The sequence below is a fragment of the Suncus etruscus genome, chromosome 18, assembly GCF_024139225.1.
Source record: "Suncus etruscus isolate mSunEtr1 chromosome 18, mSunEtr1.pri.cur, whole genome shotgun sequence".
Taxonomy (NCBI): Eukaryota; Metazoa; Chordata; class Mammalia; order Eulipotyphla; family Soricidae; genus Suncus; species Suncus etruscus.
This window is the reverse complement of record NC_064865.1, coordinates 9,511,708-9,583,796: the sequence shown is the minus strand read 5'-3', so window position 1 is coordinate 9,583,796 and position 72,089 is coordinate 9,511,708. Positions and strand designations below refer to the sequence as shown.

Here is a 72,089-nt window from a genome sequence, read left to right as displayed (position 1 = left end):
AGAAGATTGCTTTCAGGTGATGTAGTACACAACCATAGTTGTTTTGCAGATGGCATCCCTGGTTCAGGGGTAAATGAATAATGCCCGTTTTTCTGAGGCCTGAGCCAGGTCTTTACGACAATGTTCAGGGTGTAAGGTCCCACTGCATTACAAGATTTGTGTGTTCCCATCTTTATTAGATAAGAACGTGTTTGTATGTAGTTTCCCATGTGAATGTGCCTATGCAAAGAAAGAACAATGTCACATGGCGTGGTTGGTGCCTATGGGGATGCTAGAACAAGGCCAACAATCCCCCAGACTTGCTTCTAACATAAACTTTAAATGGAGGAACACTTCTACAGACTTCCTTATTTAACAAATAACAAAGAGAAGGACAGAGAAAACAAATATATAGACGGGAACTTTTGAAATAATTGGGTGGGATGTTAAATTCAGTGAAAATTTTTGGTCTGTGATTGACCTGTATGATATTGAAGGAAAAAATAAGTAAATGGGGGATAGAAATAATGGTTGTGACTGAGGCAGTAAAGGACTAGAAATGAGCTTTGTAGGGCAGTGTCAAGGCCACAATACAAGATAGATATTATGCATATATAAAATATATGCATACAATACTATCAATATATAGCTCACCTGTGTGCTTTTTAAAATGGAGACCAATGAGAAAAAATTGTCAGTGACTATCCAAATATAAACCAGTGCTGCATCCACCCGTCCTCCTCCCCATGCCCCTCCCCCCTAGTGTAGGAAGAGGAAGCTGGAAAGCTAGAGGACCCCTATAGAGTCCACATGGGCCGGCACCCAGGGAAGGCCTGGAGTCCCAGGGAGAAAGAGGGGAACGGCTGGGGGCCTTCTAAGCCTCCCAGCACCCCCCAGGCTAGGGAGAAGGCCTAAGGCCTGGGGCCTCCACAAACCCCCTACCTAGCAGGAGCTGGCCTCCAGAATCAAAGAGGGAACCGGAAGCCAGATATCTGCCCACCCTCCTCCCCATCACTTTATTTATCTACAGGTTCTGGTTTGTGGGAAATAAAAGCTCCTGCAGACTCTCAGCATCTCTCCTCCAAGATCTTGGCATCTGCTCTCCTGCCAGCTGCTGTGGATGTGGGGACCTTTGGTTTTATGTCCAGTCTCTTCTATCTGGTCAATGGGGCAGGAGCAGCTTCCTGCTGGGCCCCACTGTCCTTGGGAGGAGACAGGGCTGTGCCAATCTTCAGGATCTTTACTTTTGCCTTCTTTCTGGAGGGAGTGGCTGTGCCCTACTTGCTCTGGAAAGAAGAGAACACAGAGCACGGGAGGCTGGCAGGGCACAAGCAGTTCTAGATTACATAATCCAGCTAAATCCATTCCTAATCCATAGTGACTGGGGTCCGAGAGGACAGAACAGACCACTGTGAGCTTGCTCAGCTTCCAGGAAACCTTCCCTGATTTCTCAAAGGCAATTCCTCTGGCACCTCCAGAGCCTTCCATGTTCAAATATAAAAGCACAGGCCTCACTATCAAATGGATGGATCTATGAGTAAGACAGGCTTGTTGTTTGTCTTCCCCAGAGAAAGAAGGGGGTGTTCTCCCAGAGAAACCCCCAGCTGCTGTTTGCTGGTTGAAACTTGGATGAACCCCTAAATCACTTTCCTCCCAATGACCTTGGTGACTTTGGATTTTGAGCTCTGGCTCTTGGTCTTGGTGACTTGGGTTTTGAGCTTTGGCTCTTGGCCTTGCTGTCTGTCAGGGATGGGAGAGGGCACAGGGAAGGGTCTACCTCAGGCAGAACTGCTGAGAGGTTAAGGGAAGGAGGCTTATGGGTGATTGCCTTCTCACTGTAACTTAACCTTGTCCTTTCTTTGCATCTTTGTCTTCAAATAAAAAATTTAAAATAATAATAAAAAAAGTAAAGTAGAATAAAAAAGTTTAAATAAAAGAAAGAAAAAAGAAAAATACAGTAGCAAGCACATTTGTGAAGATTATGATCACCAATGAAGTCATTAAAAACAATGGAAGAAGGTTTAGTAAGCTCTTGTTATTAGTTGTCCATTCTGTGACTTTGCTGTGTTCCTATAAGGATGATAGCATCAAACATATGAAGTTGCCCAAAAATTCAAAACAATATTCCAGATACTATGAAGTTTAGCGACATGTACTGAGCTGCCAGGCTTCCTGGAACAAGGAAGATATGGAGAGAGAGTACACGCACTTGCTTCAAAAAGCTCTCATGATATCTTCCCCCAAACTGGCATACTTGAAGTTTGGTCAGATTGGTGTCCCTGAAGGTAATTGTAATGATCAGTGATGAGACAGGGCCTTCAAAGAAATGGTGATTCTGGGTGATTGAGGCAGAAAGCATGGTTTTGGTAGGGCATTTTGTAGATCATCATGTCTCTTAGATGCTCAATAAAACTATACTTGAAAATAAATTCAGTTAGAAATTTAGTATTAGAATAGGCCTATGTGATAGCTGTATTGTTGCAGTAAGTGTAGTTCTTTTTACTTCAGAGAACATTGCTTTAGAGTAGATTTTCTACAAGACTCTTGATAAATGGATAATCATTACACAATTAATTAAACTATTACAGGTTTTCCTAATTAGGAGGAAAAATTTTAGAGCACCCTAAAGTATTTCCTCTTAGATTACATATAAGCATGACATTAATATGAGTTACGTTTATTTATAAATGTTAGAACCAGAATAGGTTTTCGAAAAATTATGCAATGAGAAGTAAACATTGGGCCAGAGCAATCGTAAAGTCCCTACACATGGCTGACCTGATTTGTTGATTCCAGCAGCCTATATGTTTCCCTATCTTCCTCCAGGAATCACCACTGAGTACAAAGTCAATAGTAAACCTAAATACCGTAGGATGTGGCCCACAAACAAAAAATAAAAGTATTGAAGAAATAAAATTGAGGCTATTGTTTTAAAATAAAAATGGACATATTATCTATACATGGAATTTAGGAGATATGTTACCTAACTAACATTTTACCTGAGTAATGTGCTGGAGGGAGAAAGTGTATGAGACACTGAAGCAGACAAAAGAATTAAATTCCCAGTCAAACTGTATCCTGGATAAGAAGTGCAAAGTTCCTCTAATATGCCCTGTTATCTTTCTGCATCTCTGCAAATGTTCTTTCTGGTTTACACAGTTAGTTGGAAATGTCCCTAATGTATCCAGAAGTCTCATGCAGGTATATAAGATCAAAGATTTTCATTCTTAAGCCAAGAACAAAAATAAGAAGAACATTTCTAAGGCCAAAGGCTGCTTTTCTCTCTTTTCAAATTCAAGAAATATCAGTCACTAGCCCTTGAATCACAGTACTGAATACTGTAATTGACTTTTCTAAAAGAAGATAAAAAAAAGTATTTCATTTGTTTTGTGATAAGTTTTATCACAAAATAGATATTCTCTTCAAGTGACCTGAGATTCATCATCTACAGAAGGTAATTTGACATGACACCAGCATATTTTCCTGGGCTACTATTCTCTAATCTAATCTATTCTACATTGCATGAGATAAAGTTGTATTTCACTACCCAGCTTTTTTCAAATATAATACTAATAAATGCTTCATGTTCACTTGGTACTCAGAAAACATATCTTGTAATGTGTAATAAACTTTAAGATTTTAATTTGAGAGCTAATTTAAGATACAATTCTCTGTCTTTATTTCTTCTGTGTAAGAAAAAAAACTTTATTCAATGTCATGTGTTAGAAAAAATGGATCATATTTAATGAGTAGCTCCACCCAACATAAGAGAAAAAGAAATGAATAGAACCATGGGATTTCTCTAGAAATGCCCAACTCAATTTAACATTGACTTTAAATTCCAAAGCATATGGCTTGCAATTCCCTTATTGAGGAATATATTTTAAGATTCTTCATTTGCTATTTAAAGGTGCGTTTTCTATACCAAGATGATGAACATTAGGATAGAAAAGACCAGTTCCTGGAGATAGATTAAGTAAAAGTGGAGGAAGCTATAAGTCACATATAGAAGGAAAGGATTTAAATATCTTGAGCAGTGAATGGCTAAGTCAAGACAAGCCAGAAGTAAAAAGAGAAAATAGACAATCAAGAGTCAGCTGCATAGACCAGTCAAAAAGGTCGAAGAATGTGGGTACCCAGTTATCAAATGACTGCTTAAACTGGAGAGGAACAAATATTTGAAAATTAAGTTGAAATCAGGGATCAAAAAACCTAAAAAAAATGGTGACAGTCCCAAACAATGAGTTTAAATTCTAAAGAACAGTTTCGTTTGTCGGTGGAGTTAAAATGTAAAATTGGGAAAGTGAAACAATGTCTGCATTATATCCCATTTCATATTCTAATACCTTAGATTTAAAAAATCAAGTTACTCCAGCACTTCAGTATAGTTATATGCCCCTCCTGGCTCAGTGCAGAAGATGATGATAATTATCATGAATTTAAAGAGAGACCAGAACCAGTGTTGCCTCCCAGTAGTATTACATACTATATTCATTGCAAAGGCTATTAGAGAGGTATGAGGTATTATATAAGTATTATGTGTGTCCTAAGCCTAAATGCTTGTAATGTATGAAATAAATATAGAACGGCATATTGAATTAAAATGTTTTCATTTAAACTGGAGTCTTTAAAGAGAGTCAAGGGAGGAATTCGAGAGCTGTAATTGGGTAATAATGTCTATCCAGACTGGCCACAGAGAGGAGATACAGATGAGATTCATTCAATGTATTTTACTTCAGGGATTTCATTTGACATTTCTAATGAAGAATTTCCTCACTCGTTATAGCTGTCAGTTTCCGGGAACAAATACCCTTAGATAAAGAAAAATAAGCATCACAGTTTCCTTTCTATAAAAATGATTTCAAGGAATTACACATAAGGGCCTTTTGATTCCTTATACACTTCAAGTTAGTTTATTATTAAGTACTGTCTAAATAGACGGGAGGTCATCCTCCATTTGGCTTTCATAATGGAGTAAAACTTGTGCTGTTCAAGTAATTATTCTCAGAGTTTGTCTCCTGCCTTGGCCTACACTGAGCTCTGAGTAGTTTTGTTCCCAAGCAGTGTACAAAATCTTTGCAGAAGGTTTTATGATTATCATTTCTGCACTGTGGAGATGAACATCTACATGTGCTAAACATCCACATTCAAAATTTGCTATCAATTAGAATTTGGATCATTAGTTGTATAAGCTGCTTGATATTTCTACCCAAGTTAATCCAAGTTAATTAAACTGTTGTTGAAAACAGTTGAATATGTTGAGATACAGATGTATTTCATCGACCACCCATGATTCCAGAGCCCATCCCCAATTTTTTTCAGTTTGTACGATATATTTGGCTTTGTATTCCACTTTTGCTGGTAAGACTCAGTGATGAAGATGGAGAAAGATATTATTTTCTGAGTGAGCAGAATACAGTTGTACTCACTGGTCTCCTCATACTGCAGTTCAATCTTGCTTCGCTTTCTTATAAATTCCCTTAAGCTGTGTCAAAGATATTCTCTGTATTAAAGACTTTAACCTGTTTATTTCTTTGGACAGTGAAGGCATTATCTTTATATTTTTTTCATCTTATAAACTTGCAAGGGTGTACACTCTGTTAGTTAAATTAAACTTGAATCAAGCAAAGTATCTTTGCATAGAAAACAATGTACCATTCTTTTACGGAAAGATATTTTCTGTTTTCATTGTATATACATTCTGTTTCTAGTCATGTGTGTATATATATATATATATGATTTTCTAACATAATAAATATATTCTTCATCTTCCAGAGAATGACTTAGAAATCCCTCAATCAGCAGTTGCTGGTCTTTTTATCTAAAGTTGAATTTAATGAAAATAATATATTCTAATACTCTAATATGTTATTAACATTCATTTCTATGCACAGATGGAAATTAGGATTTTCAGGAGCACAGATGTAGTGTTTCACCATAGTCATTGGATTATCTCTAATATGTTGGAAAGAGATGGCAGTCTCTAATGATCCATGCCTTGGCTTTTTTTTTTTAAAACAGGGGTCTTCAAACTTTTTAAAGTGGGGGCCAGATTATGGTCCCTTAGAGAGCTGGAGGGCCGGACTATATGAGCTACTAATTCCTACTCACATTGCACATATCTTATATAAATAAAATGAAAACCATTTATAAATAAACAGATCATGCACCAGTATTTCAATGGGAACTGTGGGCCTGCTTTTGGCTAATGAGATGGTCAATGTCCGGTTCCATATTTGTCACTGCCAGCCATAACAAAGATGGTTACCATTTTGAGTGCATGGTTCCTGATATTTGGATATGTCTCAGAGGGGAGAGATGCATAGAAATACAAAAGGTTACTTGACTTAAATGCGTCTTTCAAAGAGTCACAGTTCTGTAGTTCAGCCAGTTCCATTTGGTAAATTGTAAGGACATTTTCAATATCAACAGAAAATGGGTTATGAAAAAGCTGTATGTCCTGTTCATGGAGATGAAGCTCTTTGAATCTAAATTGAAACTCCTTTTGCAACAATTCTAGTGAAGCCAGACATATTTCCTTTGGGAATGCAACCAATGGTTTGTCTGCTGACAGGTTTTGAGTTGTTGGGAGATGACTGAAGTTTTCCTCCTGTGCTTGTTTGATGAGAAGGCCTAATTTTACTTCAAATGCTTTCACATGCAATGTCATATCACAGATGAGCTTTGCCTTGCCTTGAAGTTGCAGATTGAAACTGTTCAGTAGCTCTGTTATATTTGTCAGAAAGGCAAGGTGCCATTTCCATTCTGCATCATTGATCTCTGGTACTTCTTGGTTTGTTGAAAGTAGAAAAGCTGTAATCTGCAGAAGCAAGACAGAGAAACATTTCAAAACTCTCCCTCTACTCAGTCAATGAACTTCTGTGTGGTACAGAACATCTTCATGGGCAACATTTACCTCAGATAGAAATTCTTGAAGTTGTCTGTGGTTTAGTGCATGAGTTCTAATGTAATTAACACAAGATACCACAATTTTCATAACAGAGTCCCACTTCAGTGATTTATAACACAGTGCTTGTTGGTGGATGAGGCAGTGTATTGCAATAGGATGAGGATGGTTATGTTTGTCCATCTCTTGTGTAATGTGAGCAATTACTCCTCTCTTAGACCCCACCATGCTAGGAGCACCATTAGTTGTTACACTGACTAGTTTAACCCATTCCAGCTCCAAACCTTTCACAGTTTGGCAAACCTTTTCAAATATATTCACTCCTTTGGTTGTACCTTTGATACTTTGCAGTACAGCAAGCTCTTCTGTGACTTCCAAATACTCATTTGTCCCACGCATATAAATGAGAAGTTGGGCAGAATCACGAACATCATTGCTTTCAATGAGTGCCAAGGAAAAATAGCAAAGTTTCTTTGCAGAGTGTTGCAAATGATGCAGCAAATTTTCTCCCATTTCTTCAATCCTTCGTGTCATTGTAACTCCTGAAAGGCTCACTGTACTAAATAAATCGGCCTTTCTGGACACATCTCTTTGGCAACAGAAATAAGGCATTCTTTAACAAATTCTCCCTCCACAAATGGTTTGCCATTGCGCGCTATTAGCTTGGCAACTTGAAAACTTGCCCACAGTGAGGAAGTATTTAACTGCTTCTGCTTCACAGAAGTATTTTGCTGAGTCATCAGTGTATGTTTCATTTGTAATATTTTATCTTTTCTCACTTCTCCAACCAAACAATCATATTTATCTTTATGTTGAGTTTGATAGTGGCGTCGCAAATTGTATTTTTTGAACACAGCAACTATATTCTGGCATATCAGACACACAGCTTTTTCTTTGTACCACATAAAAAAGTAATCGTAAGTCCACTGTTCTTTGAGTATCCTACACTCGCCGTCAATTCTTCTTTTTCTTGACATCATTGTTTCCTAGGGATTCCAAACTGATATTAGTGAAATACAAATATGTGTGTAAATATACACACAATGTATGAACCCCCATTAGTTCTTGATGTGAACACTTACCCCTTGCAGGCTTTTCTAAGCAGACCAGCTCAGTCCTTGATAGTTCAGTTATATCTCCCTATATATTGCCCAAATTGATATATTCAGAATCAGCATGTGAACACTGAAAAGGAATTGCAAAATGCATATAAAATTTTCAATGTAACCCCTTTAAAATGCTTCAGCACCGAACCCCTAATTTTCCACATGGGCAATTCAGCACCAAACCCCTAACCTCCCAACCATCGCCCACCCCCTAACTTTGATTTCAGCACTGAACGCCTCACCACCCCCAAAAGGGAATTTTTATATGAGTCACCCACAGCCCAATCGGGCAGAACCCCCCATCTGGCAAAAATTTATTTCTATGGCACTTTTGACTGACCTTTGGCAGTGGAGGGAGTGGAGGAAAACCTCACTGACAGGCAGGCACAGCACACAGACACCACATTGCCTGGGGATGGAGCAGGCACCTTTTTACACCATATAGTCACCCACATGTGGTACTCCTCCCCACGCGGCCTCCGGCGCCCTCTAGTGATGTCATCAGCAACACGCGTGCCAAGCGCCAGGTGCAAGGGCACATCAGTGTCCCCCTCAACACCGCCCTCATGCCCACCTCCAGCACACAACATGCCATGGGCAGAGGTGGTTGACATCATCCCTGAGAAACCAGGACACTGAGTGTATATGGTGGTAGGTATCTTGGCAACCAAACAACACTCACTGTTGGCGGCCTGGATCAGACTCCTCTACAGGCCGCATGTGGCCCACGGGCTGTAGTTTGAAGACTCCTGCTTTAAAACAACAGCCTACCTTACAGAGTTAGATAACAGAATGCTAAGTGCTGGGATTTCTTTCTAGCCTCCATAACCTGCTAGTCAAAGCATGGTCCATGTGATAGCATCATTATGGAAAATAAGTACTTCTGGCATTTAATTTACCCCAGACAGAATAGATAAGTCACAGCATTGCCAAGTCACTGATGATGTTAAGATGTATTAAAATAAGGATCAGGTCTCTGGTTAGAATTCTTCTCTGAATGTGATTGAGTGACTTCTTTAAGCTTTGCTCCAAAGCAGAAACCTTGCTTTTTCTGAGGTGACTTTGCAATTTGTACTCTTAGAGGTCAACACAATACCTTGGCAAATTTCCTAGTGCAAGGTAGTCTTAAGTTGCAGGGAGGGCTTGTTGTATTTTGCTCTGAGGTCACAGCTTCTCCTGTATCACATTAACATACCATGAAGACAAGAGCTTCTAGTGCAATACAGAGTCAAAGGATACTCAAAGACTTTGTGTCCCAAATTCTAATCTAGTGTTTGAGACTTAAATGTCTTGATGATTCTGATGAATAAATAAATATTGTAGGCATAAAGTAAGGTGCAAAATTAGAATAAAGAAAATGAGAAAATGTTAAATACTGTGAGCGTTTTTTGTTGAAGTGACATAACTGTACTCTCAGGGAAAATTCTGGGTAGAGGTATGTGGAGATCAGCAGTCTTACAACATCCCCTATGTTGCACTTGTCTAAAATGCTCATCTATTTTGATTTTTAAGACTCCCTGGGATGCTGTGGAATTGCTCCAGTATACAATGCTGACAACTATCCATTCATCTATTCACTACTGATTCTGTGAACAATTTTTACACTTGAGCCATGGATTTTCTTCATATAGATTCTTAAAAGTCCCATTTATTTGTGCTTGGAATTATTATAGTATAATATCAGTTCTAATAGGAATGTATTTTTGCAATGTCACCGCAGACATATTTTGCAATTACTAAATTAATCATACAGGGGCCAAAGCATTGGCACAGCAGTAGGGCATTTGCCTTGCACTCAGCTAACCTAGTAACAACAGTGGTTCAATCCATTGTCCCCCAGCATCCTATATGGTTCCCCAGCTAGAGAGATTTCTGAGTAAATAGCCAGGAGTAACCACTGAGCATCACTAAATGCAGCCCAAAAACAAAGCAAAACAAACCAAAAAAATCATATAGATTTTATTTAATCTATTTTTTTGTTCAGGGCTATACCTTGCTGTTCTTGGGGCTTATTTTTGGTTTTGTGTTCAGCGATCACTCCTGGTTGTGCTATTGAACCCAGGCATTAAGCTCAGTTTGACCATGTCCAAAGCAGACACTTTTCCCACTATACTATTTTTTTCTGGTCCCAAACATACAACTATTTAAAGTGCTATGTTTAAAATTTTCCTGAACTCTGGAGCATAGGTTAATATGTAAACTTCTTCGTTTAGATTCTTATCAAATGATCTATTGATTTTTTTCCTTTTCAAAGTCAGATCATATAACTTTCTGCTTAATCTGTGTTTTCAACCCAAAATTAAGCACTGAAAATTGTTTCTACTAAGACACTCATTATTACAGGTGAGCAATTCCTAGTATGTGCAGTAATTGTCCTTGAACTTGGACCATTTCTGTAGGAATCTTTTCCAAAGGTTTGGTTCTGCCTATAGAACTTGACTCAGGACTTGTCTTCTGGGAATCTGACACTTGGTTATAGATTTCTTGCAGGCCCCTTGGCACAAATCTCCTATAAGAAAAAAAAGCCAACTAGGACTTTGGAACTCCTCTTCTGTGTCCAGAGAAGAGAGATGTTGATTATGTGAATGACATGCTGATGATGTTCTCAAAAGAGTCCCCCTGAGTGATATTCAGCCAGCAGGATTCACACGCATGGGATATATTGGTGACCTTAGCCAGAACAGTTGCATTTGATGAATGGCTACTGGGGTGGATGGTAAAAAAACAACTGAACTTTGAAGAAGTCATGATATATATCTTGTATTTTCTAAAATTAATAATTTCTAAAATCCTAGGAATGTATTCCAAGCTCTAGTCCTGGAAGAGTAAGTGGATGTACTACATCCTTGTTTTAAAACTTGTTTCAATTCTGGTGCAACAGCCCTGCTGAGACCAATAGAAAGAGTAAAAGGGGTTTGGAGGTCTCCTTGGGGAATGAATTTGAATAAAGCTCCCATTGGAAACACCCCAGGGTGTGGCCATGGTTTTTTGAGCTATTTTTCCCCCCTAGGCTCTTAGTTTAAGAGAAAATGAAACTGAGAATATAGCTGAATAATAAAGAACAGACTCCACTTAACTAGCATTTCTTAGTACGGCAATAAGATTTAGAGACAACTGAGATGAGGATCAGTCCTTGGTAGGAAGCTTGCCACAAAGAAAAGTGAATGCAGTAGTGAATGGCCCACTGTAACAAAGATAATCAGAACTGATCACTCTGGAAATGAACTGGGTGCTAAAAAGGAATCAAGTGATAGTATTAGAGTCAGGAAGCCTAAGATAAGAGTAAAAGAGGAGCAGTCTGCCAAATAATATTTGGGATAGTGTTTTGCTTCAACCAATATGTACCTATCAACGTTGCTTGGCTTTCCTTCTTCGGGGGACAGGTCTTTATCTGAGGAGACCTGCTTGAGGGCCCCCTCATCCTATCATGAATGCCTTTAAAGACCTCTGACTTTAAGAGCTTTTAGTTTGGAAGACCCATGCCCGAGGATATATTCAGACTGCTCCAGTGTAGAAGGGTTAGAGGTATAGAAAGCCAGGAAGAAAAGATAGGACAGAGTTGAGTATCTCGGTGCCTTCCCCACCAATATGAGAGAAAGACAACCAATAGGTAATGCAATCAGAAATGGGGACTTATTACCTTGACCAAGGGGTCTGACAGTTTCCAGTGGTCTGCGGACCCCAAGTGGCATCACCATAGTTTTTTTTATAAGTTTTTGAGATGTTACATACTTCATTCAATAAGCCATTAAGAGACAATGCAGCAATTCTGAAATAATAATTCCTTCAGTTTTTAACCAAAAACATCCTCTCCCATCTCACCTGAATTTCATGTATGTCAGTTTATTGCCCCTTCAACTATTTTCATGTTTGTTTCAAGGTATAACTAAGACAATACATAGTTGTTTTTTTTTTAAATTGACACAAGTAAGGCATTCTTAGCTGCATAGATTTTGCCCTTTTCCAGGGCTTTGAGGTCTGAGCTGTCCTGATATATCCTGTCTATTGTTCTGGCTACAGGACTCTAGTTAAACTTTAAACAAATCCTATGAGCGGACATGATTCATAGAAGCAGAAGCATGATTAACATATTTCAATGTCATTATTCATATTTCATTTTCAACAATAGGCATGATATCCTTCATTAGCAATACTGCAAACCCTAGCATCAAAAAAGAAAAGCAAAAGAGAAAGAGAAAGAGAGATGAAGGGAGAGAAGAAAGGAGAGAGAGGGAGGAAAGTAAGATTCATGCCCTAAGACAGGTGAGAACAGGTTGGTTGGTCAGGAAACAGGACCTTGGCAGTAGGAAATGTGCACTTTGATAGGTGATGTACATTCTATGAAATTCAACCATGAACTATTTTGTAATCACAATGCTTAAATGTAGTCATATACATATATCTATATATCTACATCTATATCTATACATATATATCTACATCTATATCTATCTATCTATCTATCTATCTATCTATCTATCTATCTATCTATCTATCTATCTATCATCTATCATCTATCTATCTATCTATCTATCTATCTATCTATCTATCTATCTATCTATCTATCTATCTATCTAAACCATGACCCATGTTCCTTTCTGATACCTCAAACCATGCTTCTTTTTTATACCTCAAATAGGGACTGATTCATGATCAAAATAGACATTCATGGATTTATACTCTCTGAGTCTCGCTATAACAGTCTGTGTGAGACAGATTGAATGTGTTTTGTAGAAAAGTTGAAGCAGCCATAGCTGACCATTCAGCTCCTCAGATGAGCACTCAGGTGAAAGCACTCGAAATACCTTAGAGTGGATGCACCATGACTCATCCTCTTCTCTGTGCAGCACAAGGGTGAATGTTAGAAAAGTTATGTTTCTGGAAAAGCTTGTTGTGTCTGTAGGATGCAACCAATTTTTCTTATCCTCAAAGAAATTGCATTACCAATGCAGATATGTGCATTTACCATCTTCATGACTAAGCTGAGACTTCAAGCCAATTTAGAATCCTGATCACATAGCAAAGTGAGTTAGCCAAATCAGTGCATTCCTAGAAGCATTCATAAGCATATGAATACTGATGAATACCTCAGAATCTGACATCAAATTTGAAAAGTAAGAACCTGGGTTGGATTTTGGAATTAGAGTGTGTTTCATAAAGGACATCATTCGTATAATAATGAAAACAACTATTTATTTTATCTATTTTGACATGTGGGATATATCCAAGGATGCTCAGAGTTTAATTCTGGCTCTATGCTGATTAACTGCTGTTAGTGATCTGGGAACAATAGGAGGTACTGAGGATTGAACTGAACTCTGTTGTGATCAAGTCAAGCATCTTAATGTCTATTACTTACACTTTTCTACAATGCATAACCTTTTAACAAGAAATACAAACAAAATAACTGTAACATTTATTTTGTCTAAGAATCCTTTGGGACAAACTGTTTTTTTATGTCTATTGCACACATGAGTAAAAACAACAAACTCACTTTTTCACAATAACCAAGGACCATTATTAGAACTTAGAACAATTTTTTGGAGCAAAACTAATGGCTGGAGCCATGCCTGTCTTCTCAAAGGTCTGTTCTTCCTCTGCATTATATCAACATTATAAACCAAATGTAAATTTTTTCTATGAAAAGACAATACCCAATTATCTAACTTCTAGGTATTTATACTATAAGTATAAAATTAGCCATATTATTTGGGATAATTCCCCAAAAGTTGCTCACAGCCAACTATAAAAGCATGAAGGTTATGCTGAGGCCCAGTGGTTCTTTCAAAGATGCTCAGAAACCATAATGCAACACTGATGGAACTCTGGATTTGTGTAGCAACTTCCTTAAATTCTGAGGTATCTCCTCAGTGTTCAAAAATTACCTTTAAACCTACTGGGCCTTACTTTTAAAAATTAAGAAATACTTATAAAAACAACCTAAATATCAAAATAAGTTAAATTCATATAAATAATAAAATGCAAATTACTACTATTAAAGGATAAATTAACATTTTAAAATTTGTAAAAAAAAATAATTTGATCCAGTATACATTCCCAATTGCCCTGCATGAGGATTTGTCTTGCCCCACATTCACACTAACACCAGAGTCAGAAAGAGAGTTGTGATTCTATGTTCTATGTTCTATGTTCCATGCAGCACTGTCTATAATAGCCATAATATGGGAACAATTTAATGTCCCAAACAAAGGTCTTGATAAGCTATAGTATATTTAAAAAAAAATGGAATATTGCTCATCTATAAGAAAACATAAAATTAGGGCCAGAACAGTGGCACAATGGTAAGGCGTCTGCCTTTCCGGCACTAGCCTAGGACAGACCACCATGGTGCGATGCCCTGGTGTCCCATATGGTCCCCCAAGCCAGGAGCAATTTTTGAGTGCATAGCCAGAAATAACCCCTGAGCGTCACCAGGTGTGGCCCCAAAAAGCAAACAAACAAACAAAAAATAAATAAAATCATACAACATGTTGCCATGTGGATTCCACTGGAGAGTATATGTTGGATGAAATAAGTCAAAAGGAAAGAAAGGTAGAGACACAATGCAGGAATATTAAGGGACTTATACATATATAAATATAGTAAGGGAATAACAAACAAGAGAAACAGAGCCTATGAACTGGGGTATAAAACTGAGCTTTCAAGGTAAGTTGAGAGGGATGAAGGATATGTGTATTTGAGTATGATATTCATCATTAACAGTATTCTAAATTATTATGAATAAAATTTTAAAAATAATATAAATAAAGTAATTTAAATATAATTCACGTCAAATGAGGATGAGGTATTTTGTGCTGGTGAAATTGTAGAACTATGGTGGCAAAGCACTAGTTATTACACATAGATAGAGATGTGAAAGTCTAATCTTAAAATTCAATAATATTGTAAATTGATGATACGATATAAAAGCAAACACTTTTTCAAAACTGTAAGACATGAGAAATTTATATGCGCTATTTTATTCATAAGTATAGATTAGAATTTTGATAGATAGACATGGAAATGACTGCAACTCACACATTGAAATAATCACATTGATTTCTTTTTATATAATCACTGTGATATATAAAGTTATTCACTGTTAAGTTTTAGTCCTACAGTGTCAAGAACCCGCCCTTCTCCAGAGTTCATTTCTACCACCAAATGCCCAATTTCCTTCCTGTACTACCCCTGACCCATGCCTGCTTCTATAGGAGACACTTTTCTTTGTACTTTCTGGCTCTTAATTTTTTTTAAATTTTATCCTTTTAGATACTGTAGTTTGCAATATTATTACTCAAAAGGTATCATGCATATCACTTTGCCTCATTTCAGTAACCACCTTGATCATTATTGTATTATGATATTGTGACTGTTTTTCATTGTCTTATTTTTGGTTTTTAAGTTTTGCACATGACAGTGCATAATGCTGAATATAAGACCATAAACAAAATTAAAACAGAAGTGGCTTTTTTCATATTTGCTGCTTGAGCAGAGCACAGTTTTTTCTAAGTAGGGCTTTTTATTCATTTTATAGGGTCCCAGGTAATACAATTAAAGTGAATTCCAAGTGCTCAGAATTTGCTTGGTGTACCAGCTCACACCTGTGTGACACTTGTGTGACATCTAACAACAACAAAAAAAAGGATTGAGGCAAAGGAAACAAAGACAAAACAAAACAAATAGTGTCCACTCTCTGGGGGTTTATTCAACTTGCATTCCTACTGCGTCACCTGTGTCTTTGTTTCCCACTCTTTATCTAGACCACTTTCCTGTGCTGTTGTTATTATGAGATTTAGTAAACTTACCTGGTATGTGCCTGCACTTCTAAATTCTTGGCTTCTGCATCCAATTTCTTTTTTATTTTTAGCAACTGCTGTAGCAACCAAAGCATTTATAATAGTGTGTCTCCAGGTACAAGTCAAATTCAATAACTTTTAAGTAAGACAAGGTGAAATTTCTGTCCAATGTGACCACCATGAACTTTCATAGACCCAATGTTAGTCTGAGAAAATGACTGTTATTGATTATCTCCTCCTTACTTGTGAGGCAATTGGTCTTTGTGTTGAATACACAGGAAGAAACCAGTGAAAATTTAGTGAAAGTTCCTGGAAAGTATTGGATTCTTGGCAACTAATAGGTTCTTTGGGGAAATAGAATGTTTCCTTACACACATAGCATATTTGTCTCACTTTTGAATGTGAGGGTCTTGGAGTTCAGTTCAATATACATTAGTGTAAACATTAAACCTTATTTAACAGAACAGAACAGGGAGAAATAGCATGCATATGAGCTGTGTGAGCTTTAACAGGTAGATGCTGTGGGAAAAGCAAGGGTGACTTACTTGCAAGGAAACAACTATCTTCCATCCAGGATGATACAGGGGATGGAGAAAGAGCTAGAAGTTTTGAGCACCACCTAAGTAATAAAACCAACCTAAAGAATAAAACCCTGAGTCTGTGATGGACCAGCAGCCCAGATGAGCACAGCCTTGCCCAGGGGAACAAACCCATGTTTTCCATGACCCTGTGACAAGGCAATCTCTAAGGAGAGCATGGTCCTTCCCAAAGGGACAAAACCAGAGGATTGTGGCTGTTCCAGTCCACAACTATGTATTACTCTTAGTCAATAAACTCCAACACAACATATAAAAAACATGACACTGCAAAGGCCACAATGGGAAACAATGCAGAATCGCACCATGCCTAGAGTCTAAAGATGGTATCTCTGAAGACATTTAAAGTAAAGGCCACCAATATATCCTCTCTGATAAGGACTTTAGCGAGGAAATATAGAGGATGTTCAAAGAGCTTAAAGAAACAATGGAACAAATTGAATGAACCACCAGTAAGACTCAAGTAGATATGAAGGTAAATATGAGAAATCTTCAAACAAAAATAACAGTACTGAAAAACTTGTTAGGTGAAATGAAAACATCACTCAAAAACCTCAACAGCAGAGTAACAGCTGCTGAGGCCAGAATCAGTGAGCTGGAAGATGAGTTGCATAACAACTCCTTGCAACAGAAGAGATTAGAAAAGATCCTCAAAATAAATGAACAGAAGATTGAAAATAAAATCCTCAAAACAAACATCTAGCAATAGAACTCTGGGATGAATTCAATAGAAACAACATAAGAATCAGTGGAGCCCCAGAGACTCAGAAAGAAAACCCTCATGAAGAATCAATTGAAGGGTCATCATTGACGAAAAGTTCCTAGAACTAAAAAGTATAAGCAAGTACTCTCTGGGTGCCCAAAGAGTACCAGCTAAAAGAAGCCCAAATAAAAGCACCCCAAGATACATCCTAGACAAATATAATTTAAACCACAGAGACAGAATACTGAAAACAGCAAAATCAAAAAGGAAAATTAGATGCAAAGAAGCATCCTTGATAGTTACAGTAGATTTATCACAAGCAACCCTTCAGCCCAGAGACATTGGTGAGACATAGTAAAATACTCAATGAAGTAAATGCATCATCAATAATACTTCACCCAGCCAGAATTTCTTTCAGGTTTGAAGGAAGAATACACAACTTCATGATAAACAAGAGACCAGAAACTTCATATACTCAAAACCAACCTTCAAAGAACAACTGAAGTGTCTACTTTAAGTGAACGTATATCCAAATGTTACTATATTTTTAAGGAGTAATGACATCAGCTATAAAGTGCCTCCCTCCTGTAACTGTCAATGGACTGAGAATGTACTGAAGTTTAAAAAGAAAAACGTCTGACAGTTGGCTCAGAAGGTGATTCAGGAAAGAGCCTGCAGGATGGGGTCCCAAGGAAAACAGCCATCCTGGCAGTCAGTTCTCTCTCTCTCTCTCTCTCTCTCTCTCTCTCTCTCTCTCTCTCTCTCTCTCTCTCTCTCCCTCTCTCTCTCTCTCTCTTTTCCTCTCCCTCTCTCTCTTCCTCTCTCTTTCCCCATTAAATATAGTAGTTTGTCCTTAGAAGTTTCTCTTTCTTACTCCCCCTCTATCCTTTTACATTACACCTAAAAAACAAACCAAACTCTTACAAAAATATCTAAAATCTTATGACAATTATCTCTCTCAATGTCAATGGACTAAAGGCACCAGTTAAGAGACACAGAATGGCAAAATGGACCAGAAAATGGAATCCAATATTTTCTGCCTCCAACAAACATATTTAAATCATAGAGAAATCATAGACTAAAAGTCAAAGATTGAAGGAAAATCATTCAAGCAAAAAACCCCTTTGACATTCAGGGGTTACTCCTAGCTATGATTCAGAATTCACTTCTGTCTTGGGGAATCATATGGGATTCTGGAAGATCAAATTGTGGTCCATTCTAGGATAGCTCGAGCAAGGCAGACATCTTACCTCTGTGCCACCACTATGGCCCCAATAGTGAAAAATTTTAACACCACCCTTGATAGGTCAACCAGGCTAAAATTTAGTAAGAATATACTGACTTTCACGAAAGTCATAGAGGAGAGTGGATTAGTATATATATATATATATATATATATATATATATATATATATATATATATATATATATATATATATATATATATGGCTTTTTTACCCCTCAGAGAGCAAGTAACACTTTCTTCTAGACAGCACATGGGACATTCTCCAAGATAAACTACATAGAACATACCTCCATAAAAAACAAAGGATAGAAATTTTTTTACTCTTTTATCATACCATGATGCACTAAAAATAGAAGTGAATCACAAAAAGACATGGAGAAATAACTTTAACAACTGGAAATTAAAGAGTTCACAATTGAACAACCAGTGGGTAATATGGAAATCAAAGAAGAAATAAAAAGATTCCTGGAAACATGAGACTGAAAACATGAATTATCAGAACTTGTGGAACACAGTAAAAGTGGTAGTAAGAGGAAAATTTATACATTTTCATCCATTCATCATGAAGAAAGAGAAAGCCTATATAAATAATTTAAAGGCAGAGCTTACAAATTTGGAACATGTCAACAAAATGAACCAGAATAGGTGGGTAGTTAACAGAATGAACAAGATTAGGCAGGTGGAGGAAATAATAATATTTAGAGCAGAAATTAGTAAACTAGAAGGAAAAAAAAAGCAATTCAAAAGATCAATAAAAGAAAGAGTTGGTTCTTATCAATAAACAACATTGATAAACCATTTGTAAGATTCACAAAAAGAGAAAAAGAAACTTAAAGAACCAATTCAGAAATGAAACGGGGGAGATTATTATGTAGTCTATGGAAATTCAAAGTGTAATCAGAGATTACATTGAAAACTCTGCTCCACAGAAAAAGAGAAACTGGAAGAAATGGATAATTTGATAGACTTTGTAACTTCCCAAGATTGAACCAAGATAATCTAAAAGACCTAAACAGACCTATCTCTATTGAATTTACTATAGGTACTTGTCGGGCTCTGGAGGAGGGGGGCCGATGAGGGAAATGGTCTCTTTCAGCCTGTAGCCTGTGAGGCCAGACACAGGAACAGGAAGAGGAGGGAAGACTGAGCCACAGACTACTCACAGGGAAGTATTGTCTGAGCAATAAGCTTCGTTTCTTGAAGATAGGAACAGGGTTTTTAAGGGCAAACTTTAAGCGAGAAACAGAATGTGAGTAACAGAGCTTTACATTGCTCAGGCATTACAGCAACCAGATGGTATGTGAAAGTAGCAGTTACAAGATACATGACATCATTAACTCAGATGGTATGTAAGGATAGTGGTTACAAAGCTCATGGCATCATTAACCAACATGGTATGTGAGGATAGGGGTTGCAATGCTATGGCACCATTAACCTAGATGGTTTGTAAAGGCAGGTTGTTTTGACCTGGATGACTTTTATCTCAGCTCAGCCTGCACTCCTAACAGCAGAGAACAGAAGTCTGAACAGAGACATCCTTTTATATTCAAGGCCAGCTTGCAGAAATCCCCTTATTTCCCAGCTTGTTTCTCCTCCAGGTACTTTATTTTCTGAGGCACAGTTTTAAAAGTTATTTTTTAAAGTCTTTTCTTTTATTATTTATCTATATAAAAGCAATGGACTTTTGCATGTTAATTTTGTAGTCTGTCACTTTATATGCATATCTATTATTTCTAGAAGTTTTTTGGTAGCGTCTTTAGGATTTTCTAAATATAGTATATCATCTACAAAGTGTGAGAGCTTGGCTTCTTACTTTTCTATCTATATGTCTTTGACATATTTTTCTTGCCTGATTGCCACGGCAAGAACTTACAGTACTATATTGAATAGGCGTGGCAAGATGGTACAACCTTGTCTTGTGCAATTTTTAGAAAAATGGCTTTTAGTTTTCCCCATTTACTATAATATTTGCTATAGGCTTGTGGTAAATGGTTTTTACTATATTGATAAAGTTCCTTCTATTTCCATCTTGTTGAGAGTTTTTATTATGACTGAGTACTAGGTCTTCTAATATGCTTTCTCTGCATAGAGTTTCTCAAATTAGTTTCTGATAACCCTTTGAATCTCTACCATATTAGTAGTGATCTCTCCTTTTTTATTCCTAATACGAGTTATCAAGTTTCTCTCTCTGTCTCTCTTTGTTAGTTTTGCCAGTGGTCTATCAATCTTGTTTATTTTTTCAAAGAACCAACTTCTGCTTTCGTTGATTTTTTGGATCCTTTTTCGAGTTTCCACTTCATTGATTTCTGCTCTCAGCTTTGTTATTTCCTTCTGTCTCCCTATTTTTTGGTCCTTTTGTTGAGTACTTTTTAATTCTCTGAGCTGTGTCATTAAGCTATTCAGGTATGCCCCTTCTTCTTTCCTGTTGTGTGTTTACAAAGCTATAAATTTTCCTCTCAGTACCGCTTTAGCTTTGTCCCATAGGTTCTGATAGTTTTTGTCTCCATTGTTAAATTTTTTCAGGAAGGTTTTGATTTCCTTTTTGATTTTATCTCGGACTCACTGGGGAAACCTCATATCTTAATCCCTCAAAAGGGACTATCTTTTGGGCTTTTTCTAAGCCTCCATCCAGGTTTCAGGGCTCTTGCTGATTGTTTACCCTCTGGGGACAATCATATCTGTATCTAGGTAGGAAAGAGAACTCTCAACCTAATCCTGTCCACCAAGCACAAATGGGTCCTTCTTTCCAGCATTCCCTCAGCCTTCTTCTGGGTTCCAATGCCTACTTACCATCAGCTCTCCTTTTTCCAAATAATAAGGACAGTATCGAGTCCATGCGAAGCCATATCAATTCATTTCATGGAGTTTCTAGCAGATTGGATCTGGCACTTCTTTCTCTTAGACAATATACAACTCAAAACCCAGCTGAAATAAACAATGATGTTGTACACAATATTTATATTATACTTAGATAACCTTGCTAGTTTAGAAAAATAGTGCTTGCTTCAGCAGCACATATACTAAAATTGGAACAATACAGAGAAGATTAGCATGGCCCCTGCGCAAGGATGACACACAAATTCGTGAAGCGTTCCATATTTAAAAAAAAAAAAAAGAAAGAAAGAAAAATAACCTCTATAGAAGATATACCTCAAGCCAGGTTTTATACAAACAATTCATCACTTTTTTAAAGACCCTGATAATCCAGCATTCCAAACCACTAAATTAAAAGATCAATGAGGAAACTAAGGAAGACACCTACAGTTGGGGATATAGAGAGAACTCCTTCAAGTCCAAATTTCAAGTCCACCCAAATGCCTAAATTATAGATGAGGTCCTAAAAATCAACACTTAATGATTTAGAAATGGAAATCAAGGAATCACTAACCTGAAAAATTAAGTATTCTATAGACGAACATATCAACCAAGTCAAAGAAGAATTGTTTCAGAAAGTGAGAGAATCCATACAAGTGGAACTGAAGGAACTAAAAAACATGTTATCATGTTAGCATATTTTATTTGAAACTCCTTTTCACCCCTTGAATTTGAGCAGGTGCCTTTTCCCAGCGGCTGCTATTATTTCCCTCACTACTTGCTCTTCTGCCAATGTTTGTTTCTAATTTTTTTTATTTCCTTGTTGCTGTCTGGCATTTTGTCTTCCAGATCATCCATGTGATTCTCTATGTGTTTGATTCTGCTACTGTAGATTGCTACCATATTTTTTAGTTCCCTTAGTTCCATGTGTATCTTTCACCTTGTGATAGAGTTCTTCTTTGAGTTGGACAAATTGTTCATCTACAGATTTCTTCATTTCTTTGGTTAGTGACTCTTTGAATTTCATTTCTAAGATATTAAATGCTAATTTTAGGTCCTCATCTATGAAGTTTGTGCATTTTGGATGACTTGCAAATCTACTGGGATTTCTCTCCAAATCCCCAACTAATGGAGTCTTCCTCAGTTTCCTCATTTTCTTTGCATAGGTGTTTTGGGGTGTTGGGGTTGTTTCAGGTGTTGTTATTTTTTAAAGTGGTCTATTTGATTTTATAGGGGGTGGTTGGAGGTAGGTCTGTTTTGGGGTTTGTTAATTTTAGATACAGGAATTACCCAAGTATGGTAGGGATGTTGCAGTTTAGTTTGATGAGTTTTCCTTTTTGTTTTGAGTCTGTATGTTTTCTAAGGGAAAAAAAAATTGGGTGTGGTCTGACTAGGATCATCAGGTATAGCCTGAAGTGTCAGAGAGGTTGCTAGGACAGTGGGTCTATTGCCAGAGAGTGAATATGTAGATCCCTCTGAGCTCTCCTGATCAGTTGTCAGGGCTACTGGGGGAGGGGGGTTCATTTACACGTGGCTAGATTTTAAAAGCTTTTTTTCCCTCCTGTTTCTCAATCACACTTAAAAAGTTAGGGTCTGCAAAATTGAAGTGAAGAGTGTTTATGGGAGAGTCCTGCCCAGCTTATCTTTGCAGAAGGAAAGGGACTTGTGACCTCCGAGGCTGCTCTGGGAGAGAGGGGGGAAAGTGTATGGGCCGTTTACATGATTTAGATTTAGATTTTAAAAGCTTGTTGGTTTTTTTCCTCCTGTTTCTTAATAACACTCAAAAATTAGGGTCCACAAAATTGTGGTCTGAGTGCTTACGGACAGCCATACCCAGCTTTCGTTTGCTGAAAGAAAGGAATTTCTGACTGGCCAGGGTTGCCTGGGGGCGAGGTCAGAGTAGAATTTACCCATTCTTAAAAGTTCATAGGATTGGGATTAAAATTATCTTATTGTTTCAATTTTCAATTGTTTCAACTGTTTCAAGCTGTATTCATCTAAGCTCTTCTCTGTATTTGAAGGTCTCACTAGAATGATAAAACAAAGAGGGAGGTTGACATTTGTCATGGAATTAGTGCTTGACTATCATTGTCACTAGAGCTCAACTATAAATATCTGTAAATCTCATGCTTTAATAAAATAAAATAAAATAAATAATTTAAAAAAAATAAAAGGCAAACTATTGCCCTCTTTAGTTTTTCTCCTTATTAGGCATATGACTTGCTTTTCAAGACTACACAGGTGGTATTCCATCATTTATTTCCACTACATAGTGCTCACACACACTATCTCTCTCTCACTTTGTACATCTCTTAAGAAGATGCCAAAATTTTAGTTGATAGCAATTAAGGAGTTAATCTGATTAAAGGTAGATAATTAGGAGGAATGGGAATAAATGGAAGAGGGAAATGGTGTCTATTACCAATATTTCGTAGAGATGTGGGATAAAAAAAGATATTCAGAACTCGCAATGAATTCCCCAAGCTGGAAACAAGGCAGATCACATCTGCTCACATTTTGCTACTGGCCACATTGGAACTCACTGGTAGATGGAGAAAATAATCCCAATGGGAAGTCACTACTGAGCCTCAGCCAGAAGCCAAGTAACTGTAATGCAGAAAGCCCATCCAGCATCTTTGACAAGTGACAATTGCCAAAGGGCAATCTCCAGGCCTGGATGTAACTCAGCTGTAAAGTACTTACTTTGCTTTTATGAGGCTCTGGATTTCCATCTCTGGCACCACCAAAACAGACAAACAAAAGGCAGAAGAGTAGTCTTTGATCCCATTCAACTTGTATTCTATCTCTGATTTATCAATGTTTGCTAATAACATTCACCATTGTCTCAGGGTCAGGCCTTTGACCACTATTTTGGATTCCAACACTTATTTTTAACTGACTTCTCCTGGAGAATCTCTGTGCTTTTAGCCAACAGTGACGCTTCTGAACAAAAGCATCCATAATTCATTCACTTTATAATATGCTCCAAAGAGTCCCTCCTGCCTTTAATGTTTTGATTTTTTTTTCAGTGGCCCTTGTTCCTCTTCTTGATTTTTCATTCCCTAACTCCTCCTCTAGAGTGTATTAATTCCTTGCAGGTCAGAGAGCTGTAGGAACTCAATGTTTTGATCCTCTTAATTGAGGCTTGAGATGCTTAGTCCTGCCTAGTACACTCTGCCTTTCCCTTCCTCCAACCTTACTGTTTTTGCTTCTTTCATCTTGAGAGAAGAGTGTTACCAGAGGAGAAAAGAATGAAAGAAATGGGATGTATGTATGTTATTAGAGTTTCCATTTCTTGTTTAATAGTGTTAATGATTTCATCCAGATCCTCATTCATGCAACACATACTCTATGTATTCTACCAATGAATTTTATCCCTACATCCTACATCCCAGTTCCTACACTAGATCATTAACTGGATCACACTCTATCCTGACCCAATTTCTAAGTGAAAAACACTTATATTTTGCTCACAGTAGCTTTACCTTCTTCAGGTCAGCACTATCAAATATACTTTATAATTGCCTGATTATCTTTCAGTAGAGTCCCCCTAAGACTGTGAACGTCTTGTTTTTTGCTGATAAATATATTTTTGCCTATGACACTTTGCACTCTTGTAGATAGTATGAATGTTTAAGAGATATTTTCTGGTTAAGTTTAACTTATGTGACATAGAATCTGAGAACAGTAACGTAACTTATTTGCCAGTTACAAAGCAAATAAAATGGTAAAGGAAGGTCATATTGTGTGGATGCTTAAATTGAAGTTGCTAGACTGAATTCCATATGAGAAATCTTTCAGTAACCATACCAAAATAAATCAAACACTTTTGTAAGAAAAGTTAAATGAAATAAAGCCAGATAAATGTATTGTGAGAGATATTTAAAGTTTACTATTGCATCAGGAAATCTATCTGGTATAAATCAATAAATTTAACTTACATAAAATATTTAGCTAATCATAAAACTACAAACAACATATAATTTTTAGATAAAAACTGGTCTTACATCACCACAACATATCAAGTTAACTACAAGTTCTTTCTTCAGGAAATTATGCAATTTGTAATAATATGGATGGAACTAGAGAATATCATGCTGAGTGAAATCAGCCAGAAGGAAAGTGGTAAATACAAAGTGATCCTCTTATAGGAAGAACTTAAAACCACAAAGGTAACAACAAATATCCCAAGTCAATATAATGGTAGAACTGAGACACACAACTGAGTTGGGGGTGGTGGTTATCAGATAGAAGGGATACTTGAAGAAATAGGAACACTGGTGATTGTTATGGTATTGAAATTTTGTCTATGAGAAACCATTATTAAGAAAATTATAAACCATACAATCTCAATTAAGAAAAACAAAAACATAATTATAAATGCAAGCAAAGCCCCTAATTATTATTTCTTATTTAGGAAACTTACCAAATCTACACTCTGTAAATGTATTTAGAAGTCCTTATTTTAAGAATACTAAAGAATAAGGTGAATTGTCTCACTAACTAGAATTAGACCTTAGCCTTGTAAAAATACAATATCTTGTTAGAAAATATTAATGATTTGTTACTTTCAGCTGCTATCTACATGTTCACATGATGTCATTATATTGTTTTTATTCTACGCAAAGCAGACTCCTTTGCAAGTTATACATATTAAGCAATAACACATATTGAGCAATTCAAATCAATTTAATATTTTCAAATACACAATGCTTTAAAATTAATAATATGTGTTCATTTTAATTCAACAGTTTTGGTATTTAAAGAGGGTGCATTAAAGAGAGTGGTTGGGGAAGTGCCCCAAAGATCCAAGCATGAGAGTCTAATGGATGAAAGTGTGCTGGTCCTCCTGCCAGAAAAAGCCACAATGAGATAGTGTATCTCACAGTTTCATCTGTCTGGTTCCTACTCAGGAATCCCAGGAGCTGAGATGGAGGCAAATAAAGAAATAGGAAAGAAACAACATAAAGTAATCGAATCAGCCCTGGCAGATCCTCCTTTCCCGGCAGTACCTTCAATAGAAACTTCTACCTACACTACATGCTCACATCAATGCTCTGTTACTACTTAACTTAGAGCAAGACATTAAGACACAATAGTGGTTGTGCTGCCTCATAGAACATTGCACTCACTGTGTAAAAAATTGTCTGACCATCTTAATTATATGGGAGTGTTGGGTTCTCCAAAGCTCTCCTGCAGTTCAAGGCTTTTGAGCTGAGTTTAGTGAGAGTCAGAGATTTTTTTGTAATTACTTCTTACTCAAATTCACTTTAGGCATTATCATTTACCATTATCACTAGAATTCATTGGTTATTGTTACTATTATCATCCCTGTAATATTGATGTCTTATACTTGATTCTATTTTCTATTCACTTCATACACTTTTTTTGGTTTACATTATTTTTTGTGATTGTTTTCTTATTCTTATATATATTTTCTATTTGAATATCTAGCCTTTCTGTCTTGTTTACCTAATTCTTTCCTGCTTAGCATCAGAAAAAAAACAGCACTTTTTTCACTTGTGTGAATATGTGAATCAAGAGGAATGTGCTGATTTTTTCCAAGACCAAATGCTATTGACTTTTTTTCTTTTAATTTAAATACCATGGTTACAAGGCTGCTCATGCTACAGTTTTCTCCCCCACAGAGAAAGTTGTTCATGATTGAGTTACAGGCATACAATATATAGAAATGCTCACCATGTGCATTTCTCATCACTAATGTGAACAGTTTCCCTCTCATCCACCCTCACTCACCTACCTCTTGGGTAGACATTTTACATTCCTTTTCCTTTTCTTTTTGTCTCTTTTCATTTTGTAGTTTGTGCTACTGTTTATAAAGGAGTGCCATACTTGTCCCTTTTATAATAAACCCTTCTCTACTCTAACTGAACTCTCTGTTCTTTGTGGTAAGCTTCCTATCATATGCTGTTACTTCTAGTCCTCATCTCTATTGTCTCTGGATAACATCCTCACACTATATTTTACCTTCCTTATAGCCCACATATAAATGAGATTATTCTATGTTTATTCCTCTGATTTATTTTTACCCCAGTTTTACTCCATATAATAGTTTCTTTAGCTACTCATCTGTTGTCAGGCATCTAGGTTGCTTCCAGATCCTCGCTATTTCCCTATGAGCAGTAGTGCTCATCTGAGCAGTATTGTTGAATTGAGCTGAAAGCTCGATTTCCAGTTTTTTAAAGAATATTCATATTGTTTACAAGAAAATATAGAATAGATGGCATTTTCACCAGCAGTGAATGAGAGTTCCTTTCTCCCTACATTCTCACCAACACTGATCGTTCCTGTTATTTATTATGTATGCTAGTCTCTGTGCCGTGAAATGGCATGTCATTGTTGTTTTGTTTTGTATCTCCCTGATGATTAGTAATGCAGAGTATTTTTAATGTGCCTTTTGGCCATCTGTATTTCTTCTTTGTGGAAATGATTGTTCATTTCTTCTCCTCATTTTATAATGGGGTTAGATATTTTTTCTTGTTAAGTTCTGCCAGTACCTTATATATCTTAGATAATAGCTCTTTATCAGATGAGTGTTGGATGAATAATTTCTCCCATTCCGTGCATCCTAGTCACGGTTTTATTTAAAATGCAAAAGTTTTTCAGTTTAATGTAGTCCCACTTGTTTATCTCTGATTCTGCTTGCTTGGCAGTGGTGTTTCCTCCTTAAATATGCCTTTAGACTCAGTGTCATGGAATGTTTTACACATGTTTTCTTCTATGTACCTTTTGGTTTCGGTTTTGATGTAAAGGTCTTTAATTCATTTTGATTTGACCTTTGTGCATGGTGTTAAAAAGAGGTCTGAGTTCACTTTTTGAAACTGACCAGTTTTCCCAATACCACTTTTGTTGAGGAGGTTTTTCTCACTCTACCTTGTCTTTCTCCTTTATCTATAAATAATTGATTGTATACCTGGGTTCAGTTTTGGAATCTTCAAGTCAATTTCACTGATCTGATGGTCTGTCTTTCTTCCAATACCATGCTGTTTTAATGACTATTGCTTTATAGTACTATTTAAAATTGGGTTAAGTTGCACTAGTGAAGGATTATATATATATTTAAAAAATCACACAAAAAAAGAAAAGATAAGGCCTCCCAATTCTTACCACAAGCTGTGTTGTTTACACTGACTGTATAGAAAGAGGAGGTACAGTAAATGCACCCCATATACACCTCAACACAGGCCCTTTGCCTGGTCTGTTTTGTGAATTAGGGGCAAAAAGAATAAAATTGGGTAGAGTGATGCCTCCCATCTTTTCCCCAAGGATTGCTTTAGCTATTTATAGGTATTTATTGTTCCAAATGAATGGCAGGAGTGTTTAAACCACTTCTTTGAAAAAAAAATTGGGTCCTACCTTAATCCAATGTTTGTACTCCACCCTAGGGTGTGATATAGTGATGGTATATTGGATTATTCTTTACTTGGTATTCTTCTTCCACCCTAAAGTGAGAACTGATTCTTGTCCATGAAATCAGGGGTATAAAGAAGGCAGAGACTCATACTTTAGTCTTCTTCCACTGACCTGCACTCCATCATAGGAGCAGAAATCTTGGGAGGTTGAATTTCTTGCTTGAGCACTGGATATCCTGAACCCGTTGAGGTACCTCTTCACTGTTTGGATGACATTTGCTTCCAGAACTGTGTCTCACCAGACCCTCATTTTGGAGCCAGAGACTTTACTAAAAACATGCTCTGCTAACAGATATTCTTAGAGAGATTATGTTAAGTCTGCACATTAAATCTTTATATAAGGCTTTCACTTCTTTAGCTAAATTGATTACAATGTACTTGACTTTCTGAGGTACAATTGTGAATGGGAATGTATTTTTAATTTCTCTTTTTTCTCTTTCACATTCTTTAGCCTAAAATATTGTGGTGGTTCCTTAACATGGGATTTTTACTATGTTCAGATCTCAACAAATTTTCCTACTACTCTGCAACCTTCAGAGAAAAGAACAGCTAAAGGATTCTCTAATTGTCTACTGAACACCTTCCATTTGTGTTTGTAATAAGCTGATCACTTACTTTCATCACCATCATGCTGTGGAAATTGTTCTTGTCAAGGTTAAATAGCTCCTCTGCGTTTCAAAATGCAGTTTCTCTTTTTATCTTACTCAAAGTCCTTTTACTTACTTTCTGGATCCTTGACAACTTTTACTGTCTTATTGCTCATGCAAAGATACTTTGAATCTCTCCTTCTCTTTGTCTCAGAATGTTTGGAATTACTTAACTCCAGGACAGCACACTAGTGACATTCAAATCTCTGGCTTACAACCTTTTTACTTAAAAAAATTCCAGATCTGGAAAGATAGGACAGATGACAAGGTCCCTTAATTCTCTGTATTACATACAGTCCACCCAAAACCAGGACTGATCTCTGAGCACAGAACCAGAGGTAAGCCCTAATAATGCTGGACCCTCTTACTTCCAAATAAATTCCAGCTTCCCAAAAAATATCTTCTTTTAGAAAATAGAAAGCATCCTTCCCCCATCCTAAATACATAGGAGGCTATTGCTGATCCTCTTCAATCCACCCCTCAATGAAGATATTGCTTATTTTGAAAAGATAGAGTTCTCATTATAATCAAATTTCAAGGCAAATTAGGAATATAAAGGAATCTTTCAACTTTATAACAGTTTTGTGGAAACATCGCATATTGTTATGAAAGCTGGATGTTTTTCTCCCAAGCACTGAAACAAGTGAATTTGTCCTTTCATTATTTCTATTCTACAAATCATTAGATGTTATATAGACAGTAGAGATAAGATAAAACAGAACAAAAAAAAAATATATATATATATATAACAAACAGAAATCTTATTTGCAGGCAAAATTATTGTTATGTTAAATGTTGACAAATAGTGTCAAAGAAATCACTAAAGCAAATATGGGAATTTAGGGGCCAAAGAGGTAGCACAGTGTACTAGCATTTGCCTTACATATGGCCAAACTGGACTCAGTCATCATATACTGTCCCCTGAGCCACACTGAAGCTAGACACTGAGCACAGGGACAGGAGAAAGTCCTGAGCAACTATGGTATGCCTGGGCCCCTCCAGCCACTAAAAACAAGATAGAAAGTGCATACAGATTTTAAGGTAAAATTTTAAAACTTAAAGATTAGGACATTTGGAGGAGGGGAGACAGATTGGGGACTGAAGAGTTTTCCTCACTGGTGTGGGGACTCAAGTTTGACCCCTGGTGTTAGAATAACTGCTTTTCACCCTAATCAGGATGGCTTCTTTGCATATTTTTGTTCCACCTATATAGGAGGAACATTTGGATAGGCTCTCTACACCAACATGTTCGCGGATGGATGTGGTCCTATTCTTCCCAGTAAAGACTGCATCTCAGGGAGATTTCTGCTGCTTGCTGGTCACTCGTGGCGAAGGTTCCTGGACTTGTTTCATCTTCCCAGCTTGGTATAAATTATTTTCTGACCTGACTTTGTTTCCAGACCTGTATTCCCAATCACCTTGGAATAGGAATGCGAGGATTTATTTTTGTGCCCTGTTTATGCCTTGCTTCCCCAGACCCCCTGGAAATCCCTGAATCTATAAGGATGACTGCAACAAAGCTAGGTCTGAGCAGCACCATTTTGCTGGTCCTTCACCCATTCCGTTGGGGTGATTGAAAAGTTTTGGCTGTGACATTGGGGACTCCCAGCACTACTTTGAATGGCCATCATTTAAAACATTTTTATTTAAAACAGATCAAACAGTTCAGAATTCTTTTTTTACCAATATTTCAAAATTACACTTTCAAGAGTAAATGCTGAACCTCACCACTTTCTGTGTCCCAGAAAACAAAAACAAATAAGTATCATTGTGCCTTTTAGTTATGGTCACTCAGGCCTGATCTCTTCCTAACTTTCCAGGGTTATCCTACTTTCTATCTAGACTTTCTTCCCACATGTACCCCCTTTAGCTTATGGAATAGAAGGCCCAAACAAGCCTGCATTACAAATTATGTTGCTTCCTTAACATTTTGAATAGATTGAAAGAATTTGTGACAAAGAGTTACCCCTAGAGTACAGGGGAGAAAGCAGTCATTGTTTTGTTTTTGTTCCACTGTATTTGTTTACTTTATAATTAATGGAAGTTATTGGAGGGAAGGCAAGTGGGTGAATAGAGTGAATTTTAATTAATTCAAAATACCAAAGTGCCAGGTTACAAATAATGTGAAACAAACAAAACCAAACAAAAAACAACCATTCTTTTGGTCAGGGTCAGAGTATGAATTGGAGTTAAATTGTATTGTGAAGTTTTTTTTTTAAATATTTTATTGAGCAAGACAGAAAGAATAAACTCCTATTGATACAAAATATTCAAGCTGATTAAAATAAGAATTTACCACCCCATGATATGGGTATCTGATTGATTGGTCCCTTCAGATTAAAGGAAAAAATATTTTTCTATTGCTGCTGCTATTAAGAAAAACCCTTTCATATTCAAACAGCTCCATTGTTGTGGTCATACAACATGTAAAAATACCAACTTTAAAAGAAAAATTTATTTATTTATTTTGTATTTTGTTGAGCTACACCTGACTGTGAGCAGGGCTTACACATGGATCTTTGCCCAGGGATTATTACTGAAGGGACTTAGAGGAAAGAATCAAACCAGCATGACCATACAAAAGGCAAGTGGGGTTATGTCTGTCCTATATCTTCAGTTAACCCATGTTTCAAATCTCCTCTGCAGAACAAACTCTGGCCCTACTGGCTTACAGAAGATGCCAGGATCTTTCCACAGCAGCAAAAAGATATTGATGAGTCATTTCACAATGCCTTTTCCAAAGAACTCAGCATCTCTAAAGACCACTTGAATGCCCATCCACAACAGAAATAGGAAATTTATTTTGTGCCATTTTTTCTTTGACCTAAAATAACAGAATAAACTTTAAGCCATCATGTTGTCTCATAGCTTTCATTAGTACTTTTATTTTAATGTAAAACACATGTGTGTCCTTATTTTCTATTGCTAATGTCACTGTTGAGATGAGAATGCCACCATTACTATGTGTGTCAGAGAGATACCAGAGACTGATCATCTGTCTGTCCTGTAAATGAACCACAAGAACAAGAAGAGGCACATAAAAATTCATCATCCCTGAACCTAATAGGGTTGCTTCAGACCAATAGTGATTTAGGATATGAGTGTAGACTGCTTGCTCCCACTCACAACCACCAGTGAGTGTAGAATTAAATGGATTCCCAACATGCCCACACAGATAAGAAATTTATACAGGAGGAAACAGACTACATAAAATAAGAAGATAGTAGAAAGTAAAATTAACTTAGTTGGAGAGATGTCAGATGCCTTAGATGGATACAACTGTAGACTTGATGGAAACGGATAAGAGTGAAGAAACCCAAGGAAATTATGCAAAATAGAAGCATTTATGAGGTATTCATAGAGTGAAAAATAATAATGCAGTAAATTTATTTCAATGGTCTTATATCTGTGTAACTGAAATCCCAAAAGGAAAAGGCACTGGTTGAACAAACTAGCTAAAAATTTCCAAAAATAACGTTGGATAGCAAAAAAGATCTAATAAATTTACTAACATAAAGGAAATATAAAAAACTATGCATATTATAGTCACAGCACTAAAATCATAAAAGGAAGACATGTTAAATGCAGTAGCAACAATAAATATCAAATACCGTATTAACTAAATTATAAAATTATTCTCCCAGTTCATTCCCTAGATTTGCCAGGTTCACCCCCAAAGGCTTCTGAGCATGGCCAGGTGTAATGTTGGAAGTACCCTAACATCTTCAGAGCTACCTGAGAATCCTGCTTCTTCAGGGCCCAAATAAGCTGCACCCCTCTTTGAATTCTTAGTTGGAATCACCAGAAAGTATCCCTGGGCTTCTATCTATTGTATGAGATATCCCCCACACCCCTAAGTTAATAAAAAAATTCTTCTTACTTGGAGCATATTGTGTTTCTAAGATTTATGCTCTTGTCTTTCATCAAGTTAGAGAAGTATTTGTATTTCTATTGCTGAATTCAAATCAAGTCATTTGTCTTTGTTTTCCTTCTGGGACCCCAGAAATGACATAATGCATATGCTGGTCCATTTCATAGTGTTCTCAGGTTCTTTATGTTCTGATTTTCTTTAAATTTAATTTGTGTTTTTATGCCTTAGGCTTAGTAATTTTCCTTGTATTATTTTTAATATTTCTCATGATGTGGTCTTATCAAATCTTATGAATTCCTTCAATAAAAATTTTATTTCAGTTATTACAATTTTCAACCTCAAGATTTCATTCATGATTTTGAACTCTATTAATATCTTCAGATTATTATGCATTACTTTTTTATCTGACCTATGTTTTCTTTAGGCAGTTAATATATTTAATATTGTCATTTGAAATGACTATTATCTGATATTTCTTTTATACTATGTTTTATTCCTTGAAAAAATAAACGTTACCATTTCTTTTGATATTTTAAGTCATATGTTTACAACATCTAATGTGGTATATTATTCTGTCCCTATGGTAGCATTTTATTTTTGTTATTTTTTCTATTTGTTTTACCTTTTGATATTTTTCATTCTATAACTGAAGGACATCTCAGATGTTTTCTCATTTTCCAACTTTCCTGATGATATGTAATTATTCCTAAGCCTTGTTGCTTTTAAATATAAAATTCTTTAGAAAACTGTTCCCCCAAATTAAAAAATAATGATACAAAATGCATAATTTTAACCCCCAAAGAAGTTTGTTCCAAGAATGCCATGCTTAGGTATAGGCCTGTGAGATTTTAATATGAGTATATACAGAGTTTTATCTGACTAAATACTCCCATTCACATAATTACCTAAATCTATAAATAAAGTATCTACAACTGGCTAATGATTAAAAAAATAATAATGTTTTACATCCATCAATACAGCAAGTGGTGCCTAATGAACCCAAGAGATAGTTTTTCCTTTTCCATCCTTTATACTTTGTTATTGTACAAGTTACCTAAAACAAGACTGAAGCAAATGAGAACTATGAAAGGGAGGGTTGAGGGTGCATTTATTAAGGATATACAGCAAGAGGAAAAGATTTTTGGACAATTTGTCAAGATTCTTATTCAATCTAATAGAAGAAGAAGCCCAGACTTGATGAAACATCATAATCAAGTTACTAGCAAAGTGTGGTTGGTTCAGGCAGTCTGATACATTAACCAAAATTTCTGATGATGAGACCAGAATAGCATCAAATTCACCCAGAAGAGTTTTTAAGTAAGAAGTTTTACAATGGACAAGGAAGCAGACAAGAAGACACTTTCCACCCTTGATGGTGGAGACACCCAATTTGCAGAATCAATGACAGGGAGATATACCACAATAAGTCCCCAGCCTGGATTGGGCTAGAAAGAAGAAAAATATATAGTGTAAAAATATCTTAATGAATTCTAGGGAGTCTGTAGAGTGATGCCAAGAGACTCAACCATTTTATCAAGTCCAACTAGCAGAGAAAGCATAGCATAAAGGGAACCTAAAGAAAAACTTTCTATGCACATAACTTTATGAGCAATAAACTTATATCATTAAAGTGTGGAAAAAACTCAAGTAGGATAAAGTAGAGAAGTCCTTAAAAAGTGCATTATAAATACTAAAAAACTAAAGATGAGAACTATTTTTTTTTATTTTGAGAAAAAAGACATTATCTATAGGAGAACAGAAATTCAACTGACAATGGATTTTCTTTGAAGTTATGGTTGTCAGAAGGAAGTGACATAGTATTTTATCAAATGATGAAATATATGTCAACTGCAAATTCTCTATCAGGTGAAACTGTCCTTCAGGAACTGAGGAGAAATAAAGACATTTTCAACTAAGTAATACTAAAATAACATGTCACTCACAAACTTACTCATAAGAATGGTCAGCAGAAGTTCCTTAAAGAGAAGGTGAATCATGAAGAAATCTTAGTAAATTGTGGAGAAGAAAAGAGTAGTAATATTAAAGAATGGAATAGTTACTCCTCATGACTTTCTTAAATAATGCATGACAAGGATGGTAAAATTATAATGTATTTAATCCAATGATCTTTAAAAGCAGAAAGACTTAAAAGGGCTTAAATGGAAACAGAATTTTGCATACCCAGTCTGGAATACTGAAACACTTTTATAATTTTTAATGCATCAACTTTTAAAATGGTTAATAAAAAAGAGAACAGGAGTAAGGTATAATGCAAGAAACACCTATGATGACTTAAAACCATGATGCTACTTGTAATGAAGATCTAGATTCTGCAAAGGCCAATAACAGGTAGCTTGTCAGTAGGATAGTGTCCTTTGGAAAAAAATGGGGTAGATAGTGTGGACACAAGGGGACGTTTTGTGGGTGTGGAGCTATTCTGGTCATGAGTGAAGTTACCTGATTTCAAAAAGTTGTTAATACTTTGAGAATACTGAACTCCTGTGAGACATGGACAACTTCACTTTATCAGTTCTACCTCAAAAGATTTGCTTTAGAATGAATCTAAATGTTGACTAAAGTCACAACAGTCTGAGAATCACTGTGATTCAGGATGTTCAAATCAAATTCTGAAGGCATTGAAAATAATACCAAATAAAGAATGCTAAGGATTCTAATGGGGATCTCACTGGAAAATAGACATCTCACTGGGTAAATCCAGAACCATCCTATAATGTGATTGTAAATCAGTCTTATTATACTTACAGGTAGTACTTGTGAATTTTTACGTAATTACTTGGAATAGAAATAATATTCAATGAAAACTATTGAATGCTTTACATGCTGTTTCATACTTTCTTACATGCTTCATTTTATTTTTATGAACATTTTATAACATAAAATAAATGTATTTTTAATTTGATTAATAAATCTAACATTTTAATATAGATGTAACTGAATTTTTACAATCTACATTTGTGTATTTTGATATTTTATTTGAAGCATCATGATTTACAATACTGTTTATAATTGGAGAGTTTTTATTCATATTTTGATATACAAAGAAAAATTACATTTTAATATACTAAACAACATGCTTTGTTAGTTATATAAAGAATATATTGACTGCATTATTTATTCTTGTGCCACAAAAGACCAATGAAAGATATCTGTTGGGTTAAAAATCAAATATAAAACCCCTGAAATTAGGATTTTCTATCACTTTACTGGGTTGCAGGCCACATAATCTAGCTCATTCTATTTTCTGGTTACATTAATGCATATGAGCTTGTAGTGGAAATAAACTTGGAGAAGATTTGCAATCATTAGTCTTAGTGTAGGGAAGGAAAATCTAGATCAGAGATGCTGAAATGAGAAGATCAGAGTATGAAGATCAGAAGAAGCATCTGGTATTTGCCAATTCCTGCTTAGGCAATCACTCCTGAGTGCCATGATCAATGGTGCCATCCCAAGATTAAATGTGAGCGGTACTGGTACATTAGTAGGAGAGAGGTTCCAAAGGAAATCAAGGGGAGTTCTTAACAATTGTAACATATCAATTAGCTCCACTCTGAATCAACCCAATGTCCAAGAATTGTGTATAACTTCTCTCCAATTTCTAGCTGACAAGATTGATATTCCAGATTGCCTTTTGGTGATCCCTGATGAATGGTATAAAAAAAACCCAACCTGGTTGGTTTCACTTCACACCTCACTATCCTTTCACTTTCAACATATATGCACACACTTAAACACACATGGACACAGAGCACAGTCCTGTGGAAAATGGCACCAATATGACCTACAGCAAAAACATGAATATATTACCCATGAATCTCAGTCTGTTCCAGCACTCAGGAGAAATTCACTCTTTCACCCACAAAATTTTCATCTGTAAAAATTCACTTGAAAAATATAACACAACATTGTGGGATTTTGTCATAATTTCTTTTTAATAGTGCATCTATTCCAAGTGGGCTGGATTTAAATCACCTAATAACAATTCCCAGGAAACTGTAGAGAAGGGACTGCACCTACCTTTCTCTACAGACTTTTTTGTATGCTATGTTAAGACCGTTCCCTTTGCCAGTTTGTTGTTCTCTGCTGATTATGCCCACTCGTGACTTGTCCTGTTAATATTTCCGAAGGCCAATTTGATACTGACAGGTAGCATTGCATTTGAAGGAGGTTCTGATCCCATTTCTGGATATTCCTAACTTTTCTCTTACACCGCCCTGCAAGTGTCCTGGTAGAGAATGAGGAGCAGAGAGTGACATTGTGCCACTGTGACAAGTCAGAGTTACTTGCTAGTCCTGCCATTAACGCTATCTGAATACTAGCAGGATTGCACATGGCATTGGCATGTATGCTAGTTATTAACCTTCATAACTTAATAATCTTAATGGTTGTTTAGAAAATGAGCCTGGCATGACAATGAAGGTCTAGTCTCACCATGCCCCACAGACAAGAGAGGGGTGCTGTCATTGCTGCACCACCATTTTGTTTTATTGTGTTTTTGGCCCACATCTGACAATGCTCGGATTTACTCCTAAATATGAACGAAGGAATCACCTCTAGCAGGCTCAGGGACAATTTGGAAAGCCTGCGATCGATCCAAGGTCAGCTGTATGCAAGGCAAGCACCCGACCCAATGTTTCTATCGCTCTGGTCTCAGCTGTTCCACCATCATTGTTTTTTAGATACTTGGAACAGGTTGGCTTTATATTTCTTTAAAATACTTTAATCAAGTTTCCATTTCAGTCTCCTCCTTCTTCCTTAAAATATGCAATCTTTTCTTTTTCCTTCACTCCATTAAAATATATTTATTCAAGCACCATGATTACAAACATGGTTGTAGTTGGGTTTCAAATATAGAAAAGAACACCCCTTTCACTAGTGCAATACTCTCACCACCAATGCCACCCCTCACCCTGATTTCTATGTTCATATCCTCTTGATTCTTATTTGTGGTTCGTTCAGCTCAATCTACTCTTTCTTTTAGTTACTAAGAACATCCTCCATATTTCTTCTCGAAATTCCTTATCTGAGAGGCTAACTAGGTAGTTGGCCCTTTTGGGGTAATCAGAGCTGCTATCTTTACTCTCTATGCCTGGTGTTGGCCTGTGTTGTTTCCCCATTGTTGCTCCTGTAGTGTGATGTTTTTTGATGTTTTTTTGCTTGTTGTGCTAGAGTTCATTGACTTGGAGATGTGTTCGGTCACAGAGTAAGTGGAGTTGCCGGGCTCCTCTGGCTCCACCCTTTCTGGCCAGTGCCAGCTCACCTCAGATCATGCAGCTTCCAAAGATGCTTGTGGGGTGGGGATGTTGGTCCCAAAATTTGCAGTAACAGGTCAGGACAGCAGCAACCTCTTGTTAGGCTTTCGGTGGTGATTTTCTTTGCCCCTAAAAGAAGAAGCAATCCTATGGAGAAATATTCGCACTGAATTCTCTCTGTCTCTCTGTTCCTATCTCTCTATCTCTGTCTTTCTCTCTTCTTCCTTTTTCCTCTCCTCTTTCTTACCCCCCTCTCTTACTCAGGGAATCATGAAAAGTGAGTTTCACTGAGATTGAATACAATGGACGATTATGAGACAAATAACTAATCTTTATTCTCCAGGTGAAATAAGGAATTAACACAATAAATAAGAGTGTGTGAATTGTAAAAACTTACATATTTCAGATGTTGCTTGCCTATTGACACAGGTGTTCTTTGAAAGAGTTTCCTCTTTAAAAAACAGTTTCTATAGCAACCATATCACACCGAACACCAAAAAAGAATGGACTCCAACTTGAATTAGATAGTTTCAACTTGTTTCAAATGCAACAAATATATACTGGGAGCTGAAATTCTAATAATATTTTGTTCTTTCTCTTGTCACACATTTAAGTATATGCCACTCTGACTTAATGAAGGCTTACAGCTGTGAATCTAGAGTAGCAGCTGTTTTTATCTTTTAATTTCTCCTTTCAGGGATTATGTGAAACAACACTACAGTAGATTTGCCAACTACCATATCAAACTCCATTTTACCAATCTAATGAGTAGAAATATTAGCGCATATATAGTGTACATATTTCAGGATAATGGTAAAGTGCACAGCGTACTTTATGTTATCAACTATATTATTTTTTTTATTGGTGGTCTCTATTTTTTTTTGTAATTTTAAGCACTTAAAATAAATTTGGATTACTTTTTTTTTACCACACTCTTTCTTTATTATCTTTGCAGAAAATGCCTCCTATAGGTCTTGACTCTTTAATTTTTATTAAAAACACAAAATACCATCTGATTTTGTGTAATTATATACCCTTCCATAGTTTCAGGATAATTTTAGGGATGTAGACGCTTTGTTTATTTATGTATTGTTTATTTGTTTGGTTTTGTGGCCACACCCAACAGATCTCAGGTCTTCCTCTTGGCTCAATGCTTAGGGATCACTCTGGTGAGATCAAAGACTGCAAGAATCAAACCTGAGTCAACTGAGAGCCAGGAAAATGCCTTACACCCTATACTAGCACTTTGACCTCCACATGTCTCTATTTAGGAAGGTGCTTCCTTTCTTTCCTACACCTACAGTTGATAAAGACTGTGACCATGAACCTTTCCTTTTTTATTCTTTATGGGCTAAAATCACAATACTCAGGTTGTCTTTGAAATTCCCCCTTTATTATAAGTTAAACTCTTAATGCTATCACACGGGACTTTGAAATATTACTGAGTTTTGGGGAACACCTTAAGACCATTAACTCCTCTTCCAATTTCTACTTTCATTTTTTTTCACTTTCTTCATTGAAAATATCCTACACTTTAGCAACTTGACATGTAAAATAAGTTGCAATATATTAAAATATTAAATACATTGTTTAACCAAGTGAATAATATATTTAACTCATTTTAAATTTGGCCAATAGACTCGGGCCTTTTCATATATGTATTACATTTAATAAATCTTAATTTTGTTTATTTTAAGGTTACCTTCTCACCTTGGTGCTCAGGGCATACTCCTAGCTCTGAGCTCAGGGAACACTTAGGTACCTAATGGGATACTATGGATTGAATCCAGGCTGGCCATATGCAAGGCAAACAACCTATCTGCTGCACTAATGCTTGGGTTCAACATTTTATGCATTCTAGGATCAATCCTCAGTATTCATCAAAAAGTCCTGTTAATATATCAGAGAATGTGTAAGCCTTGAGATCTTTTTTTCAAGAAGCATTAAAAGAGCTTCTTTAAAAACAGAACAAACTTTCCAAAATGCAACGTTAGGTACAGTACTCATTCATAATGCATATAATTGCCCTCTGCTAGATTAATAAAGGATCAAAACATATATTTACTGTTATTGATTTATTTCCTGATAATTCTATTTGTCATTCCTTTAAGTTTTATTGGACCAAGTATGACATAGATGTGTCATATACCTGTAAGAGGCCAGGTTGTAGTGTTAGAAGGAACCTGAGGATAAGTGTTAGATAGAAGAAGACAGTGGTGGTGGGATTGATGTTGAAACATTCATTGTATGTATGAAACAACTCTATTATGAACAATTTTCTAACTTACAGTGTCCCAGTAGATATTTTTTAAGTCATGTTAAAGGCTGGAGAAATAGCATATAGTAGGGCATTTGCCTTGCACACAGCCAATCTGGGCTTGATCCTCCACACCTATTTGCTTTTTCAATTCCACCAGGAATAGTGTTGCACTGGTGAAGGTGGGTATTCTGTTTATAACTGAAACATATCTACAAACATGCTTGTAATCATGGTGCTTAAATAAAGATTTATATATATATATATATATATATATATATATACATACATACATATATATTAAAGGCCTGTTTCCTTACTAGCCTGGCTCTGATGAAAATGTTTTTAAGTTCTGTTTCCCAAACCTAGCTGGTTGCCCAGAAAGCTGATTTAAGGAAAAAAAGAAGAATTCCTGAGTGCAGAGCCAGGAGTAAGAAGTAACCCCTGAGCACTGTAGTTTGTGGTCTGAAACCAACCAAAAAGTCTCATTAAATAGTTTCCTGCATTCATAGTGCATTTGATTGAATCTAGGGGACCATGGTAGATTCTATACCAAGAAATCTGATAACCTTGGTCACCATAATGTCACTGTAAGGTTATTTGTTTATGGTAGGCACCATGATTTTCAATGTTATTCCATGTGTCAGGATAACACACTTCCACGAGAGTTTCAGTTTGATCCAACACTACCTCTAGCATTTAACCCCCTCATAAAATTTCACTTAGCAAACAATTATATAGTCTAGTTTTGAGATACTGTTATCATTGACCAAATTCTCTCTCTGTGTGTATATATACATACATATGAGAGAGATAATTCAGTAGTTCTAGTCCTTATCATTGAATTATTTTGCTCAGCATAATACCTTCTAGTTCTTTCTACATGGCAATGAACTACCAGATTTCATCTTTTATTATAGCTGGGTAATATTTAATTTCATATAGACACTATAAAGTCTTTATGCATATGTTCTTTGATACTGGGTTGTTTACAGATCTTGGGTTTTGTGAATTTATTGCAATAAGCATCAAACTGTAACTACTTTTTAGAATATATGTTTTGGGGATCTTGGTATAAATGATAAGAAATAAAATTGCTTCTTGGGAGATCAATTTATATTTTTTGTTTTGTTTATTGAACCATACCTAGTAATGCTCATGAGCTATCTCTGGCTATACATTCAGCAATCACTCCTGTTTGGGTCTGGGGAAAACACAAGATGCTAGGGAACAAATCTGGTTTGGGCATGCACAAAACAAGTGCCTTATTCACTGTGCCATCACTCTGACTCACAATTCATAACTTTTTATAACACTCTATGCAATTTTGCATGGTAACTCAACCAGTTGACATTCCCACTAGCAGTGGATGAGGATACCTTTCCTTCACATTCTCACCAGCACTGGTCATTTCTACTGCTTTTGATGAGTATGAATCTTATTACTCTGAGTTGCTAGCTCATTGCTGTTTTAATTTGAATTTCCCTGAAGATAACTGATTTAGAGCACTTTTTTATATACTCATTGACCATTTGTTGTTTTCTCCCAGGGAATGTTTTTTGAGCTCCTCTCTCTATTGTTTGATGGGATTGTTTTTGTAGCTATTAATTCTGTTAGAGTTTTAGGATTCTTTGACCAGATTCCTTTTTTAGATGTATGGTGAGCAGATATTTTCTTCTTCTCATTGAATATCTATTTTAATCATTTCTCTAACCATATAGAAACTTATTTATTTTTAACTTCTTTTTTTGGGGGGCCACACCCTGTAACACTCAGGGGTTACTCCTGGATGTGCACCCAGAAATTATTCCTGGCGTCGGGGACCATATGGGATGCTGCAGATTGAACCGAGGTCCTTCCGGGTCAGAGTGCAAGGCTAGTGCCCTACCACAGTGAAACCACTCTGGCCCCAAATAGAAACTTCTTAATTTCATATAGTTAGTTTGTTTAGCTTTGCTTCTGTTTTCTGAGCTAATGACCTCAGGTTACTACAGATGGCCCTAAGGTGAGAATCACAGAATGCAACTATTTTTTCTCAATGCATCCTTAGATTGGGTCTAAAATTGAGCTAATATTAATCCATTTAATTAACATCAGATAGAGATCTAAATTTATTTATTTTTGCACTTTTCTGAACATCATTGATCAGGGAGACTTTCCTTGTACCACTTGAATCTAATTTCTTGGATGAGATCAGTTATCCATACCTGTGAGGCTGCATCTCTGGCTTCTCAATTCTATTGGTACTAATATTTGTTTTAGTCTAGTGTCACAGTTTTGAGTCCTTCACTGTAGAAAGTAATTTATAATAGGAGAAGAAAATCTTCCCATCTTCTTCACTACCTCTGAATCACCTGGATTTCAGATATTTTATTATTCCATATAAATGTTAGCATATGTGGTCCATGCCCTTAAAAATATGCAGCATTTTGTTTTATTGGAACTAAATTGGATCTGAATAATGCCTTGGGTGAGTGGGAAGTTCATCTTTAACCTACAATCTACAAAATGTGCTGTTTTTTTTTTTCTTCTTCAGAAAAATATGTCTTTGTCTTCCTGGGCCTTCATCCTTCTTTGTCTTTTAACTGTGATTTGCAACTTTTCTTGTTTAAATATTTCTTGTTTAAATATTTTATGAATGGGATTTATTTTCTAATTTCTCTTTTCTTTACTACTGAATATAGAAAATCCCCTAGATTCTTGTTTATTGTGTAGCCTGTTGCTTTACTGTATAGGTTAATGTTTCTATATGTGTATCTGAAAATAATTCATTTTATTCACTCTATTTTCCATCTTCTGTCCTTTATTGATAGTTAACTAATCTTGTTTTCACCTCACTGATTCATTCCTTGATATGTCATCCTGCTGAGGTGTTAACATTTTAGTTGACTTTATTATTCTTAATTATTTAGATAACCAGTCATGCTTATTCAGTTTGCCAACATTGATTGCCATTTTCTCACAGCCTCTCTCATTCTTTGTCTGTCTTTGTTGGAGTCTGTTCCACCATTTGTTTACATTTCTTGAATGGAAGCTTCATCACAGTCACTGTGAAACTGACATCTGAGAGGTTATAATGATGGACTGTTTCAGAACCTTGTCTTGACCCACAAATTTTTGTGAGCTTCTCCCACAGAAATTTAATCTGTCAAGTAAGGTTTTGTAATGAGGGTACAATTTTATGCAAACTTGGACAGCAACTTAAAGTTCTCCTCCAGTCAATTTTTCTGCATTGCATGCAGTCCTGCCTGAATCTTTGCATTACAAATCAACATTTCCAAGGCTCTATTCCCAGTACCCCAGAAGGTTCCAAGAGCACTCTGGGAGTGATCCCTGAAAGTAGAGCCAGGAGTAATTACTGAGCACTTCTTGATTGGCCCCAAACAAAACAAAAATTAGCTCTACCCTGTCTACCCTGTCTTCAAGGTCTCCTATGGTTCATCCTGGCCCTATAGCTTCAGTCCCTGAGTTTGCAGACTAAAATTGTTTTATAAACCATTTTTTTTTGGCTTCTCAATCAAACTGCTTGAATAGTAGGAGGTGGCCTCTAAGCCAGCAGTTCCAGTTATGGTCCCCCTTGCAATTACCCATTTTCAATCAGGACAGGCTTTGGACCAACTCCCTACCCTGTCCTGTGCTGGTAGAATTTCATAAGATTGTGGGAAAAATTATAACCCATGATCTTACCTACTAGCCACATTCAGTTCATTCTTTTCACTTTCCCCAGCCATAAGCATGTATTGCTCTGGAGACTCAGTACAAACAACAACAACAACAACAACAACAAAAGAACAACTTCCCACAGCTCTTTGCTGATTATGTCTAGCCACTTTCTCTGTGGGGGTATGGACAGATTCTATTGGTTGCTTCTGAATCTAGTTGGTGTATGGAAATCGTTCAATTTTTAAGGCACATTCCTCTGGCATTTGGCCGTGCCCTTATGTTCTGATAACTACAATTTTTTATAATTTTTTCTGCACTCATGCTATTTCTTCATTATTGTCTTTGGTCTTATAGTGTATATTTTTGCTACTATATTTTGTAATTAGTGTTTGCAGAAGAATAAAATAGATATACATTGTTTCTGTGTCAGGCTATTTTTCTTTGTGATTTTAGTTTTTAGCTAATTATTCTGAAATTTTTAGATCATTATTGTCTGTAAATTATCACCATTTTTCATTGCACAATTTCTATCCTATTCTGTATATTTTTATTTTCCTCGTATTTGTTTCTTTATGTGTAGCACTTTTAATTGGTGAATTCTGTGTGTACTCTATGAATTCCAGGAACAAATAATCATTTTGCATTTTTTAATTAACAAGTATTCTATTTTTCTTATTCTTAGATCATTTGAATTCTTTGGTAGAATAACATTTTTAATAATATCATTTTAAGCACCATGTTTAAAAACATGTTTGTAGTTGTGTTTCAGTCATAAAAAGAAGACCCCCATTCACCAGTGCAGCATTCCCACCACTAATCCTCCCATCTCCCACCTGCTAGTATTTAAGACAGGCATTCTACTTCCCTCACTTATTCACATTGTCATGATAGTTGTTAGTGTTGTTATTTCTCTAACTGCACTCACCACTCTTGGCAATGAGCTTTATATTGTGAGCCAGTCCTTCTAGCCTTCATTTCTATTGTTTCTGGGCTTTATTATGATAATGTCTTTTATTTTTCTTAAAACCTATAGATGAGTGAGACTATACTGTGTCTATCTCTCTCCCTCTGACTTATTTCACTTGGCATAATAATTTCCATGTCCATCCATGTATAGAAAAATTTCATGACTTCATCTTTCCTGATGACTGTATAATACTCCATTGTGTATATGTACCACAGCTTCTTTAGCCATTCATCCGTTGAAGGGCATTTTGGTTGTTTCTAGATTCTCGCTTTTGTAAATAGTATATTTCAGTATATGTAAATGTATATATGTAAATCAATATAGGTGTGCAAAAGGCATGTTTGTATTGTGTTTTTGTGTTCCTAGGGTTTAACCCTAGAAGTGGTATAGCTGGATCATATGGGAGCTCAATTTCCAGTTTATTGTTTGTTTGTTTGTTTGTTTTTGTTTTGGGGCTACACCCAGTGACGCTCAGGGGTTACTCCTGGCTATGTGCTCAGAAATCGCTCCTGGCTTGGGGGACCATATGGAATGCCAAGGTTCGAACCAAGGTTTATCCTGGGTCATCCACATGCAAGACACGTGCCTACCACTGCGCTACCGCTCTGCCCCCATCAATTTTCAGTTTTTTGAGCAACTTCATATGGTTTTCCATAAAAACTGGACTAGACAGCATTCCCACCAGCAGTGAATGAGATTTTCTTTCTCTCCACATCCCCACCAGCACTGATTGTTCTGTTCTTTATGATGTTTGCCAGTCTCTGCAGCATGGCATGAGATGGTACCTCATTGTTATTTTGATTTGCATCTCCCTGATGATTAGTAATGTGAAATATTTTTTCATTTGCTTTTTAGGCATTTATATTTCTTCTTTAAGAAAGTATCTGTTCATTACTTCTCCCCCTTTTTATTTGACAGGGTTAGATGTTTTTTGCTTGCTAGATGTTTTTATCTTAAGTTATGCCTGTGCCTTGTATATCTTCAATATTACCTCTTATTTGATTGGTTTTGGGTGAATAGTTTTTTTCCATTCTGTGAGTGGCTTTTGTATCTTAGACACTGTTTCCTTTGAGGTCCAGAAGCTTCTCATCTTAATATAGTCCTATCTGTTTATCTCAGCTTCTACTTGTTTGGAGTCTGATGTTTCCTCCTTGAAGATATGTTTCGTCTCAATGTCATGGAAGTGTTTTACCTACATGTTGCTCTATATACCTTATAGTTTCAGGTCTGATAGCAAGGTCTTTAATCCATTTAGTTTTGACCTTTGGGCATAGTGTTAGACGGAGGTTTTAGTTCTCCTTTTTGCATGTGGCTGACCAGTTGTCCCCAAACCAGTTTTTGAAGAAGCTTCCCTTGCTCTATTTTGTATTCCTTGCCCATTTATCAAAGATTAATTTAATATATTTCTGGGTATAGAATAAAATTCTATAAAACAGAATAAGGTTTTATTTAACCCTCTCACGTAAAATCATTTTTGCATTTCCATTCTAATATTTCCTTATTATATTCTACAAACTCTCTAAGGGAACTTAAGAAAGCTACAGTCCATGGATGATTTAATTTTTTTTTTTTAGTCACACTTAGATGTTGCACTCATGGGTTACTCCTGTCTCTGCACTGAGAAATCATTTCTGTTAGGCTTGCAGGGCCATATTAGATACTGCGAATTAAACCTGGGTCTGTCCTGGGTTGGCTACTTGCAAAGCAAATGTCCTACCACTGCGCTAATCGCTCTGGCCCCTGGTTTTTAATTTTAAAGCACATAGACCCAATTTCTTCTGTTTATTTAGTATGGTTAGATTATATTTGTTATAAAATAATTTTACAAGAATTATATCTAGATTTCAACTCTACGAATCATTGAACAAAACAAGACCCACTAGTAATGTTAGACGTATTTAAAACTGAGTGTGGGTATGCTTGCTAACCAACTATTTTATGTAAACATACCTTTCCCCTTGGATTTTTAATTGACAGGGTAGTTTTAAGTGTTGAGGAATCTGAACTTTAAAAAAAAACTTTATTTATCATGGCAGGGTGGTATATGCCATACTTTACAGGCTCTGAATTTCTTTCGGCCTCCATATATGGTGCAGGGAATCAAACCTAGGTGACTGAATGCAATGCAAGAACTTGGTTTGTCTCTCTCAGGATGAAGAAGATGAATTTTTAAACACATGATTTTCTCAGCATAGAAGTCATTATGTCAGCATCTCAATCCATTATCAAATTTGAGTCTACCTCTTTGATTCCTGAGTCCTACTCACCGCAAAAACAGCAATTTCATCCAGCCAACCTCAGAAACTGTTCATAATAGCCTCTTTGGATTTTCTGTTGAAAGCTCTATCAGGAAAGTTCAATGATAGTTTCATTAGGTATCATTTCTCTCCTCCTTTATTATCAGTACTCTAGTTAGTCATCTTGATGACACAGTAAGCTATTCAGTCTATTGATATCCCCACTTTTATTGCTTGTCTCACATCTCCATAGTCTTATGTGGCACCATTGTCATTTTGTGTCATCTATATTGATTTATGGAAGTTTTCCTTTAAATATTTCTGGAAAATATGTCACTTAATTTAAAAGATAGTCAAATATATATGTATATACATATGTAAATACATATATATTAATAAGCACACACATACATATATGTATATAAATGTATATATCTCAACATCATCAATTGGCTTTAGACTGTTTTAGATTATTCCATTATTCCTATTCACTAATTAGACTGACAACCCTCCAGGTTCCATTTAAACAACACATCCTTTTCTTTTTTATCATTTATTTGAAAATAATAATATTTTACTTTGGGGATCAATTTTTATTTTATTCAGATTCTTTTTTTCAACATCTTGTATCTCTTTTTATTACTATTTTTAAACACCATTTTTACAAATATGATTAAAGTTGAGTTTTAGTCATGTAAAGAACACCCCCCCCTTCACCAGTGCAACATTCCTATCACCAATGTCCTAAGTGTCCCTCATCCCCATCCCACCCTCGCCTGTACTCTAGACAGACTTTCTATTTCCCTCATTCATTTACATAGTTATGATAGCTCTCCTTGTAATTATTTCTTTAACTGCACTCACCTTTGTTTTGTCTCTGAGAATTATTGCAAAAATGTCTTTTATTTTTCTTAAAACCCATAGATGAGTGAGACTATCTCTCTCCCTCTGATTTATTTCACTCAGCATAATAGATTCCATATACATCCACATATAGGAAAATTTTACGACTTCAACTCCTGATGGTTGCATAATTTCCCATTGTGTATATGCACCACAGTTTCTTTAGCCATTCATCTGTTGAAGGGCATCTTGGTTGTTTCCAGATTCTGGCTATTGTAAATAGTGCTGCATACATATAAGTGAAAACAACAGTCTTAATAAATATTCTGAAACATTCTGATTCTATTTATTAGACCACATTGTCTTCCCAAATCTTCTGGTGTGCTTCTCATCCTTTGCTTCTGATTTTGTACTTCAGCACTTAGATGTATGCAGTCTGGACAGACTCCTGTACTCACTGCAGATATCCTGAGATGTCTGATAGGTTTGTAAGTTATGTCTTTTCTGGCCGAATGGAAAGAAACTTTAAAATGGTCTCTGCTTTCCCCAAGTTTTGCCCTCTGATGTCTTATCCTAGCAAGAAATTGAGTGAAAAAAGGTCATGATACTTGCCCACAATATCACATCAATTACTTAAAATATTAAATTAATAATTAATGCCATTTTCAGTCTTATTTGGCCAAAGCCATTTCTCTAATATTTTCCACACTATTTACAATAGCTAAAATTCTAGAAACAATGCATCTAAAAACAGATGACTGGATGATGCATTTATGGCATATATAGATTATGGTATATTAGTTGGGCTATAAGAAATGATGAAGCATGGGGCCGGCGAGGTGGCGCTAGAGGTAAGGTGTCTGCCTTGCAAGCGCCAGCGAAGGAAGGACCATGGTTCGATCTCCTGGCATCCCACATGGCCCCCCCAGCCAGGAGCAATTTCTGAGCGCTTAGCCAGGAGTAACCCCTGCGCATCAAATGGGTGTGCCTCCCCAAAAAAAAGAAAAGAAAAGATGAAGCCATTTAAAAACAAAGCACTGACACTTATGGTAAGTTAAATTCACATGTAATTTATCTTTCAAAGTATATAGAATCACAGTATTGATATTTATTTTTCTAAAATGATTTATAAAGAAAATTTAACCTTAATAATTTGTCTATTTTATTTATAATTACTGACAGGTATGAAAATCAAGCCTAAGGGTGTCTTGTTACTTTTTACTTATGAATCAAATTGAAGTCAAATTTGAGCTTTTCAGAGTTGCAAATTTAATTTATATTAAAACAAGAAATTCAAATAATTTAACTACTGGTATCAGTAGTTTTGTTTATATGTTATATTTAATTTAGTTAAAAATATCTTTAGCCCAAAGTGATGGCCTTGAAAACATTGGCTAAATGGATGCAATATTTCAAAGATATCGGGTTATTTGACAACCAGTGTGTATTTATCTTTGACTATTTTGTCACCTTATAAAGCCTATACTTAATTCTCTTATGTACACTTAAAGATTCTTAAGGAACTAAAGAATTAAACTGTGATTAGGAATCTAAGGGTAAGTAAAACAAATATAATAGTAGTTACTCTAGAATGTTGTAGCTTCATAAGCCGTAAAGTTTGTATGTATGCTTGTTAACTCAGGAACACTAGAAGTCATTCAAAGATACATTCTGCCCTATGGAAACATTTATTTTACCTAATTATGAAACAATCTTGAGTAATATTAAATGCATATAACTGAATAAATATAGGAGTAAAATAGTATAACACCTGGAAGGTACATTTTCAATTTGAATTAGTAAATGAGTCTTTATGTCCAATCAACTAGACACAGTAGTTCAACTGCTAAAATTAAAAACCATCTCTAATTTGCTTAGGAAAATTAATTTTTTGTACATCTAAATGATGAATATTTGCCAGCATGCATAGATTGTCAACCGTATCTCTTTTTGTTTAAGACAGTTACCCTTTAGTTTAATGACACAATAGAAGATCTGTAAATGTCTTCTAAGTACTCACTTATTTACTTTTTACCTATACTCTGGTTGATACATACCTGGTTTATTAATTGCCCAATAATTACCCCATAAGATTAAGATAGTTTATTTATTCTACAAAGCTAATTTTAAATAAGAAAATTATTAAAATTATTGACTGACTGGAGAGATAGCACAGCTTTAGGACATTTGCCTTGCAAGCAGCTGACCCAGGATGAAAAGTGGTTCAAATCCCGGCATCCCATATGGTCCTCGAGCCTGCCAGGAGCAATTTCTGAGCACAGAGCCAGGAGGAACCCCTGAGCATTGCCCCCAAAAAAGATTGAATTTTCAAGCTTATTCAAAGGGAGGGAATCTGTGGAAGGTAAGAAAGACAGCTTGGACTTCAGTATTGAATATTCTGTTATGTGCTGTTAAAATCCTCTTGAACTTTAATATTTACTAACACAATGATTTTTATTTAACCATAGTATATATCTTCCATTGCTAACTTACTTATGCAAATAAAATTAAAATGAATATTTGTTTATATAATGGAAGTATAGATTGAAGTTTTTTTTCCTTTTTAATTCAGTGTGTAAGGCAATGTAAGGAAAATAAATAGGTAAAAATCAATAATTTGTCAGGGTGTTTCTATAAAACAAAGATTTTTTTGACCTTCGACATCATTACAATGGAAATATAAGCCCAATAATAAGAAATAATGACATATCTCCAATCATCTAATGTTCTTCTCCTACAATTTCTAAGAGAACATAAATAATAAATGAATTCATCTGTTAGGAGCAGTTGATATACCTAAGAGATTGGACTATGCTCTACCACAGAGGGAAGATACATACATTGAAAGAAATAAAGAAGGCTGAGGAAAAGTAGTAGATATTAGACACTATGGAAGTAATATAAACTCATTTCTGGATCTCCATAAATATATCTGCTGGCAATTTGGAAGCATAATGTCAAAACTATTATTTTATATATTTTATCTGAAATAGGGGCCATAAAATATGACTCCCATATTTTTATTGAGGTAAATGAAAAGAGCTGCAGGGGCTCTGAAGATTATGTCTAATTTGCCCATATAAATGGATAAACCCATCTTGTGTTCCAATTTAGCTGGGAGCAGCTAGTTTGCAGTTGATCACCCAACCCAAGAGGGAAGAGAAGAAAACTGCTTGAAATACAAACAGTGTAACACCTGCTTGAAATCATCTGAAAGCTTCGAAGGCATCTAGGTCCTTTGATGCCAAACCCGTGAGAGAAGGAAGCTCACTGAAGTAAACCCACATTTATGTACTTCTTCCTTTCCACGTGTTTGCCAACTCACAGCTGCCTACACAGAAAAGCAAAACAATATCCAAAGAAAATCCTCCCCTGGCAAGAGAGCACAGTGAGCCGAGAATTTGTCTGGACTAAGTCCTGGCATTAGCTTATTAGCTTGATTTGATGCATTGCCAACACTGAGCAGAAAGTGCTCCTCAGAGACGAAGTGGCTTGTTGTCAACCTTTTCAGTGATTGCCTATAAGGGAGAATTGTAGAAAACACGGTGGGTGTGAAGTTGGCAGTCCTGAAGCCTGAGATTCGCAGAGACACCTGTGACCAGAGAGAATCCAGAACTCATTGCAAATGTCCCCCACAATAGGGAATCAGGACAATGATAGAGACTGTATGATTATTTTCCCCTGTATTTACTTACCAGCAATAAATTCAACCAAGTCCTTTTTAAAGGAAGAGTATATTCATTATAATATATTTAATTATGTTAATTATCTATATGCATAATTGAAGGGTAAATTTTTAATAATGGTGACATAGCACATGACTGAAAGAATTGAGAACATTTTAAAAAAGAAATTCTTTGAATGATGGTTGAGAGCTATGAACACATGCTGGTGGACATGGTGGAATAACTTTTATGAGAGGGGTGGGTAGATTAACTGGAGACTAAAATAATCAGCTTATCAGACATTAGATTTAAAATAACTGGGACAAATATGTTTTTAAATTGTTTTATTTAAAGAACACAATTGACAAAGTTATTGAAAGTTTTAGGTACATAATATTTCATATTTCAATATCAATTCCTCCCGTGTCAATTCCCATCACTGGTGCTTCCATATTCCATTATCTCCCACCCCTCATCCAATCTTTTCCATTCCATTCCCTGCCTACCACTTTGGCAGCCACATTAAAGTTGGTGGTTGCAGCTTAGACCTCCTGTTTTCAGTGTTGCTGAAGACTGTGTTTTGAATGCATGGCTAAACCACTCACCCACATCCTCAATATAACCCAAGCCCAGACCATTCCCCCTTCACTCCCTTTCATCATCTTTTATTCAGCTTTGATTTCTTTGCTTCTCTGTGCTAGTCCTGCCCAAAATCTTGGTTCAAGAACAACAAATAAGTTCTATGAGGAAAGCACAAGAGAACATGGATAATTTTACCTAAAATCCTTATTGAGATAAGTAGACTTATACCCAATAGAAGACTAAGAGTAGAAAATTTGTAACTGAAATATAGAAGTTATTTAGTAAGTGATTTCAAAACTAATTATTTACATTGAAATAAAAATTAGCATTTTATCTAAATGAAAACAAGAAACAAAATAAAACTAAAAAATGTAAGAAATATTTGGTATGAAGAATATTTTGAATAAGAATATCAGAATTTTCCAGAACTGACAAAGATAAGACACATAATCAAGTATTATAAAACTCATATAGAGAAAATATATGTATATATTTATATATGTTATATATCAAGAGACACTTATACTTGTTATACACATGTATCTACATTATAATGAAGCTGTAACCAAAATTAAGTGGGAAAAAATCTTCATAGCAGCCAAAGTAGTGTGTGTATGGGGTAATGGAATCATTTAATCCTTCAACAAACAAAAAATAGGATGAACAGTTAGTTCTCTTTTCTTTTAAAACAGAAATAGTAAAAGAAAAAGATGAGACTTTTCTTTTTGTTTTTTTTTTGGGGGGGGCCACACCCGGTGACGCTCAGGGGTTACTCATGGATATGCGCTCAGAAGTTGCTCCTGGCTTGGGGGACCATATGGGACCCCGGGGGATCGAACCGCGGTCCATCTTAGGCTAGCGCAGGCAAGGCAGGCACCTTACCTCTAGCGCCACCGCCCGGCCCCAAGATGAGACTTTTGAATGCAAAATTCTACAAGTAAAATAACATGTAAGAAATGCATGCCATTGAAGATTTATCCAGCCCACCTTTTTAATGATGAAATCTTAGTTTCCAAATCTATAAGCAACTCTGAAAAGCAAATAAGATATAATACTTGTGATATGACACATGAAGCAAGTTTCTAACCCCTTGAATTCTGGAGTACAGGGCTGGAGAGATAGTATAAGAAGCAAAGTTCTTGCTTTGCATGGTGCAGAACCTGGTTCAATCTCATCAGCACTTCTGGGAGTGTCCTTTAAATTAGAGCCAGGAGAATTCTGAGATATGCAAGATCTGGGGAAATTAAAAACAAATAAACAAAAACCTCACTGATTATTTTACTTAAATACATTGGTATCTTCGGAATGAATAGGAACAATGACATTAGCAGTAAGGCATATATAAGCTGAGGGAGGTCATTTTAAATTTTAAATTTTAACATGATGGTTATTGCCTAAACAGTATACTTGAACTATATTGTGTGAATTTGCACATAAATTCTTTTAAAATTAAAAAATGTGAGGGAATCTATTGAACATTAATTTTAATTTATAAAATTTGTTTAAAATAATACAATTGGAGAACATATTTATTTATTTCAATTGTGTGATTTTCTCTATATTTATTTAACAGTATTTTAAGAAATTGATACATGTTCCTAGTTTTATCAATGTTTATTGTTGACATTATTTTATAAAATTAAACTAGTTAACATGATCAGTGAGTTTAGCTATTTAAGCTTTGTGTTGACTAAATGAGATGACATTAATAACAGAGCTTTCTTTAACTTAGAGAAAATACATAGTCAGAATCAGTGACTCATTTCAGATAAATCCAAAGTTTTGTCTTCATTTTTATACTCTGTTCTTTACTATGATGAGTAACAGATTCTTTGAGTGACTAAAAGAAAAATTTTGAGGCTACAAAATAATTTTGGAGTGAAGAACTTAAGATTCTAGAACCTCCATAATTATTTTATACTTTTATGTAGCTCTATAGTTTGTTATAGAAGTCTTAATAGTTTCATGTTACAGTAAGTTCTTCATCTATATTGAAACATTCCACTTATTAAGAAAATAATGAGGGGTTGGAATGGTGGCACAAGTGGTAAGTCACCTTGCCTTGTGCACGCTAGTCTAAAATGAACCACAATTCGATCCCCAGGAGTCCCAGGAGGTCCCCCAATCCAGGAGCGATTTCTGAGAGCATAGCCAGGAGTAATCTCTGAGTGTCACCAGGTGTGGCTAAAAAAACAAAAAAAAAAAAAAAAAAAAAAAAAAGGAAAAAAGAAAATGAAGATATTCTTGAATTTATTCCATTTACATCTTGTTTTAAACTTTATTCATTTCAATTTTTACTGAACATTTGTTTCAAGAATGTAAGTGCTTATATATTCAGAGATGACCCACGTTATCACACTATGACCACAACAAAGTAACACCAACCCGCTATCAATATTCCCGACAACCTGTTCTTTTACCACATCCAACCTTCTTACCCCCAAATCTCTGTGCAGCATCTCTGAGTTTGTTTTTACTGGTGATTGTCTCACCTGATATTTGTCTTTCTCCTAACTCACTTCACATGTCACGATAACTTGCAGTTCTACAAGCTGTAGCAAAATGTGAGGCTTCAGTTTTTCCTATAGCTGAGGAGTATTCCATTTTGCATGCAACCAGAACTTTTCTATCCACTCTTTTGTTCTCAGGCATATCTTGGCTTGCTATAAAGGGTTGCAATGAACCTAGATGTGCCTTCATCTTTTCAGATGATTACTTTTGGGTTCCTTGGGTAGATTCCAAAGAAAAGACTTGCTGGATTCTATGGAAGCTCTATTTTTATTTTGTGTGTAGTTCGGGAACCATCCTGCCCATAGACTACTGCTAGCTTGCCTCTGGGACTGATTCTCAACTGTGTTGCCAGAGACTGAAATGGGGCTCTCTGCATACAAAGCATGCACACAACTCTCTGAACTATTATTCCTCAGGCCTTTCTAATTTTAGTTATTTTTTTAAGAGCCACACCCAGCAATGCTCTTGGCTTACTCTTGACTTTGCTCCCAGGATTTCTCCTGGCAATACTCAGAGGATGATATGGGGTCCTCAGAAACTCGGGTCAACCACATGTAATGCAAGTGCCTAACCTTCTGAATTATCACTCTGAACTTCTATTTTTTAATTAAAAAAAAAAACTTTCACACTGGTTTTCATAGAGTTGAGATCAGCTGCTGTTTCCATCCACAGTGAAGGAAGTTTGCATTTTATCAGTATCACCCTGACCCTGTTTTCTGAAGTTTTGACACAAACTTTCGTGATCACAGATTTGAGGCATTATCTCTTTGTTGTTTTGATTTTCATTTTTCTGATCATAGGAATGGTGTTTATTTTATTTTATTTTTTATTTGGGACCTCATCCAGCTGTACTAAATGCTTACTCCTGGCTCTAGGCTCCATTCTGGTGGTGCTCAGAGGACCAGAAGGAAGTGCCAAGGATCAACTCATGTTAAGCCACATACAAGGAAAGAGCCTGACTTCCCTGGCCCCTGATTTTGGATGTGCATATTGGCCATTATATGATCATTTTAGTGATATTTTTGTATACCTTTATATATTTTTCATTGCATTGTTTATTTTTGTTATCTTTGAGATTTGTTATTGTTGTTTGGGGGGAGGGGGTGACAACTCAGCAGTGCTTAAGGCTTACTTCTGACTCTGCACTCAGGGATTACTCCTGGTAATGCTCAGAGGACCATCTGGAGTGTTGAGTATCAAGTCCAGGATTCTTTGAGATTTCTGAGTGCTCTAGAATTAGATCATTATATGGAATGCAAATATTTAGGACATTTCTTAATTCAAATTAATTTTTTTCACAGTTCACAAGCTTTTTATTTTAAGGTGTCTCATCATTAAAGCTAAGAGAAGTTAATGTGTTCTTTCATTCTTGAGGAATTCTTTCACATTCTAATGTATAGAAAGATCGAGGACCAAAAAATATGAAATGTTCTTGAAGAAGAAAACAGGAATTTTCCTATCATAATATAAGGTATAAAGTTTTATTATGTTTTTATTTATTTAATTAATTTATTTATTTTTTGGTTTGGAGGCCACATCCAGTGGCACTCAGGTGTTACTCCTGGCTTTGTGCTCAGAAATCACTCCTGGCAGGTTCAGGGGACCATATGGGATGCCAGGGATCAAACCTGGGTCCTTCCTAGGTCAGCCACATGCAAGGCAAACACATACCACTGTGCTATCTTTCTGGCCCCTATATTATGTTTTTAAGATGGTGTTGAGGAAGTGACTAATCATCAGATTAGTAAACATAAGAAAGGCCCAGGAACATATAGATACCTGTATAAAAATATATAATCTATCAAAGCTGTTATTTCATCTCTAGGGGAAAATTAATATTTAATAAAAGAAATAAAATTTATTCTCCAATTCAGAAATATATTCATTTGAGCAGCTAAAAGCTCACTTTTGTTACTTCTACAGTGGCACACAATGTTTATTATTAACTTTTGACATCAATGGCTTTATTTTTATAATTGTACAGTGGATATCTAAGGTGCTAACATTAGTAGAAACTGGAAGAAAATACTGCACTTTCTGTAACTTCTGTAACTAGCATGGACTGTACATCTAAAATTCTAAAGAAGTTGAAAAAAATTGCATTATGAATAATAGATGGTTCCTAATTAAATGAATTCTCTATGGATCACAGGCTTACATGTGAGTAGAAAGGCAATGGTTTTCAAAACCAAACTGGGGAATAACCAACTTTTTGAAGTAGAATAAGATTTAATGCATGCCACCATAAATGAAACTATTGGTTAATCTATTAATATTTTAAAAAATATTTTATATGATAATTTGTACCTAATTGCTATAGTTTCCACACTAACTTTAAGGAATGAAAATTGAACAAATATAACAGAGCCAAAATTACGTATTTTTAAGATTTAGAAATCAGATTTAAAGTGAAGTCAACCTACTTTCATATTTCTTGGTTTATTGTTTTAATTTGATTCTTCTTTAAACTTACAATTAAACAATAATGTAATCAACCTGAAATATTAAGTACAGCAAATTAATTTATATAACTTACATTCTTTCACATATAAGTAAGCAAAATGTCTAATAGTTTATCTTTAATATTTAAGAAAAATACTTTATTTTTGAAATAATATGTTTTATTATGATCATAGATAACAGTGAAACCCATTTATTTATTTTTTATTTTTTTATTTTTGGGGTCACACCTGGCATTGCTCAGGGTTACTCCTAGCTCCAGGCTCAAAAATCACTCCTGGCAGGCACCAGGCACGGGGGACCATAAAGGATGCCAGGATTTGAACCAATCACCTTCTGCATGAAAGGCAAACGCCCTACCTCCATGCTATCTCTCTGGCCCTAGTGAAACTCATTTAAATTTATGTTCTAAAGAAGACTTTTAAAAAGAAGCACATTTTCAATAATTTTATGTGATGGAATTAATCAAAATGTTATTAAAAACTAGTCATGCACATTTCAGGTATAAATATAATTGAATTTGTTTACATTATGTTGGTTTTGAAAACATTAGATGTGCAATCTATGGTCCTTTTATTTCTGTAAGGGTGAATAAATTTTGGTAAATATCTGTACAAAACAAAGTATCTGCTTTCTCAACTTACATAATAATTGAGTTTCTAGATCATTGGATGGATGTTAAAACTTAAGCGTCTCATTTCCAAGGAATAAATAAATAAATGTTCTTAGGTCCTACATTCAAAACCTATATGAACTTGCTTTAAAAAAATTACAGGGTCGTTTGACCTTAACCAAAGCTAGAGAGAGGCTTGTCATTCTGACTTTCTTAATAAAGAAGATGAAAACTTGTTTCAGCCAGTCTCTGGAACATGCTCAGAGAATAGAGCCCTGACCTCATTAATTTTCTCCCAATACAGATGATTTTACAAATGCTTAATGATACATGTGATCCATGAGCAAGCATGCTTTCTTAAATGCATGTGACATTTAAACACCACCCAACAATGCTAGCCATGCCCAACCTCTCCTGCATTTTTTTCTCTCTTCCTATGAGTTAATAGTGAAAACATGGGGCCGGAGAGGTGGCACTAGAGGTAAGGTGTCTGCCTTGCAAGCACTAGCCAAGGAAGGACCGTGGCCCATATGGTTCCCCCAAGCCAGTCCCCAAGCCAGGGGAAATTTCTGAGTGCTTAGCCAGGCGTAACCCCTGAGCATCAAATGGGTATGGCTGGAAAAACAAAAAAATAGTGAAAGCATTTGCCCAAATCTTATATGTGACCCTTCATTGTAAGCACCTACATCCAGAGCTGGGATGCATGCTATGGCTTCAATACATCATTTGCTTATTTTATTTACCCTCTGTATTGTACTTTCCTGCTGTGGATGTGATGTCTGTCAAAAATTCTCTTGGGTCATAGTCATAGTACTTTCACGAGAGGAAAACAGGTATACTAGCAGACGAATATGAAATATTTGAGACCACACAAAATGCATTGTATGGGGACCCACGTCTAAGAGATGAAAGAAAAACTTTACTTTTAGCTGAGGACATTTTAAGCACAACTCTGGTATGCAAGGTATTTTCAGGGAAATAAAGGACAGAGGGTCATTAGGAGGGACAACACAATGGTACCGGATCCTAGAATCTACATATCAAATAACTACCCAATGTAGGTGAGAAAGAGCCCTGCTAGATGTAAGGTGAAACATGAGATGGAGGTGTTCTGGTTTGCAAGAAGTTCGCAGCCTCCAGAAAGTAGAATTCAAGAAAGGCAGAAGCAATTGTTAGCACCTTGAAACTGAGACAGGAAAAAGCAAGTTGCTGGGAATTGGCTGAGATCAACCTTTGGGTTGCAAATATACTAGCCAGCGGGGAATTTTGCAGTCTTTGGCGCTGAAAATTTCTATAAGATTGCAGGATAACTAAGACTGAATTTCTAGTTATACAAGGGAGACAAAGCCAACTAAATAAAAGTAAAGTGATATATAATGTCACAGCCAGAAATATAGCCAGTAATCCACACAGGGGTTATGATTGACTTCTCCAATGGGCCTCTGGCTAAAATATTTCTTGGGGGAAAAATTAGGCACTGCACCAGGAAAGCCAAAAGACACATCTGGTGCATGCTTCCCTAATAATGGAGACATGCATGATGCATGCCTTGACACTTCCCATTCTTTCTCTAACAAAAAATACAGACAGGAATTTCTTTCAGAGTTGAGGGTCACTCTTAAAAATCTCTTTCAGAATATCCCAAAGTTAAATTTCATCTCAGCCTAGACTCTGAGAGTCCTTTTGAGATGAAGGGTCTCAAAGGTTCCTTCTTTGGTAAGCAGGCCAGAGGGACCTACAATGCCTGCTGGCTCTTCAGGAAGCATTGGGTAGTCTCTTGTCTTTCTTGATCTTAGGTCTGAGCAGAACCCACCTTGATTAGTTAAACTCCCTATCCTATTCTCTGGCTACACTTCGAATAGAGTTTTATTGTGCTGGTTGTCTCAAAAGCTTCAGACTATCTTCCTCTTGTGAAGCCCATCCACTAAAACCCAGAGTCTTGCTTCTCTGAGACAATATGAAGGAACTCAGATATTTCTAAGGGGTTGTTGAGCAGTCAGTAGTTTTTAGAACTACTGATTAATTATATGCACCTTCTGTTAATTTAATTAAGAAATCATAAGTTCTTGATTAATTGATTTAATGATGTTCACACTGTCTAAGTCCTTGAGAAGGAGGGAGCCCTATCACATTAGGGCCACTTTTTGACATTGGCTTTATCTCGACTGAATTCAAGCAAAGAAAGCAGAGCCAGAGTCATACCCTAGCTATTCGCCTCCATCTTTCTTGGTTTCCTCCCCAGGAATCCCAAGATTCACAGTTTCCCCTTGCCTGAACTTCCCAATGCAGCCAGCCTGTCTCTGAAATGTGTGCCTAGCATTTCTTTCTGAAGCCTGTGTGATATATTAAGAGCCTGTGTTCACTGTTGAAGGCAGCCATCTGTTACAAAGTGCTGACACATTTGTTCTGATGGCAGCGCTGGGAAAGAATCTAACAGAGAGCTGCAATGGGGTGGGGAGGACAGAGGAGCTGACAGCTTTGCAACCCCATGGGGAGGCAGAGGAAGTCTCTATGGGAACCTCGAAGGGCCAAAACACTCTATGCAAGCAACCCACTTTGCAATGCAGGAGACAGATAATAGTCAAAGCACTAAGTCTAACCAACATTCTCTGAATCTTCCCGAATGAGAGTTCAGGACTGTGAGCTTGTCTGGGGAGCATTAGTATATATTTTCAAACTCCTGTCTCTCTTTGAGATTAGAAAATTCTAATTTTAAATGACTACAATGATGGGGAATATTGAAAATTGGATGGTGTGTGTGGTGTGATAATATTCTATACTTAAACTACTATAAACTACATTATCTTCATAATAATAAAAATAATAATAATAAACTCATAATAAAGAAATAAAACATCTTCGTATTAGATAAATTTCTTGTTTTAGCCATAAGCTAAAACTAATGTGCTTCCAGATTCTCACCTGTGTCTTAATGCACCGGGTATGAATTTCCATATCAGGATTTTCATGAGAAAGTATAGTTGAACAGCTATGGAAAAGGATGTGGGAGAAACAATGAAAACCTCTAATGAATGCTCTCATCCTAGTCCTTGGCATCTGTGAATAAAGAACCCTCTTGTAAAAGGTGGAGTAAATGCTATAGACTGAAGTCACTTCATTCATTGACACATTTAGACATGGGGAAATCATCTTGGATTATTTGAATGGAATTAAGGAAGTCATATAAGACTTTAGAAGTAAAAAGCAAAGGAAAATGAATGATGTTTTATGAGAATTCCCCTGTCACCCACAGCTTTGAGGACTGAAGGGAACTATCATCCACAGAATAGAGTCAACATCTAGAAGCTGAAAAAGGGAAGAAGATAGAGCTGCTACTAGGGAGTCCAGAAAGGCATATTACTTATTCAGAAGCCACTATTTTAGTGTAATAAGACCCATATTAACGTCTTAGTTCTACAGGTGTATAAAAATGACAGTTTTATAGCAATCTAAGTTATTACATTTGTTAACTAATTTTTGCCCTAGCAGCAAAAAGAAGATACTCTGGAGTTGTAATTGTCTTTGTACTTTCTACTTTTTCTGCAGGAAAACTGACTCAACATAAGAAGAAAAATTTATTGGCAGTTGTGTTTCCTGGGAAGGGATGTTGTGTTGTGTGTTTGCTTCATATTCTGAAGTGTGTAATAATTTGAGCTGTGCTTACTTAGGGGAAACTGGGATATGGAATAAAACCAGTTTCTCTTTGGGAATCATTCTAGGCATATGGCAAAGAGAAATTATGAATGGAATACATGAAATTTAATTTTAGCTAGTATGTTTAATACAGAATGGGAGATTTTTGTATCACACATTACCACTCCCATTTGTCAAGTCTACACTCACTTGGAAAACAGAAAAATTGAGCAGTGTTTTAAGGCATTTTTTGACTTTACTAAAGGCAGCAAAGTCCAGCTAATGTCCTTTGCTGTGTTCATTCTTTTCCTAAATATACTTTAGGAGCTGAGCTCAGTAAGGAGACAATAAAAAGAGAACCAAACTTAGTTTGTGTTCTCAAGAAGTTAATTGTCCAGTGATAAGCCAATCTTATGGATGATAAAATACAGTAGAGTGAATATTTCCCTGGAGGAATGAATAGGAGGATAGAAACAAGGAGAAATCATTTGAGAATAACTGGGAAAGGATAATCAGCAATATTTCACAATATGATCACTGTGTTGTGTGCATTTATGCATCTATGAAGACTGTTCTTGCACAAAGAGAGTCATATTACATTTTTAATTATGTACTTGTCTGTTTTCTTCGGTTGTTTATTGAGTCCCGCAGGAAAGGGATGCACTATTTTGTTCTTTTGTTGTTGTTATAGCTTTCTATTTATTTTATTTGACTTATCATTGGTTGACAGTATTACAGTAGCCCAACAGTATATATTTATGCTTCCATATGCATTTATTTATCACTTTTTTTTAACATCAAAGTGCCCTCCCACCAACCCAAGCATATATTTCTGCTGATTTCTCCCATTTTCCTTTTTCCCTCAGGACACAGTGAGTTTTTATTGAGTCTAAGATTTTGTTTTGTTGTTTTTGTTTGTTGTTGTTTATTTTTCTCTTTTATTAGCCTTTGATTTTCATATTCCTTTTATGGATAAAACCATCAGGTAATTTTCTTCATTTCCTTACCACATTCTCCTTAAAACTTAATTATTTTTACCTTTGAAGCATAAGTTTATCTTTTTAATAGTGGAGCACTGTTCTACCATGCACATACACACATTTCCTTACCTAGTCTTCTGATGATGGGAATTTACATTTATTACATGTTTTATCTATAGTAAATAATTCTACTATAAATATAGAGCCAAGATACGTATTTTAGTAGGTTTTTAAGTGCTTTCATTAAATGTATAGAAGTGGTATCTATGGATTATATGATATATTCATTTTTATTTTTCTAAAAATATTGTCATGCCATTTTTATAGAGGCAGAAATAATTTATGTTTCCCTCAAAAATATTTAAAGTTTTTTTCCCACTCTTTTTATTGAATTTTATTTTATTATTTTACTCTCAAAGTATTTCCTTTTTAATATCTTTATTTAAACACTTTGATTAAAAATATGATTGTAGTTGGGTTTCAGTCATGTAAAGAACACCCCCCATCACCAGTGCAACATTCCCATCACCAATGTCCCAAGTTTCCCTCCTCCCCACCTGACCCCCACCTGTACTCTAAACAGGCTCTCCATTTCCCTCATACATTCTCATTATTAGGACAGTTCAAAATGTAGTTATTTCTCTAACTAAACTCATCACTATTTGTGGTGAGCTTCCTGAGGTGAGCTGGAACTTCCAGCTCTTTTCTCTTTTGTGTCTGAAAATTATTATTGCAAGAATGTCTTTCATTTTTCTTAAAACCCATAGATGAGTGAGACCATCTGCGTTTTTCTCTCTCTCTCTGACTTATTTCACTCAGCATAATAGATTCTGTGTACATCCATGTATAGGAAAATTTCATGACTTCATCTCTCCTGACAGCTGCATAATATTCCATTGTATATATGTACCACAGTTTCTTTAGCCATTCGTCTGTTGAAGGGTATCTTGGTTGTTTCCAGAGTCTTGCTATGGTAAATAGTGCTGCAATGAATATAGGTGTAAGGAAGGGGGTTTTGTATTTTTTTTTTGTTTTTGTTTTTTTTTGTTTTTTGTTTTTGGGCCACACCCTGTGACGCTCAGGGGTTACTCCTGGCTATGCGCTCAGAAGTTGCTCCTGGCTACTTGGGGGACCATATGGGACGCCGGGGGATCGAACCACGGTCCGTCCTAGGCTAGCGCAGGCAAGGCAAGCACCTTTACCTCCAGCGCCACCGCCCGGCCCCGGGTTTTTGTATTTTATTTTTGTGTTTTTGGGCCACACCCAAAAACGCTCAGGGGTACTCCTGGCTATGCACTCAGAAGTTGCTCCTGGCTTGGGGGACCATATGGGACACCGGGGGATTGAACCGCAGTCCGTCCAAGGCTAGCGCAGGCAAGGCAGGCACCTTACCTTTAGCGCCACCTCCCGGCCCCAAGGGGAGTGTTCTTTACATGACTAAAACCCAACTACAATCATATTTTTAATCAAAGTGTTGGTTCAATCCCCAGGCATCGCTTAGCCAGGAGTAACGTCTGAGCATCAAAAGGGTGTGGCCCGAAAAACAAAAAACCAAACAAACAAAAAGTTTCTTTATCTACTCACCAGCTCTGGGTTTCTAGGGTTATTTTGGATCCTGACTGCTTCAAATTATGTTGCAATAGACATAAGGTACATTTATCTTTTGAAAATAGTATTTTTGATTCTTGAAGAACATGCATAGCATAAAATGGCTGGATTGTAAAGAGGCTCAATTCTAAGATTTGAGTAATATCAAATGATATTCATTTGTTGGTTTTTTGGTACTCCTTGATCTTCAGATGGATCATACTTCCTTCATTTTTTATCTTTACACACATTAGCTTTGATTTAATAAGAAATCATCCCAAGGTCAAGAATTAAATAAACAAATATTTAGTTAAGTAACTAAATATTTGCATCCTTCTGAATCAGTAAGCAATCCCTTAAACAATTGAATTAACTGATCAGGACTAAATATCACTTCCAAAATTTACATCTAAAGTGAGATGTTTGCTTTGCTTGTTTTTGTTTTTTTGCTTTCCAATATTTTCAAGATACAAATATACCATATTTCTTTCTCAAGATAAAATTAGTGAAGGTCTGATAATTAGGTCAAAGATATGGGAGGGCCCGGAGAGATAGCACAGCGGCGTTTGCCTTGTAAGCAGCCAATCCAGGACCAAAAGGTGGTTGGTTCGAATCCCGGTGTCCCATATGGTCCCCCATGCCTGTCAGGAGCTATTTCTGAGTAGACAGCCAGGAGTAACCCCTGAGCACTGCCGGGTGTGACCCAAAAACAAACAAAGATATGGTGAACATAAAATTGAGGCATTTATTTCCTCATTGCTATCATTAAGCCTATCAAAGACAAAACGTTTTAATTCATTGATTCTGGAAAATATACTCATAACCAAGTAGATAAATTTTTCCTGCCAAATATTGGAAGTTAAAGACATTTTGTTTAAATATTCATTAGCACATCTAAAATTTTCATATAAAAATAATGTACTAAAGGGGCGGAAGTGGTGGCGCTGAATGGCGCTAGCCTAGGACGGACCATGGTTTATTTCCCAGGCGTTCCATATGGTCTCCCAAACCAGGAGTGATTTCTGAGTGCATAGGCAAGAGTAACCCCTGAGAGTCAGTAGGTGTGGCCAAAAAACAAAAACAAAAACAAAAAAAATCTTAAAAAAATGTACTATGAACACTGTGGGCTTACATAGTGGCTAATTAAAGGCATGTTTTAGATGTTTCATCAGGCGAATTTTGTATTTTAGTTAGTAGCTCCCATTTCTGTATTATTCTTAAACTTGTCTTCTTTTGCATATAGTTCATTGGGAAAAGAAAAATTTCTTCCATTTGTAAGTTTAATTACCGCCTTTAATTTGATACTTGCTAAATTCACACACATTCAAACAACACACTGCCATGTTCTCTTGGATTTCATGTTTATAATATTAAACTAGAAATTTCTAGGATCCTCATTCTCAGAGTTACAATAATTGCAACCCTTTATCACTGCAATTTTTTATGAACAATGGAGCACATGTAGAGGTTATGCTGGAGTTAATATTCTATTCTAGCACACTCTAATCTGTGTGGGTCAATATCAAATAATAAATTTCTGCAGAAAATAATCCCCTTCATAAAATTCCCAAGGTCAGCATAGTCCCCTGGGTCAAATCAAAGGTTAGTTTAGTTTAGACAATGAGGACTGAACACATAAGACCAGACAGGAGAGAGTCTTGCTAGAATGGAATAGGAAATGATGGTGATTTTAAAGCTCTTCCTTAAGGTATTTGATGATTACCACTGTATGGCCACAGTTCTGTTAATACCTCAGCCTTTGCTCTGAATGTACCTACTAATTGTTCCCAATATACATATTAATGCAAACAAGACAATTACACACATGTCTGCAGCTAGGGACTGTGGGGAATAGACACTGTGTTCAATAAATGCCATCCTGTTCTCTTGTTTGGGGTTGGCTATTCTATATTGCAAGCCACAGGTTATGCTTTGAATCTGTTGGACAAAGGAGGTGTCCATGCCATTGCCTTTATTGTGGTAAATTACCACAAATTTCTAGTGTTTATATTACCTTCTGAACTAAATGCCAAGTGTTCTGATACATACATTTATATATTTTTTGGTTTGTTTTTGGGCCACACCCATTTGATGCTCAGGGGTTACTCTTGGCTAAGCGCTCAGAAATTGCCCCTGGCTTGGGGGGACCATATGGGATGCCAGGGGATTGAACCAAGGTCCTTCCTTGGCTAGCGCTTGCAAGGCAGACACCATACCTCTAGCGCCACCTCACCGATCCCTATATTTTTAACTAGTGTTGATTGGCTAAATTTATTATTATAGGCTATTTTATATCAATATAAATTGAAACTGGTTAAATATGAAGTCATCCATTAAATAGAAGTCAAGAAAACACAGGAATAGAAGTCAGATTAAACACAGGAAAGATGCAGAAATAAATATAGAAATGTTCAAATAATATGAAATATTGGTAGAAACATTGCATAGTCTCATGAAACTTATCAATAAACAATATTAGTCATATATTTTCATGAAGTTATATTTTTGATTAATGGAAAATGACAAGTTTATTACTGATTTTGTGCACCATAAGTCAAATTATTTATTGGGATTATTGTAGCTACTGTTTGTCTTAGTTTCTACTGTTTGTCTTTGCTGCTACCTATGTTTTTTCCTCTCTTAAATTGTGTGTAATGTTGAAGCAACTAAGATACTCCTCTTCGTACTCATGCACTAAATTTAATATGTAAATTTAAAGCAGAAAAAAATATGCTCTCTTATGTTTTTTCCTTTCAGATATGTATAGTAAATAAAAACTCCATATTAGCGAAGGTTCAGCATCCAATGATAAGGAATTAGGCTTAGAGGAAGTTTCAAATAAAATTTTCTAACGGCATCTCATCTCTTAACCTCTTATGACTACAAAACTGTTTGCATGTGACCTTCAGCCTCTTAGGAAGTTCAATCAGAGACACTTGCACACGAAGCTTCATAGCAAATGCAAACAGAAGATCAATAATGCAAGGTCCTGAAACAGTGAAACTCAGCATCTTGGCAGGAACTTGTCTACAAGATGACTGACAGCATGACACAGGAGCACTCCAGAGCATCTCAGATGAAGTAGGGACCCCTCATGGTAGAGTGACACTAGAAATCATCTTCAGCAAGTTTATCATGGTCAAGTGGGATGGGATGATTCATTGGGGATCATACTCAGACATATCAAAGATATGGAAGTCCAAAATATGACAGTTTTGAGAGCTGAGGAGACCATTGAGCATAAAGCTTGGGAATAGAGCATAGAGTTCAGGAAAAATAGCTGTGGTACACTCTGTCAGCAGTGAAATGTCTGTGTGGCTCAGAAAAGGAAGAATTTCTTATAATGGCAGTGTCTGAGTAGCTACTAATATAGCCATACCGAATGCCATTCGGTACTACAGATATGCTATAAAAATGATTTGTTTGTTAGGAAATTCAAATTGCCCTTCCATTGTCATAGTTCCTGATGATCTGTGATGAGTTGAAGTCTTAAGATTAAAAAAATTGGGGGCCGACGAGGTGACTCTAGAGGTAAGGTGTCTGCCTTGCAAGCGCTAGCTGAGAAAGGACCACGACTCCATCCCCCGGCGTCCCACATGATCCCTCCCAGCCAGGGACAACTTCTGAGCGCTTAGCGAGGAGTAACCCCTGAGCATCAAATGGGTGTGGCCCAAAAAACAAAAAAAATAAAATAAAATAAATGAACTGGTGCTAAGGAAGGTCAAGATGATTAAGTTCTGCGTATTTTACAGTTAGTGTGGATGTCCAGAGTTGAGCAGATAGGCAAATTCAGATTATGTCTATTATTAAATCTGAGAAAAAATAGGTAACATTTTAGTGAATACAAGGTTTCACATAATGAATCATACTACTGTGTCTTTGCCATCAGAAATAATGTAGAAAATCTATTCTGATAAAACCAGTCTTTGCAAATGATCCCTTTAATGAGAGGTAAATATTTTCAGAATAATTTACTTCTTATAATTCATTTAACTTATTTGAAAATTTCACTAAAATCAAATTTATTTTTATAGAGTATTTTAAAGCACAATAACTCTGTAAGAATGAAACTAAAAATAGCTTGTATGGCTTCATAATGACTGTCTCCAAGGGAAAAATACCCATCACTTCTCTATCTTATTGACTGCTTTTTTTTTCCCAAGATTCAGTTTTTATAATTTTTTTACTAATTTACCATTGATTTACAATTCTGTATAAGGGTTTAGTTCTATTCTATTGCACATGTATGGGGTCACCAGATCCATAACAAATATAAGTAAAAATAATCTCTCTTAAATGTAAGATATGAACAAACATAGAAGACAACCAATGGCAAAAGTCATCGGAGCTGAAGATCTTTTCTATAGAGCTGAAGGTTCCTTGGGACATTGGCAGAGGGAAGCTGATTCTAATGATGTCTGTGTTATCTGTTGGAATAATGAATGATTGATGGACCTATGGAAAGTATATCTGTGTTGTAAATAACCATGTCTCAATATAAATGGTAAAACAAACAAAAAACATACATACACATGAACAATGGAGCTAGGAAGAGAGATCTTGGCACACACCTTATCCAGCTTGATTTCTGTCACCATGTACCTCCCTGAGGATCACTGGGATGAGTGATTTTGTTGCCCCAATGCCCAGAATAAAAGAAATTTCACATATTCCAGTATAGCACCCAGTTGTCAGTTATGGTTGGCCAGAACATCTCTCAGTTTACTGAGCTTCTTGAACATGTCTTGAAAGTGCTCTCCTCCTACCAAATTATTTTTTTTATCTATAAATACAAGAAGAGAGAAAGAACACCTTAGAACGTTTTAGAGAAAATTTCTGTGATGAGGCTTTATGCATAAACTAAGTCTTAGATAGTCTTAAAAAATGGAGTACATGGAAAATATTGTGCTTGATTGTTTAAGGAAAAAGTTTAGAACAGAGCTATTCTATTTTTATAAACATATATTTGTTTATGAATAGGTAACTACCTATAATGTGATTTTGTTACTATTTCTTTTCTATTTGTTTCTGTGAAAGCACCTGGCAGTGCTTAGGAGCTTACTTCTGTCTATTGACCTGTGTCAATTCTAGCAGAACTTGGAGGATCATATCGGATGCCAGGGATAAAATCCAAGTGAACTTGAAGAAAGGAAAGTGACTTATGAGCTGTGTTATCTCTCCTACTTCTAGTATATTTTTGTGTTTTATTTTTATAAAGTATTATTACATTTTAGATAACATGTTTCTAATAGTATTGTTAGTGATATTTATGTACACATCTATCAAAAATGGGATATTATTAATACTCTTACCTAACATGACAATGTTAAGATTTCTTTGTATTCTAAAAAAATCATTGAGAACTTTGTAAAACTTGTGTTTATATGAGTGATGTTAACCAACATTACAAAAAAACCAGAAATGGTATTGTTTTATCTCTCAAAGCTATTAATACATAGCATGGCAGAACACAGATGTATTACCATCTGCTTATATATTCTCTACAATATGCTGTTTTAGTCAAAGTTTATAAGGAAAGCATGGCCTCATACAAGTAGATAGCTGAATAAGAAAGGTATTTCAGAAATATTTCTTGATTTTCTTGATATTTCTTGATATTCCACCAGAATTCAACAGTCTCTCAAAGTTTCTCAAATGTTTTATTATTTTTTCTTTTCTAGTGTTTGTTGTGCCTAAAATCTAGTTTCTTGAAGTCAGAAAGAGTCACAGTGTTCAGTGTGTTTGCCAACTAGGCTTTCAATCCTGTTTTTTATATGGTCCTCTGAGTTCTAATGGGTGTCATCTGTGACTTCAGAGCCAAGAGTAAGTCTTGAGGACTGCAGGCTGTGGTCCAAATACAGACAGACAGACAGACAGACACACACACACACACACACACACACACACACACACACTTCTTAGTATTTTTCTGAGTCAGTGTAGGTAACAGAGTCATCTGTGCATTAGATATCTAAATTTTTTCCTTATAAAAAACAATTTTGCAATGGTTTAAAAGAAGGATACTTAGATACTGTTGTTCCAATAGGACAGAGAAGACAAAGAAAAGAAATAAGGGTAGAAGGGACGGGGAGAAAAAGGAGAAATAATGAGGGGAGTAGGAGCCAAGGGGACTCAGGTACATGGGTGGTGTTAAGAAGAGACAAACCTAAGTATCCAAACCATAGAGTCAACAACACAGAATTCATGAGACCCAAACTTTAGTAACAGAACTTGAAAAGGTGCCTTTCCACGGTGGCAGGCCGGGGTGGGGTTGGGGGTATGTTGCTAATGGGAGTCAAACTGGGGACATTGGTGAAAGAAGGTTGACACTTGTGATGATACTGATGTTGAAACTCAACTATGAAAACTATAAGCAAATCATGGTTATTTCATAAAATAAAAATACTTAAAAGCAAACACTACTTTGCAATTGTGACCACCTTTTCCTAAAGTCCCAGCTCCACATCCTAAGCATTGCTTATTCTCTACAATAGATTTTCTCTAAAGTTTGTTTTAAAAAAATTATATCCTTCTTGAAGATGATTTTAGTTTCAATGTCACTGTCCAAACAAGTGGAAGGGGAGATATACAGATGGGACTATATTAAGCTGAGAAGTTTCTGTACCTCAAAGTTAATAGTGATTAGGATTTAAAAGCAACCCACAGAATGGGAGAAATTATTCACCCAATACCCATCAGATAAGGGGGTAATATCTAAGACATACAAGGTACTGACAGAACTTGACAAGAGAAAACATGTAAACCCATCAATAAATGGGGAAAAGAAATGAACAGACAATTCCTCAAAGAAGAAATACAAATGTTCAAAACAGGAAAAAATGCTCTAAATAACTAACCACATCATGCCACAGAGATTGGCACACACTACAAAGAATAAGAACAATCAGTTCTGGTGGAGATTTCTGGAGAAAGGAACTCTCATTGACTACTCTGGAGAATGCCATCTAGTCCAGCCTTTATGAAAACAATATGGAGATTCCTCAGAAAACTGGAAATTAAGCTCCCATATGATCCAGCTACATACTCGTAGGGATATACCATAGGAACATAAAAACACAATATAAAAATGCCTTCTGCACACCTTATTCATGCAGTGCTACTTACAATAGCCAGAATCAACACAAATGCCCATCAACAGATTAGTGGCTAAAGAAACTGTGGTGCATATACACAAAGAAATACTATGTAGCCATCACCAAAAAAATGAAGTCATGAAATTTTCCTATACATAGATGGATATGGAAACTATTATGCTGATTGAAATAAGTCAAAGGGAGAGAGATAGACCAGAATAGTCTCCCTTATCTGTGGGATTTAAGAAGAATAAAAGGCATTATCATAATAATACCCAGAAACAATAGAGATGAGGGCTGGAATGACTGGCTCATGATATGAAGCTTACCACAAAAAGTGATGAGTACAGTTAGAGAAATAAGTACACTAACAACTATCATGAGCATGTTAATGAGTGAGAGATGTAGAATACCTGTCTCGAACACAGGTAGAGGGTGGGGAGGAGTAGCAGGAGGGATGGTATTTGTGGTGGGAATGTTGCACTGGAGAAGGTTGTAATCATGGTGCTTAAATAAAGATATTTAAAAAAATTCATGTCCATGAGGTCATACGGTGTTTATCTTTGAATATTTCACTTAACACTACACCTCCCAGGCTTATTTATACTATTGCAAATGCTGAGTTC

At 36.0% G+C, this 72,089-nt stretch overlaps 2 non-coding genes across 2 annotated transcripts; both read left to right on the top strand.

Moving 5' to 3' along the window:
- The first annotated feature begins 21,332 nt into the window (after nucleotides 1–21,332).
- LOC125996653 (U6 spliceosomal RNA) lies at nucleotides 21,333–21,439 on the top strand. Its single transcript, XR_007491334.1, has one exon. It is a non-coding gene; the product is annotated as a U6 spliceosomal RNA (small nuclear RNA).
- Nucleotides 21,440–28,261: 6,822 nt separating this feature from the next.
- LOC125996921 (small nucleolar RNA SNORA51) lies at nucleotides 28,262–28,396 on the top strand. The gene has a single exon (XR_007491580.1). It is a non-coding gene; the product is annotated as a small nucleolar RNA SNORA51 (small nucleolar RNA).
- The last annotated feature ends 43,693 nt before the right edge of the window (nucleotides 28,397–72,089 follow it).